The sequence below is a fragment of the Heptranchias perlo genome, chromosome 10 (genome assembly GCF_035084215.1).
Source record: "Heptranchias perlo isolate sHepPer1 chromosome 10, sHepPer1.hap1, whole genome shotgun sequence".
In the NCBI taxonomy this organism is placed as follows: Eukaryota; Metazoa; Chordata; class Chondrichthyes; order Hexanchiformes; family Hexanchidae; genus Heptranchias; species Heptranchias perlo.
Genome location: NC_090334.1, coordinates 83,178,270 through 83,248,082, shown reverse-complemented (window position 1 = coordinate 83,248,082; position 69,813 = coordinate 83,178,270). Strand labels below are relative to the sequence as shown.

Sequence of the window (69,813 nt, the reverse complement as noted above, 5' to 3'; positions counted from 1 at the left end):
CTTACTAATGTGTTGTAGTGACCTGCTATATTTTGCAGATCCCACATTCAATGGCAAGCACTCATTCACCAGAGACATGTTAACTTGGGTTGTTGAAGAAGATAAGAGAACCCATGGTGTTGCCTTAATCGCAACAAGACCACTGAAGTCCCGAACTGCTGCACAGGTGGTCAAGGTACAAGCCAGATCTTAAATAGCAACATGGAGGTGACAATCCCTTCGCACCAGGGTGAAGAGGGTGACATTTGTTTGCAGCCGAAGAGCAAGGGTAAAATTGGCTTGGTGAGGAAACTAACCAAAGGAGGTTCACCCAAGTTATTCCTCATGAAAAATAAGAAGACGACGAATAAAGCAAAGGCAAGCAAAGCAGGGCAGTTCGGAAGTGGCGCAGTTGTGAGGCATCAGGCGGGAGTTGCTTCCTGTGATGTTCTCCAAGAAAATGACGAAACAGTCACTGCTGCAGACAGCGAGAAGAAAGGCCACTCTGAGAATACCAAGATCTCGCCATGGGTCGTGGCCCCAGGGATTGATGAGACTGCCTTTGAAGACAACGCAGGAAGCGGCAGTGGAGAAAGAAGGTCCATAGGCGAGGAAAATGAAGAAACCCGCCATCAGTCTTCGCTGAACTCAAATAGACCACTGGTCGGTCCACACGGGAGCACCGAGAAAGAAGACAACGGGGATGGCCTGGTGCCTGTCAAACGCAAAATAAAATCAGGGAAAGAACCAAGGCAGAAAAGCGAGAGGCGGCGAAAGGGATCGAGGGTGCAAAGTGCCACATGGCAAGCTCTGATCTGTGTCAGAAAAACTCGAAAAAGCAGAGTGAATGAGGCCATGAGAAGGTCTCTGAACGATCCCCAAGCAACTCTACCTGAGACAGAAGGTAAGACCCAGAAGCAGAGTTGTGTTGCTGCTCATGTATGTAGAGTCCAGAGCGAAGACACATGTAACTCTGCTGAGACGAGGATCAGGAATGCGGACCTTGAAGGGAGCTTCATCTTGTCAGATGGTTCTGGTCAAAGTGATCAAGACGACAAGGATGCCGATGAGCTCAAAGCATCTGAAATGGGAGGAGGACCTGAGATTTCCAGATCGGACAGCCAAGCCAAGCTGAGAAGAAAATCAACAGGGCTAGGATGGTCATCCTTCAGACATCTAATGACATCGAAAAAGGAATGGAGAAGTCTCGCAGAGAAGAACTTTGACGCCTCGGGTCGTCAATGTCAGCAGGTCGAAAGTGCAGAGACCGAAGCGCTGCAGGATTGCCAGGACTCTGAAGTAAGCGCCTCGTCCAACTCAAAAGCTCCGCTCGCAAAGCTGTTCAGAGGCAAGAAGAAGAAAGCAGAGAGTCCAAGTAAAGACTCCGAGACACCTGCAGATCCAACGACTCTCGCTGGCAGAGATTCTGAAATCCTGCGTCCAGAAATGATGAGTCCACCGCTGAATGGAGATCAGGACACAGATCTTCATCCACCAGGTGTCTCTAAAAGTTGCCAGCCCGAGACCACCTATGAGAAGGCGGAGGAAAGGGCGGGCATCAAAGGAACTCCCCCAGCGAAGGTCCAGGACGAGATAGGGTTTTCCGAGGAGAAAGGCCAAGCTACATCGGTCAAGGGCAAGCAAGAGAGCGACCAGCACTCGCGTGACTTTGGTCTTGAGCTGTCGACGTGTTCTCTTCAAATGACAGCACAGGGAGTGCAACACGGCATTGGTGCAGCAGAGATGAACCCATCTCATCTCCTGGAGACTGATGGGTTTCCTGAGGAAACATCAACTGGAGTTGCAGATCTGTTGCAGGAGAAGTCCACTCAAGCTACTTTGGGAATGGTGATTGAAACCGAGAGACAAGGGCTGGCAATGGAAAGTTCTGACGAGGCTAGACCTGCCCTAATAGCAAGTGGTTATTTGTGTAACCCAAGCACAACTGAATTGCAATCGTTCCCACAGCCAAAGCCAGATAGCACAGAAGGACTTCATCTTCCAGAGCTGTTGTCCATTGAGGACTCTCAACACACACCAATCCAGGAGTCCACCAAACAGGGAAGTTCCAATCTTGATAAATTAAGCAGTAAGAATTCAAATCCTGTCTGCTGCTTCCTGAAACACAATGCTGAGCAAGTGCTAGGTTCCCAAGGAAGCATAAATGGGCCAACGGTGGGAGTTATTGGACGAGGAGGTTTATCAGGAGAGATGAATGTTGAGCTGCGGGGATCTGCTGCCCCGGCTCCGAGCAGTGACTCAGGCCGTCCTTCGAGTTGCTCTGAAGAAGCTGCTTCTTGTGAATGTCAGGTCCACGAAAGTGCGGATTGGAACCACTTGTCAGAAGGCAGGAGATGCAGCGCTCCCTGCGAATGGGGAGTTGACCCACTGAGCGACAGGGTTCCTGGCGATGAATTCTCCGGCCTCCGTCGCAGGTCAGAGACGTGGGAGGCGATGCTGGTTCAGACCGCTTCCTGTATCGTGCAATCGGCTATGCAGGCAGCTGTGGAACAGCTGGTTGGAGAAACGACCATGAATGGTGTTCCTGAAAACCATCCCGCAACGGAGGTTTTGGACTCACAATAGACACGAGGAACACAAGCCAGGAGACAAAAGAAAGTTCTGCAGCGTGAGATTGGAGAGGGAGCAGAACATTGAAAGTTCATTTTCTGGCATTCGAGTTTGAAACCTTTGCTCCTGTACAGCAATTCTTTCTTTCGTTAGTTTTTTTTAAAGTTATTGTTCTCCCTATAATTTAGGAACTCTAGAGATATGAGTTTGTTGGGTGACCTGCTCCTTCTGTCTCTGCTAGAATCGCGCTCACACACCAGCTACGTGGTTGCGCAAAATGGCCTCAAGGATTCCTCGCCCTCTGATTCTTCCAACCCCCACCTTTGGCACAGGCGCCTGGGCACCACAACATCTCCCCCCCACCCCCCCCACCCAGCCCTCAGTAACATGAGTGATACCTGGAAGTAAGTGAAATAGGGAAACATTGGGAGTAATTTTAACTTTGGCCGATGGTGTATAACGGACGATTATACATCCAGCCCGAATTTCCTTTCCATTGCCATTTAATTCGATTTCGCCCATTTTAAACCAGTGCCCAAAGTTAAAACCACCCCCATTGATCCTACACCCAATCTTCCTGTCACCACCCTCTATTCGCAACATATACCCAATGTACATAAATTGTTGACTTATAGCAATTGCTAGACGATAAAAGACCAAGGTCCGTCTAGTTCCCCTGCTACTATCCCGGCAGCCACATGATACAATGATGATGGAGTTGTTGACTAATCACAGCAATCAATCTCGATCAATGAGTCTCCAACAGACCCAGACATGAGGTGAGGAAAACCCCCAGTGGTGGAGAGCTCTGGGAACCATAGGTCCAAAGTCACCTGTTCCTCCCGAGCCTGTTACCCACCACACGTCATGTCTCACATTACTGATATAATGTTATTTTCTGTAAGAAATCTATCTAATTTGTACTTGAATGAATCAGTACTAACTGCTCCCGCCATCTCCTTAGGTTAATAAATGTGTAAGGATTATACTATCAGACCTTCAGTGTGGGTGTCATGTATCAAAGATACGGAAACCATTGGCTATCAGTGGCTGCCATGGCAACTGCTGCTTTTTCAACATTTATTCTTGGGATTTGGGCGTCGCTGGCGAGGCCGGCATTTATTGCCCATCCCTAGTTGCCCCTTGAGAAGGTGGTGGTGAGCCGCCTTCTTGAACCGCTGCAGTCCGTGTGTTGAAGGTTCTCCCACAGTGCTGTTAGGAAGGGAGTTCCAGGGTTTTGACCCAATACTGATGAAGGAACGGCGATGTATGTCCAAGTCAGAATGGTGTGTGATCGATGGGTAACATGGAAGTGATGGTGTTCTCGTGGTACTGCTGCCAAATAAAAGGATCCAGAACCAAATTAAAATGATCTGGGGGTGATTTCAAGGCTGAAATCTCATCCCAAGTTCTACTGGTGGTTATAAGCATGAGATCTCCTGCCTATCCATTACTCTCTGAGGGACCTATAATTTCTCTTAGCCTCGGGGACTCTTAACCTAAAATTCAACCAGCGGGAGGGTAAAATGGGCAGTAGGGGAGCGTCTGCCTGTTCTGCACCTCACCCGATTCTCATTGCCATTAACTTCAATAGAAAGGAAAATCTGGCCAGCTGTATAATGGGCGGCCAATCCTTCACCGCCCGATAGACGCCCTGTCAATGTTGAATTTTGCCCTTCTGTTGTCAGTTGATTGCCCTCCTTTTCTCTTCACCGCAGAGTATCCAGGCTGGTAAGAGCTGGCGACCGGGAACTGGGCAATAGGAGGCACAGGAGAGTGGCCTGACTCAATCCGTCCATTCACGCTCACCCACAGCCACACCGCTGAAATCGCAAACTTGATCCACGACTGATGGCTGCCAATCAAAAGCCCATCGCTTCCCGGCACAGCTCGACATCATCCATCCTCTCCCAGACTAAGTGACACCACCGAGCCAACCCCAAATGTACTTTCAATGTTGCGTGTCATTTCTTGAACTTACGTTGTACTTATAGACAACTGTTTGTAAAATTGTTTTGTGGTTTAACGATGTTTAATTACAATTCTTAACATGGAATTGTGGGTCCTGTTTAATTACGCAGATAAAAGCCAATTAGCTTAAGGAATGTTAAGTGAGTGCAGAACAGAGTGACAATAAACCCTTGTGTTTTTTTATTCATTCCCGGGATGTGGGTGTCGCTGGCAAGGCCGGCATTTATTGCCCATCCCTAGTTGCCCTTGAGAAGGTGGTGGTGAGCCTCCTTCTTGAACTGCTGGTAAAGGGTTTGATACAATGGAGTGGCTTGCTAGGCCACTTCATAGGGCAACCATGTTAGTGTGGGACTGGAGTCACATATAGGCCAGGAAATCTGGAACTCTCTTCCCCAGAAAGCAGTTGAGGCTGGGGGGGTCAATTGAAAATTTCAAAACTGAGATTGATAGATTTTTGATGGGTAAGGGTCTTAAGGGTTATGGAACCAAGGCGGGTAAATGGAGTTAAGATACAGATCAGCCATGAATTGAATGCCGGAACAGGCTCAAGGGGCTGAATGGCCTCTTCTTGTTCCCATGTTCCTAAATGTTTACAGAGTAATGTCACCCATTCCCCTCCAAATAGCTACAGAAGCAAAGCAAGATTCAGAGAACAGACAGTCAAAGCACGGACATCAGTCAAGGTTGGGATTCCAACGCTGGGTTGGTTTAATCAGCACTGCAGCTACCACAGTGTCTCAGTCTTACCAACGGCATTGTCTGATTGGATGAGCTGAGATCAATCCTTTCTGCTACATTTTCAACACTTAATGAACTCTGATTCATCAGGTCATCAGGAATGGATTTATTTCAATACAAGCAGAAAAATGAGAGCTCTCAGCATCCGTCGATGCTGTAGAACTCGGGGAATAAAGGATTGAAGTTCAGGGCTGTTCCCCATTATGTTTCTGGATTTTATATTCGATTTTCTACCTACATTCAACATAAAACTCCCATAAGCTGCACACTCTCTATGGATTAATTTATTTCTATCCAGATGCTCCAGGATGTTATCTTTAATAAGAATCTCCAAAACTTTACCCACGGTCACTTTTTGCAACCTTTTTTTTCAGGAGAAACAGCTGCCTCTCTCCAGCCCTCAGTCTCCCCTCCAGAGATCAGTGATTTCTGGACGATTTGTGCCAGTGCTCCTGCGATAAGTCCTGTTCACCCATCACCCGTGTCCTCGTTGATCTGCATTGGCTCCCAGACCCACCCCACCAATAGCTTAAATTTAAAATTCTCATCCTTGTGTTTGAATCCATTCATTTCTCTCCCAGGCTGCTCGTAGCAGTGTCCATGAGGTTAATTTTTAAATCCGGAAAAGTTGGCAACCCTATGGGAGCAGCTCATCATAAGTGAGGCCAGAACAAATCATAACAGGTGCTGGTTCTGGGCTGTTGGGAACGTGGGAGTTGCTCGTTGATACCGAGAACAAGGTCTCTGAGGGTTTCGCTGCTTCTTCCATCAACACCCAGCATCAGCGAGACGTTGGTCCTGGATGTTGTCATAGCAGCGACTGTGCAATTCTTCACCCACAGCTGCCCCAATGGCCTGGTGAATGGAGGCACCAGGTGGTGTGCTACTGAGCATTGCAGCCCAGAAGAGACCGAGTCCAATGAGTTGCGGTGCTGAGTTAGCTCGTCTCAAGTCAGGCCATCTGTTGGGAGCGCTGCAGGGTTAGATATGCAAATAGCATGTTAGCCTTTATTGCAAGGGGGGGTTGGAGTACAAGAGTAAGGAAGTCTTGCTACAATTGTACAGGGCTTTGGTGAGACCTCACCTGGAGTACTGTGTAGTTTTGGTCTCCTTACCTAAGGAAGGATGTACTTGCCTTAGAGGTGTTGCAATGAAGGTTCACTAGATTGATTCCTTAGATGAGAGGGTTGTCCTATGAAGAGAGATTGATGTAGAATGGGCCTGTACTCTGGAGTTTAGAAGAATGAGAGGTGATCTCATTGAAACATACAAGTTTCTGAGGGGGATTGACAGGGTAGATACTGAGAGGATGTTTTCCCTGGCTGCAGAGTCTTGAACTGAGGGTATAGTCTCAGGATAAGGGGTCGGCCATTCAAGACTGAGATGAGGAGGAATTTCTTCACTCAGAGGGTTGTGAATCTTTGGAATTCTCTACCCCAGGGGTCTGTGGATGCTGAGTCATTGAGTGTATTCAACGCTGAGATTATTAGATCTTTGGACTCTAGGGGAATCAAGGGATATGAGGATCGGGCGGGAAAGTGGAGTTGAGGTCGAAGATCAGCCATGATCTGATTGCAGGGTGGAACAGGCTCGTGTGGCCGACTCCTGCTCCTATTTTTTGAAAAAAGGAGGAGGCTACTCAGCCCACTGTGTCTGTGCCAGCTCTTTGGAAAAGTAAGTTAGCTTCATCAATCTATTGGCAGACGGGGGCATTGCTGATGGTGCCCTTTCTTCTGGATTCCCCCACCAGAGGAAACAGTGCAACTGTACCCCGGGAAAATCATACAAGGAGGCCATTCGGCCCATCGTGCCCGTGCCGGCTCTTTGAAAGAGCTGCCCAATCAGTCCCACTCCCCCTGCTCTTTCCCCGTAGCCCTGCAAATTTATCCTTTTCAAGTATTTATCAAATTCCCTTTTTGAAAGTTATTATTGAATCTGCTTCCACCGCCCTTTCAGGCAGCGCGTTCCAGATCAGAACAACTCGCTGCGTAAAAAATCTTCTCTCCCCTCTGGTTCTTTTGCCGATCACCTTAAATCTGTGTCCTCTGGTTACCGACCCTCCTGCCACTGGTTTCTCCTGATTTACTCTATCAAAACCCTTCATGATTTTGAACACCTCGATCAAATCTCCTCTTAACCTTCTCTGCTCTAAGGAGAACAACCCCAGCTTCTCCAGTCTCTCCACCGAACTGAAGTCCCTCATCCCTGATCTATTCCAGTAAATCTCCTCTGCACCCTCTCTAAGGCCTTGACATCCTTAGGGTGATATGGCTGGCTCTGCTGCACAGGAGGGCAGGAAAAAGAGTGGCAGAGCTATAGTGATAGGGGACTCGATTGTAAGGGGAATAGACAGGCGTTTCTGCGGACGCAACCGAGACTCCAGGATGGTATGTTGCCTCCCTGGTGCAAGGGTCAGGGATGTCTCGGAGCGGCTGCAGGACATTCTGGAGGGGGAGGGTGAACAGCCAGTTGTCCTGGTGCATATAGGTACCAACGATATAGGTAAAAAACGGGATGAGGTCCTACAAGCTGAATTTAGGGAGTTAGGAGTTAAACTAAAGAGTAGGACCTCAAAGGTAGTAATCTCAGGATTGCTACCAGTGCCACAGGCTAGTCAGAGTAGCAATGACAGGATAGCTAGGATGAATACGTGGCTTGAGAGATGGTGCAAGAGGGAGGGATTCAAATTCCTGGGCCATTGGAACCGGTTCTGGGGGAGGTGGGACCAGTACAAATTGGATGGTCTGCATCTGGGCAGGACTGGAACCAATGTCCTAGGGGGAGTGTTTGCTAGTGCTGTTGGGGAGGGTTTAAACTAATGTGGCAGGGGGATGGGAACCGATGCAGGAAGTCAGTGGGAAATAAAGTGGTGACAGAAACAAAAGGCAGTAAGGGAGAGTGTACAGAACATGACCGGACAGATGGTCTGAGAAAGCAGGGCAAAGACCAAGGGAAGTCTAGATTAAATTGCATTTATTTCAATGCAAGAAGTCTGATGGGCAAGGCAGGTGAACTCAGGGCATGGATGGGTACATGGGACTGGGATGTTATAGCTATTACTGAAACATGGCTAAGGGAGGGGCAGGACTGGCAGCTCAATGTTCCAGGGTACAGATGCTATAGGAAAGATAGAGCAGGAGGTAAGAGAGGAGGGGGAGTTGCGTTCTTGATTAGGGAGAACATCACGGCAGTAGTGAGAGGGGATATATCCGAGGGTTCGCCCACTGAGTCTATATGGGTAGAACTGAAAAATGAGAAGGCAGAGATCACTTTGATAGGATTGTACTACAGACCCCCAAATAGTCAACGGGAAATTGAGGAGCAAATATGTAAGGAGATTACAGACAGCTGCAAGAAAAATAGGGTGGTAATAGTAGGGGACTTTAATTTTCCCAACATTGACTGGGACAGCCATAGCATTAGGGGCGTGGATGGAGAGAAATTTGTTGAGTGTATTCAGGAGGAATTTCTCATTCAGTATGTGGATGGCCCGACTAGAGAGGGGGCAAAACTTGACCTCCTCTTGGGAAATAAGGAAGGGCAGGTGACAGAAATGTTAGTGAGGGATCACTTTGGGACCAGTGATCATAATTCCATTAGTTTTAAGATAGCTATGGAGAATGATAGGTCTGGCCCAAAAGTTAAAATTCTAAATTGGGGAAAGGCCAATTTTGATAGTATTAGACAGGAACTTTCAGAAGTTGATTGGGAGAGTCTGTTGGCAGGCAAAGGGACGACTGGTAAGTGGGAGGCTTTCAAAAGTGTGTTAACCAGGGTTCAGGGTAAGCACATTCCTTATAAAGTGAAGGACAAGGCTGGTAGAAGTCGGGAACCTTGGATGACTCGGGAGATTGAGGCACTAGTCAAAAAGAAGGAGGAGGCATATGACATGCATAGACAGCAGGGATCAAGTGGATCCCTTGAAGAGTATAGAGATTGCCGGAGTAGAGTTAAGAGAGAAATCAGGAGGGCAAAAAGGGGACATGAGATTGCTTTGGCAGATAAGGCAAAGGCGAATCCAAAGAGCTTCTACAAATACATAAAGGGCAAAAGAGTAACGAGGGAGAGAGTAGGGCCTCTGAAGGATCAACAAGGTCATCTATGTGCGGAACCACAAGAGATGGGTGAGATCCTGAATGAATATTTCACATCGGTATTTACGGTTGAGAAAGGCATGGATGTTAGGGAACTTGGGGAAATAAATAGTGATGTCTTGAGGAGTGTACATATTACAGAGAGGGAGGTGCTGGAAGTCTTAACGCGCATCAAGGTAGATAAATCTCCGGGACCTGATGAAATGTATCCCAGGACGTTATGGGAGGTTAGGGAGGAAATTGCGGGTCCCCCAGCAGAGATATTTGAATCATCGACAGCTACAGGTGAGGTGCCTGAAGATTGGAGGGTAGCAAATATTGTGCCTTTGTTTAAGAAGGGCGGCAGGGAAAAGCCTGGGAACTACAGACCGGTGAGCCTGACATCTGTAGTGGGTAAGTTGTTAGAGGGTATTCTGAGAGACAGGATCTACAGGCATTTGGAGAGGCAGGGACTAATTAGGAACAGTCAGCATAGTTTTGTGAGAGGAAAATCATGTCTCACGAATTTGATTGAGTTTTTTGAAGGGGTAACCAAGATAGATAGATGAGGGCTGTGCAGTAGACTTGGTCTACATGGACTTCAGCAAAGCCTTTGACAAGGTACCGCATGGTAGGTTGTTACATAAGGTTAAATCTCACGGGATCCAAGGTGAGGTAGCCAATTGGATACAAAATTGGCTTGACGAAAGACAGAGGGTGGTTGTAGAGGGTTGTTTTTCAAACTGGAGGCCTGTGACCAGCGGTGTGCCTCAGGGATCGGTGCTGGGTCCGCTGTTATTTGTTATTTATATTAATGATTTGGATGAGAATTTAGGAGGCATGGTTAGTAAGTTTGCAGATGACACCAAGATTGGTGGCATTGTGGACAGTGAAGAAGGTTATCTGGGATTGCAGCGGGATCTTGATAAATTGGGCCAGTGGGCCGATGAATGGCAGATGGAGTTTAATTCAGATAAATGTGAGGTGATGCATTTTGGTAGATCGAATCGGGCCAGGACCTACTCCGTTAATGGTAGGGCGTTGGGGAGAGTGATAGAACAAAGATCTAGGAGTACAGGTTCACAGCTCCTTGAAAGTGGAGTCACAGGTGGATAGGGTGGTGAAGAAGGCATTCGGCATGCTTGGTTTCATTGGTCAGAACAATGAATACAGGAGTTGGGATGTCTTGATGAAGTTGTACAAGACATTAGTAAGGCCACACTTGGAATACTGTGTACAGTTCTGGTCACCCTATTATAGAAAGGATATTATTAAACTAGAAAGAGTGCAGAAAAGATTTACTAGGATGCTACCGGGACTTGATGGTTTGACTTTTCGGGAGAGGTTAGATCGACTGAGACTTTTTTCCCTGGAGAGTAGGAGGTTTAGGGGTGATCTTATAGAAGTCTATAAAATAATGAGGGGCATAGATAAGGTCGATAGTCAAAATCTTTTCCCAAAGGTAGGGGAGTCTATAACGAGGGGACATAGATTTAAGGGGAGAGATACAAAAGGGTCCAGAGGGGCAATTTTTTCACTCAAAGGGTGGTGAGTGTCTGGAACGAGCTGCCAGAGGCAGTAGTAGAGGCGGGTACAATTTTGTCTTTTAAAAAGCATTTGGACAGTTACATGGGTAAGATGGGTATAGAGGGATATGGGCCAAGTGCAGGCAATTGGGACTAGCGTAGTGGTATAAACTGGGTGACATGGACATGTTGGGCCGAAGGGCCTGTTTCCACGTTGTAACTTCTATGATATAAGTCAATCAATGTTTCCACTGCCGATCTCCATTCAACTCCTGTTGGAGGTTGTTTTTATTTGTTCTCTCGGGATGTGGGCATCGCTGGTACAGCCAGCATTTATTGCCCATCCCTAGTTGCCCTGAAGGTGGTGACGAGCTGCCTTCTTGAACCACTGCAGAGCGGTTTTGATACAGCTGAGGCGCCACTTCAGGGGTCAGTTAAGAGTCAAAAAATGTTAGAGAGGACTGGAGTCACCTATAGGCCCAGACCGGGTAAGGACGGCAGGTTTCCTTCCCTAAAGGGCACTGGTGAACTAGTTGGGTTTTTACGACACTCCGACAGCTTCATGGTCACTTTTACTGATCCCAGATTTTTATTTCCAGAGTTTTAAAGCTGAATTCAAATTCTCAAACTGCCCACGGTGAGAGTTGAAATCACATTCTCTGCCTTCTTAGCCCACCAGCACTGCACTGCCGTACCCATGTTCTTGTAAGCGTGAGCAGATGTTTGGTGAGGGTGGGACTGGGCATGGGTATGCTGCCCCTCTATGGTCGAATATCTTAACACTCAATCAGTGGACTCACGCACAAAGAAAGGGCCCCTCAGTGCGAACCACCGTGGGAGTCAGCACCTTCGAGAGAGGAGGGGACCCGTACCCCAGTGAGGGTCAGCACCTTCGGGAGAGGAGGGGACCCGTACCCCAGTGAGAGTCAGCACCTTCGGGAGAGGAGGGGACCTGTACCCCAGTGAGAGTCAGCACCTTCAGGAGAGGAGGGGACCTGTACCCCAGTGAGAGTCAGCACCTTCGGGAGAGGAGGGGTCCCGTACCCCAGTGAGAGTCAGCACCTTCGGGAGAGGAGGGGACCCGTACCCCAGTGAGAGTCAGCACCTTCGGGAGAGGAGGGGACCCGTACCCCAGTGAGAGTCAGCACCTTCAGGAGAGGAGGGGACCTGTACCCCAGTGAGAGTCAGCACCTTCGGGAGAGGAGGGGTCCCGTACCCCAGTGAGAGTCAGCACCTTCGGGAGAGGACCAGAGAGAAATGAGACCCCTCTCCAAAAATATCACTACATGTAACACAAGGAGCAAACAACACAGCCAGTGACCTCTGTATTTATACAATCACACAGAACATTTCCTGTCACAGTGAGCTGCAACAAAATTCATTAAAACTATGTTTAATTGACTTTGCTTTTAAAATGCATCTACAGTAAAAAAAAACTTGATTAACAAATCTATTTAGGTTTAAAGGCATTTTCAAAAAAATGTGCTCAATGCAGCTGCAGTGTGTGGTGATCCCACACCACCACCCCTGGGCCTGGAGAAATGCCACCTGTGTTACTGCCAGTCACATCCTTCATTCCGATACACGAAACCGGCAGTCTTCCGCTGACCATCGTGGTGATAATTGGGAAGGGACAGGGCGGGGGGTGTGTCTACATCCATAGGTTATAAATAGCACCGTTAAACAAGTAGTAAAGATCCCACGACAAGAAGTCACAAGTGTGACGAAGGGAGGGGAAGGGGGGGGTGCGTTCGAAGACCACACCCCAGGGGTGAAAGATGGGATCCACTCTCCTGGATCTGACCTAAATAACGCACAGCTGATGTGCCCTAACCGGCCCCCCCACCCAACAAACCAATCGACTGCGGTGCAGCCTTGTAACACAGACCGAGCCCTCGGATTATGCCAAAATGTAACAGAGAAATTGGTCGCGGCCAGTCTGCTGGAGTCAGAGGCAAGTTGCTCGAATACGCCCTTCCCTTCTTTATGTACACGACACGGCTCCGTCACGGACTCCCTCTCTCTCTCGTCTTTGGTAACGGTCTGGTTAAGTTTCAGTCACAGATGCTGTCGTCGGAGTCGCTCTCGTTGCCGACGTGCAGCTGCAGGGCGCCGACCGTCTCATCCAGCTCCTGCTGCAGCTGCTCCAGGTCCTGCTCCGTCTGCATGCAGACGTCCGAGGCCTCGGAGTAACAGGACTCGGCCGCGTCCTCCGTCTTGGAGGAGGCGCAGTGCGGCTTGTCCGGCGCCACTGCCCCCCCGCCGCCTCCGCCAAACCTGCGCCGCCTCTGCTGCAGGAAGAGCAGCGCCGCCTCCTGGACCACCTGGGCACACTCGGAGGTGCCGAATTCGGGCCCGTTGACGCTGATGTGCATGAGGCTGTTGAGCAGGTCGGTGGTGGCGGCGCAGGCCCTCCCGGAGCGCAGCCGGGCCTCGATCCTCCTCAGCGCCCCGAACCCCCTCTCCGACCAGGCGTTGGTGATGGGCATGGAGAGCGAGACCTCCGCCAGAGGCAGCAGGGCGGCGTAGGAGCGGTGCAGCTCGCTCTTGAGGGTGAAGAGACGCTTCAGGCACCACTCGGTGACGGTCACGCTGGTGTCGGTCAGCACAGAGTCCGGCACGTTGTTCTTCCAGGCGTGGAGGTCGAACTTCAGCTTGCCCCACTCTGCCACCAGCTGGCTGAACTTGGCCTCCCCGCCCTCGGCCTCCCGGTAGAAGTGGGCGGCCAGGGTTTTGATCTCGGGCTGGCCGTACTCGGCAAAGTCCGGCGACTCGGGCGAGGGCACCAGCAACGGGTTGAAAATGGAGAAGGCGGAGACCAGGGGCAGAGACGCGCCGAACCTGCGCTGGAGGTCGGCCTTGAGGGCCGCCACGTAAGCGTCGAGCAGGGCGCCCAGCTCGGCCTCCTGCTCCGGGCTGGGCGGCAGGAGCTCGGCCGAGGCCAGGCGCCCGCCGGGCAGGAGGTCGGCCTTGAGGCGGCCAAGGGCCTCCTTGGTGCCGGCCGCCTCGTTGAGCTTGTAGACGGTGTACTTGATGGAGGGCTCGATGGTGAAGAAGTTGACGGCCCCCTTGCGGAAGATCTTGCTCAGGCCGGCCAGGATGGGCGAGACCTCCCGCAGGATGTACAGGGCCCCCGCGAACCGCACGCTGCGCAGCTGGCTCAGCAGGCCGCAGGCCGCCGCGTCCGCGTCCCGCAGGCCGGACAAGGCCCGAAGCAGGGCGGCGTAGTCGTTGTAGGCCCCCTCGACCGAGGCCTCGAAGGACAGGCGGCGCTTGTGGCAGGCCCGCCTCAGCTTCCGGAGCAAGGCCCGCCTCAACCGGCCGCTGGGGGGCCCCGTCTCCAGCCGGGCGCTCAGGTAGGCCTCGGCCAGGCCCGGCGACCTCTCCAGCAGCTCCCACAGCTGCTCCAGGTAGGCCTCGACCCGGAGCAGGTAGCGGCAGTCGGGGCAGGCCGCGGTCCCGGCCAGGGCCAGCCGGTGGCAGAGGCAGTGGAAGGAGACCAGGGCCGGGTTGGCCTCCTTGAGACGGGCGGCCACCCCGCCTCGCTCGGCCGTCATCGGCTCCCCGCCGTCGGTCACCAGAGAGGCCATCTGCTGGACGGGCAGCTCCAGCCGCCGGAGGGCCTGGCGGATCAGCCCGGCCAGCTCCTCGGCCGCTTCAGAGTCCGGTTCCGGGTCCGGGTCCGGGTCCTGCCTCCGCCTCCTCCTCACCGCCTCCACGAAGAGGAAGCTGGTCAGCACCTCGGCCGTCTTGGCGTCAACGTACTGGACAAAGGCCAGCAGCGAGGCCGCGGCCGCTGACCCTCCGGCCACCTGGTCCGAGAGGAGCCCGTAGCAGCCCGCCTGCCTCACCCGGCGGAGCAGCCGCCGTCGGATCACGTGACCCAGCGACAGGAAGACCTCCTGCAGCGTGTCCGCCCGCCGGAAGTGAGTGACTCCGCCCAGTCCGGCCTCGCCCAGCAGCCGCAGCACCGACAGCAGCTTGGCGCTGGGCAGGTCCTCACGGGCCAGCCAGTAGGCCGCCAGGAAGAGGGCGTGCAGGGCCGCCCCCTCCTCCCGCTCCTTCTCCGCCATCTCCCGCTCCGACATGCGGCCGGCCAGCTCGGCGTGCACCGCCGCGCCGTGCTGCTGCGACTCCGCGTGGACCTGCAGGGCCGACTTCTTGTACCGGACGGCGGGGGTGCCGTTGAAGACTTTGGTCTTGTTCTGCTTGTTCTGGGTGTCGTGCCTCCGGCACAGGTAGCAGTACATGCCCTGACCCTCCTCGTACAGCAGCCAGTACAGGCCCGTCCGCTCGCAGTACGTCAGGTCCTTGTCCGACAGCCACTTGTGCACAAACTTGTCCCCCCGCCGGCAGTCCAGCTGCACCCGCTCGCAGCCCGCCCTCTTGCACTTGTAGTGGGAGTGCGCCTGCGCTCCGTCGTACTGCGGGAACACGCCGCGGAAGGCGCTCTCCACCACCTCCGCCGCCGGCACCTGGCCCTCTCGGCTCGCGCTCGCCACCTGCTGGCGCTTGGCAGACGGCACCTCCTCGGCCCCAAGCGGTAGGAACGACGAGATGCTGCTGGGCTCTGGCTCAGGGGAATCTAGGGAGAGGAGCACACACAAATTGCGACTCATTTTTTTGTTTTTAAAAAAAAAAATCAATCAATCTTCGCCCTTCTCGACACCTCAAAAAACAGATTATCTGGTCATTTATCACATTGCTGTTTGTGGGATCTTGCTGTGCTCAAATTGGCTGCCGTGTTTCCTACATTAACGTGAGGTGATGCATTTTGGTAGATCGAATCGGGCCAGGACCTACTCCGTTAATGGTAGGGCGCTGGGGAGAGTTATAGAACAAAGAGATCTAGGAGTACAGGTTCATAGCTCCTTGAAAGTGGAGTCACAGGTGGATAGGGTGGTGAAGAAGGCATTCAGCATGCTTGGTTTCATTGGTCAGAACATTGAATACAGGAGTTGGGATGTCTTGTTGAAGTTGTACAGGGCATTGGTGAGGCCACACTTGGAATACTGTGTACAGTTCTGGTCACCCTATTATAGAAAGGATATTATTAAACTAGAAAGAGTGCAGAAAAGATTTACTAGGATGCTACCGGGACTTGATGGTTTGACTTATAGGGAGAGGTTAGACAGACTGGGACTTTTTTCCCTGGAGAGTAGGAGGTTAAGGGGTGATCTTATAGAAGTCTATAAAATAATGAGGGGCATAGATAAGGTAGATAGTCAAAATCTTTCCCCAAAGGTAGGGGAGTCTATAACGAGGGGGCATAGATTTAAGGTGAGAGGGGAGAGATACAAAAGGGTCCAGAGGGGCAATTTTTTCACTCAAAGGGTGGTGAGTGTCTGGAACGAGCTGCCAGAGGCAGTAGTAGAGGCGGGTACAATTTTGTCTTTTAAAAGCATTTGGACAGTTACATGGGTAAGATGGGTATAGAGGGATATGGGCCAAGTGCAGGCAATTGGGACTAGCTTAGTGGTATAAACTGGGCGACATGGACATGTTGGGCCGAAGGGCCTGTTTCCATGTTGTAAACTTCTATGATTACAATAGTGACTACACTTCAAAAAGTACTTTGTTGATTGTGAAGCACTTTGGGACATCCTGCGGATGTGAAAGGCACTATATAAATGCAAGTCTTTCTTCTACTAATTTTAATTTTTTTTTATTCGTTCACGGGATGTGGGCGTCGCTGGCGAGGCCAGCATTTATTGCCCATCCCTAATTGCCCTCGAGAAATTGAAATCATTTAACTCCCCCCCAACAACTGACTTGGTAAAACCGTTAGCCGTGGATCAGTGGGCAGCACTCTCACCTCTGAGTCACTCCAGAGACTTGAGCACAAAACCCAAAAAGGCCGACACTCCCAGTGCAGTACTGAGGGAGTGCTGCACTGTCAGAGGTGCCGTCTTTCGGATGAGACGTTAAACTGAGGCCCCCGTCTGCCCCTCTCAGGTAAAAGATCCCATGGCCACTATTGGAAGAAGAGCAGGGGAGTTCTCCCTGGTGTCCTGGGGCTAATATTTATCCCTCAACCAACATCAAAACAGATTATCTGGTCATTATCTCATTGCTGCTTGTGGGATCTTGCTGTGCATAAATTGGCTGCTGCTTTTCCTACATCACAACAGTGACCACACTTCAAAAAGTACTTCACTGGCTGTAAAGCTCTTTGGGACGTCCCAAGGTCACAAAAGGGGCTATATAAATGCAAGTCTGTGTTTCTATTTGCTGAGCTTAATGGCTGAAATGATTGTGTTTGTTACATTACTACAGACAACAGCCGGCCGAGTTTGTAGTTGGTGAGCTGGGTTAACTAGGTCAGGGGGGCTTCACTCAATCGTAAATCACAACACCTCCAACAGGGGGGGCCCAGGGTGCACTGGACGTTTTTTTTAAATGTAAGATTTAAACGACAAATTATTTATATCGCAAAACATCCCAAGGCGCTTCACAGGAACGTAAATCAGACAAAGTTTGACACCGAACCACATAAGAGTTTTTGGGACAGGTTGGTCAAAGAGGTTGGTTTAAAGGAGCGTCTTAAAGGAGAGGTGGATAGAGAGGCGTACGTAATTCATAAATAATGGAAACCGAGCACTGGGGTTCATTTCTAGAGGGATAGAATTGAAAAGTAGAGAGGCTATGTTAAACTTGTATAGAACCTTGGTCAGACCACTCTTGTATTGTGAACAGTTCATATTATATAATGGATATAGAGGCAGTGGAGAAGGTGAAAAAAAATATTTACTAGGATGATACCAGAACTTAGAGGTTATACCTATCAGGAAAGATTGAGCAGGCTGGGGCTTTTATCTCTTGAAAAGGGAAGACTGAGGGGTGACCTGATAGGGGTCTTTAAGATTATGAAAGGGTTTGATAGGGTAGATGTGGAGAAAGTGTTTCCACTTGTGGGGGAGACCGGAACTAGGGGCCATAAATATAAGATAGTCACTAATAAATCCAATAGGGAATTCAGGAGAAACTTCTTTACCCAGAGAGTGGTGAGAATGTGGAACTCGCTCCCACAAGGAGTGGTTGAGGCGAATAGTGTAGATACATTTAAGGGGAAGCTCGATAAACACATGAGGGAGAAAGGAATAGAAGGATATGGTGATAGGGTGAGATGAAGCAGGGAGGGAGGAGGCTCATGTGGAGCATAAACACCGGCATGGACCTGTTTCTGTGCCATACGTTCTAGGTAATTTAACGTAGTAAAACGTCTCAAGGTGCTTCACGAGTGATTACCAGATGAAATTCGACATCGAGCCATATAAGGAGATATTAGGACAGGTGACCAAAAGCTTGGTCAAAGAGGTAGGTTTTAAGGAGCGTCTTAAAGGAGGAGAGAGAGAGAGAGACGGAGAGGTTTAGGGAGGGAATTCCAGAGCTTAGGGCCTAGGCAGCTGAAGGCACGGCCGCCAATGGTGGAGCAGGACCCGGGCTGCGGAGCTCTGGATGAGCACTGGCCCGAGAGGAGGAGGGGAGAGGAGAGGGGATTCCTGCCGGCGCAGTTTACATGCGTTTCCCTCCCTCCCCGCAGCGTCTCGAGGTTTCAGAAACTCACGGCCACACACGGTGCAGGCGAACTTCCTCCGCTTGGCGATCCCGAAACTACCGCTGGTCTCGACAGCGTCGCCTCCGGCGGCGATGGTCAGCGTCAGGCCGACGGGAGGCTGCTCCTCCGGGCTGTTGCTGCCCTGCTGGTCCAGCGCTGGGGGTTCGCTGCACGGCCCCGGGAGCCCCTCGGGCTTCTCCGCCTCCTCGCCGGCCTCCTGGGGGTCTCCGAGCCCCCTGTTCTCGGAGGGGGCTCCGTAGGGCAGGGCGCCGCTGGCGTGCGAGTACAGGTGGTCCCGTAGGCTGCTCCGCGCGCTGAAACGCTCTCCGCAGTAGTGGCACGAGTACAGTTTGTGGTACTTGCCCCGCTTGAAGTTGAGGCCGGGCACCTGCAGGCCCCCCGAGGAGCTGCTCCGAGACCCCGCCAACTGGCTGGGGCTGTACTCCTCCTGGGGGTTAGCCGACTCCTGGCTCGCTGCCGGCATCACCGGAGCCCGAGCGTACCGGTGCTCGGGAATGTTGGAGGGCACACCGAGGGACAGCTGGCACAGCGGGTCTGCCCCGACCCTGGCTCCCGCTGGCTGGAGGTCCCGTACCCCCCCCGAGGCCATGGCCAGCTTCTGGGAGCCCGATATCTGGATGCCGTAGAGGTTGGGCGACTGCAGGGGCATCACCTCATGGTGCTGGACGAAGACCTGCCCGCCGTGACCCGGGTCATGGACCAAGTTGTAGGCGTGGAGGAACCTGATGCCCTCTTCCAGGCGGTTGGGGTCGACCGGCTGCTTTGGCCCCTTGCCCGTGTACATCAGGTGCAGCAGGTAGCTGAAGATATCGGGCTGAATGTCGACCGGCTGCACCTTGATGTAGTCACTGTGGGAAGAAACAGAGGTACGAAGACGTCAAAAAAAAAAAAAACGGGCAGAGCATTTTCCAATGTAAACCTTCACCCAACGGCTCAGGTCTCAGCCGAGGCTCAGCGGGCAGCGCTCGCGCCTCGGAGTCAGACGGTCGTGGGTTCGAGCCCCCGCTCGAGACTCGAGCGCAAAATCCAGGCTGGCGCTCCCAGTGCCAGTACTGAGGGGGTGCTGCACTGTCGGAGGGGCCGTCTTTCGGATGAGACGTTAAACCGAGGCCTCGCCTGCCCTCTCAGGTGGACGTAAAAGATCCCACAGCCACTATGGAAGAAGAGCAAGGGAGTTCTCCCTGGTGTCCTGGGGCCAATATTTATTCCTCAACCAACATCACTAAAAACAGATTATCTGGTCATTATCACACTGCTGTTTGTGGGATCTTGCTGTGCGCAAATTGGCTGCCGTGTTTCCTACATTACAACAGTGACCACACTTCAAAAATACTTCATTTGCTGTGATGTCCTGAGGTTGTGAAAGGCGCTATATAAATGCAAGTTCTTTCTTTCCAGTGAGGCATTCAGAGCAGGTTCAATCACCTAATTTTTTGGAGAGTTGGTTGATCCCAGTGGGTGGCATGGGGGCAGCAATGAGGGGAGGGTGGGGGGTGCCCACAGTTGAATCCAGGCTGGGGAGATCAGCCGGGCCTCTTACTCCTGATCACGATCCTGTATGTGGGCATTGGGCACGGGCAGGATTGGCCCTGGATGTGATGCCATCCATGGTCAGATACCCTGCCAACACAATGCCCAGACTTGCTCACAAAGGCCAGGAGTTGGATGAATTCAAGAACCTTCAGGGAGAAAGGAAGAGAGAAGAGAGAAGAAGAGGAGAGGAGGAGAGAAGGAGAGAGAGAGCGCGCACCCCTTACCTCGACTGATGAATGAAGATCATTTTGAAGTAGTTGGAGAAGGCGGCCAGCACGGCTCGGTGAGCTTTGAAGTGAATGTCTCCCACCGCGACCGTGCAGTCACACAGGAAGCCAAACTCCCGCTGGATGTTCAACTGTTGCAGCAGCACTAAGCCGTGATTGGCCACGTCCATGGTGCAGCCCTGCAGGGTATAAATCGGGCACAATTAATCGTCCGGCATTTTAGTGAAGCAATTTTACCCAAACAAGAGCCATAATCGACAGCCTCTGTTCCCAAAATACAGGAAACATTTTTTTTTCTTCCACATTCCCATCATTTACCAGTAGGATAGCCTGGACTATAGACCTAGAGGTTGCAGGTTCAAATCCCACCATGGCAACTTGTGAATTTAGTTCATTAAAATCAGATCATTTGTCAGTCGGCAGCAGGAAAAGTGACCATGAAGCTGTAGGATTGTCATAAAAACCCAACTGGTTCACTAATGTCCTTTAGGGAAGGAAACCTGCCGTCCTTACCCGGTCTGGGCCTATATGTGACTCCAGTCCCCACACTATGGGGTTGATTCTTAATGCCCTCGGGACAACCAGGCATAAGAACATTAGAAATAGGAGCAGGAGTAGGCCATACGGCCCCTCGAGCCTGCTCCGCCATTCATTAAGATCATGGCCGATCTTCAACCTCAACTGCACTTTCCCGCCCGATCCCCATATCCCTTGATTCCCCTAGAGTCCAAAAATCTATCCATCTCAGTTTTAAATATACTCAATGACAGAGCATCCAGAGCAGAAAATTCCAAAGATTCACAACCCTCTGAGTGAAGAAATTTTTCCTCATCTCAGTCCTAAATGGCCGACCCCTTATCCTGAGACTATGTCCCCTAGTTCTAGACACTCTATCCAGGGGAAACAGCCTCTCAGCATCTACCCTGTCAAGCCCTCTAAGAATTTTATACATTTCAAAGAGATCACCTCTCATTCTTCTAAACTCCAGAGAATGTAGCTCCATTCTACTCAATCTCTCCTATCATCAGCAAACTTGGATACATTACATTCGGTCCTTTCATCTAAGTCATTAATATAGATTGTAAATAGCTGAGGCCCAAGCACTGATCCTTGCGGCACCCCACTAGTTACAGCCTGCCAACCTGAAAATGACCTGTTTATTCCTACTCTCTGTTTTCTGTCCGTTTACCAAGCCTCAATCCGTGCTAATATATTACACCCCATCTACTAGAGTACAAGGGGGCAGAAGTTATGCTGCAGCTGTACAAAACGCTAGTTAGACCGCACCTGGAGTACTGTGAGCAGTTCTGGGCACCGCACCTTCGGAAGGACATATTGGCCTTGGAGGGAGTGCAGCGTAGGTTTACTAGAACGATACCCGGACTTCAAGGGTTTAGTTACGAGGAGAGATTACACAAATTGGGGTTGTATTCGCTGGAGTTTCGAAGGTTAAGGGGTGATCTGATCGAAGTTTATAAGATATTAAGGGGAACAGATAGGGTGGATGGAGAGAAACTATTTCCGCTGGTTGGGGATTCTAGGAGTAGGGGGCACAGTCTAAAAATTAGAGCCAGACCTTTCAGGAGCGAGATTAGAAAACACTTCTACACACAAAGGGTGGTAGAAGTTTGGAACTCTCTTCCGCAAACGGCAATTGATACTAGCTCAATTGCTAAATTTAAATCTGAGATAGATAGCTTTTTGGCAACCAAAGGTATTAAGGGATATGGGCCAAAGGCAGGTATATGGAGTTAGATCACAGATCAGCCATGATCTTATCAAATGGCAGAGCAGGCACGATGGGGCTGAATGGCCTACTCCTGTTCCTATCTCGTGAGCCCTAATCTTGAGTAACAACCTTTTATGTGGCACCTTATCGAATGCCTTTTGAAAATCCAAATCTATGACATCCACTGGTTCCCCTTTATCTACCCTGCTAGTTACACCCTCAAAAAACTAATAAATTTGTAAAACTCGATTTTCCTTTCATAAAACCACGTTGACTCTGCCTAATCATTTTATGATTTTCTCAGTGCCCTGTTACCACTTCCTTAATAATGGATTCCAACATTTTCCCGACGACTGATGTCAGACTAACTGGTCTGTAGTTCCCTGTTTTCTCTCTCCCTCCTTTCTTGAATAGCGGGGTTACATTTACCACCTTCCAATCCGCTGGGGCCGTTCTAGAATCTAGAGATCACAACCAATGCATCCACTATCTCTGCAGCCACCTCTTAGGCCATCAGGTACAGGGGATTTGTCTGCTTTTAATCCCATTAATTTCTCCAGTACTTTTTCTCTATTGATACTAATTACTTTAAGTTCCTCACTCTCATTAGACCCTTGGTGCCCCACTATTTCTGGTACATTTTTTGTGTCTTTTACTGTGAAGACAGATACAAAATATTTGCCATTTCCTTATTCCCCGTTATAATTTCTCCTGTCTCAGCCTCTAAGGGACCCACGTTCACTTTTGCTACTCTCTTCCTTTTTACATACTGGTAGAAGCTCTTATAATCTGTTTTTATATTTCTTGCTAGTTTACTCATATTCTATTTTCTCCCTTTTTAATCAATTTCTTGGTCATCCTGTGTGGGGCTCAGTGGGTATCACTCTCGCCTCTGAGTCATGGGTTCGAGACCCACTCCAGAGACTTGAGCCCATAACCCAGGCTGATTCTCCCAGTGCAGCACTGGGGGAGTGCCGCACGGTCGGAGGTGCCGAGACGTTAAACCGGGGCCCCGTCTGCCCTCTCAGCTGGATGTCAAAGATCCCAAGGCCACTATTGAAAGAAGAGCAGGGGAGTTCTCCCCAGTGTTCTGGCTAATATTTATCCCTCAACCAGCACCGAAAAAAACAGTTATCTGGTCATTTTCATATTGCTGTTTGTGGGATCTTGCTGTGCACAAATTGGCTGCTGCGTTTCCTACATTACAACAGTGACTACACTTCAAAAAGTACTTCATTGGCGCTTTGGAACATTCTGAGGTTGTGCAAGGCGCTATATAAATGCAAGTCTTTCTTATATCAAAGAGGATGAGGAGGGGAAAAGCATGGATGGGGCCACACTATCAGCTCTACAGACAAACACTGCCCTGTTTAATCCACTCCAGTAAAAGATTACTCTAACACCCACTGGCTAGGCTCAGACTGACCAATTGACCGAGGTACTAGGGGTTCAGTGCCGTCTTTGGGGGGGGGGGGGGGGGGGTGGGGGGAGGAGGAGAGAGTAGGGAAGAGTTGAGAATCGGAGTGGGAAAAATATTTAATAATCTGAACTTTTAAAAATTCAGTCTGGGGATGTAGGTGTCACTGGCAAGGCCGGCATTTATTGTCTGTCCCTAATTGCACTCGATTTGATACAACCAAGAGTCTCGCTGGACCACATCAGGGGGCAGTTAAGAGTCAACCACATTGGTTTGGGGACTGGAGTCACGTATAGGCCCAGACCGGGTAAGGACGGCAGGTTTCCTTCCCTAAAGGACATCAGTGAACCAGTTGGGTTTTTACGACAATCCGACAGCTTCGTGGTCACTTTTACTGATCCCAGATTTTTATTTCTAGATTTTAAAAAAAAACAAATTCAGATTCTTAAACTGCCCAAGTGGGATTTGAACTCGCGTTCTCTGGTCCAGGCCTCTGGATTGCTGGGAGTGGAGGGGGGAGGAGCAGGATACGAGTCGTGCATGCCTCCTGCGTTTAACCTTACAAAGGACCGTTTGGTACAAATGGTAGAACTTCAAACATCAGGAGGCCTTTGTGATCCGCCAGCCTTAAAACGAAGCACAGATTATCCAGGCAGAGGCCAGCGCCATTGGAAACAAGAGCAGCCAGGCTTGTCTGATGGGCCAATGAACCAGGTCCCTGCACCGACACACCCTTAATGCACGGGGATCTTATACAAAGCCACAGCCTTGGGGGCTCTAAACTGGCTCTCTACTCCACGAGGGCACAGGGAACAGGTTTCAAAAAACATTAGCGGGAGGGAGGGGGGAAAACATACAAAAAGATTTGAAGGTAGAACAAACTGCAGCCTGCCTCCAGCAACTCACGTGATGGAGAGCATCAGTTTCCATCAGATGCTGCTGTGGTTATTTCAGTTTGCGCGGCGAGATTATCGAGCCCCAGCTCTAGGGTTGTGAAAAAAACCACATTAAAGTGTTTTACACATCTCTCAGCACAGGTCGGTTTTAAACACCCCGGGACTGGCTGTACCACACTGTGCTCGACAACGACACAGGAACCCCTGCCCGCATCCCCACTCAAAAAAAAAACAAACGTTAAAACAATTACAAGTTTACTCTTCGTGACCTCGCTGCCCTGTCTGACCCCGAGCTGAGCTGCCTCTTCCCTCGCCGAGGCCGCCTACTTCCGCCTCCGTGACATCGCCCGTCTCCGCCCCGGCCCCGGCCCCAGCTCATCCGCTGCAGAAACCCTCACCCGCAACTTTTATCACCTCCAGGCTCGACTATTCCAACCCTCACCTCTCCCACCCTCTGTAAACTCCAGCTCATCCAAAAACTCTGCGGGCCCCCCCCGTATCCTAACTCGCGCCGAGTCCCGTTCACCCGTCAACCCCCCCCGCCGTGCTCGCCGACCGACATCGGCTCCCGGTCCGGGAACGCCTCGATTTTAAAATTCTCATCCTTGTGTTCCAATCCCTCCGTGACCCTCGCCCCCCTCCCCTCTCTCTATCTCTGTGACCCCCTCCAGCCCCCTACAACCCTCCGAGGTCTGTAAATGTTATTGTTGTTGGCCGTGCCTGTTTGATGCAAAAGTTCATTAGAAACAGGTTCTGTCAACATAGTTCAACAACAACAACACCAGGGCAAAGGCCCCGCAGGAGTCACCATTCCCCCCCCCCCCCCCCCCCCGGGGCAGAGACCATTCCCCCCCCCCCCCCCCCCCGGGGCAGAGACCATTCCCCCCCCCCCCCCCCCCCCGGGGAAGACACCATTCCCCTCACCGCCCCCCCCCCCCAGGGCAGACACCATTCCCCTCACCCCCCCCCCCCCCACCAGGGCAGACACCATTCCCCCCACCCCCCCCCCTGGGACAGACACCATTCCCCTCACCCCCCCCCCCCCCCCCGGGGCAGAGACCATTCCCCCCCCCCCGCGGGGCAGAGACCATTCCCCTCACCCCCCCGCCCCCGCCCCCCGGGGCAGAGACCATTCCCCTCACACCCCCCCCGGGGCAGACACCATTCCCCCCCCCCCGGGGCAGACACCATTCCCCCCTCCCCCAAGAGACGCCAATCCCTCTCCCCACCCCAGGGGGGAGACCCCCACCAGGAGGAGACACCATTCCCCCCCCTCAGATTTCGGCCCTGAGCGGACTCCCCTCTGCCCAGTAACGGGGTCTGACCGGGCTGTCGGGAGTGCCGCGGGGTCCGGGCGGCCGTGTCTCTGGACAAAGCCCCGGCCCGGCCCCGGGTCTCCCAGGGTGAGGCGGCCGCTCTCTGTGGAAGGAGGAGGGTTGCAGCGCTCGGGCCCCGGGGTTGCAGCAGTTGCTGGGTCCGAGGGCTGCGCCTCTCTCCCGGGGTCCTGACCATGCTTTTGCCGGAAGACTGGGCTCCGGGACCGGCCCCAACCTGCGGCTCTTACCCGGCTCCGCGCTGCTGGATCGCGGCCTCCTCCTCACGCGACTCCCGGGATCACCGGCCCCGCCCCCGTGACGTCACAGGGAGCTGACCTAGTAACGGAGTGACGTCACAACGAGTCTCCCGGTAACGGGGTGACGTCACGGTGGGGAGTCTCTCAGTAACGGTGTGATGTCACAGGGGGAGACTCCCAAAAACAGTGACATCACAGGGGAGGCTCCCAAAAACAGTGACATCACAGGGGAGTCTCCCTAAAACAGTGACATCACAGGGGAGGCTCCCAAAAACAGTGACATCACAGGGGAGTCTCCCTAAAACAGTGACATCACAGGGGAGGCTCCCAAAAACAGTGACATCACAGGGGGGGTCTCCCTAAAACAGTGACATCACAGGGGGGGGTCTCCCTAAAACAGTGACATCACAGGGGAGTTTCCCTAAAACAGTGACATCACAGGGGAGTCTCCCTAAAACAGTGACATCACAGGGGAGTCTCCCTAAAACAGTGACATCACAGGGGGGGGTCTCCCTAAAACAGTGACATCACAGGGGAGTCTCCCTAAAACAGTGACATCACAGGGGAGTCTCCCTAAAACAGTGACATCACAGGGGAGGCTCCCAAAAACAGTGACATCACAGGGGAGTCTCCCTAAAACAGTGACATCACAGGGGGGGGTCTCCCTAAAACAGTGACATCACAGGGGAGGCTCCCAAAAACAGTGACATCACAGGGGAGTCTCCCTAAAACAGTGACATCACAGGGGAGGCTCCCAAAAACAGTGACATCACAGGGGAGTCTCCCTAAAACAGTGACATCACAGGGGAGGCTCCCAAAAACAGTGACATCACATGGGGAGTCTCCCTAAAACAGTGACATCACAGGGGAGGCTCCCAAAAACAGTGACATCACAGGGGAGTCTCCCTAAAACAGTGACATCACAGGGGAGTCTCCCTAAAACAGTGACATCACAGGGGAGGCTCCCAAAAACAGTGACATCACAGGGGAGTCTCCCTAAAACAGTGACATCACAGGGGAGTCTCCCTAAAACAGTGACATCACAGGGGAGTCTCCCTAAAACAGTGACATCACAGGGGAGGCTCCCAAAAACAGTGACATCACAGGGGAGTCTCCCTAAAACAGTGACATCACAGGGGAGTCTCCCTAAAACAGTGACATCACAGGGGAGGCTCCCAAAAACAGTGACATCACAGGGGAGGCTCCCAAAAACAGTGACATCACATGGGGAGTCTCCCTAAAACAGTGACATCACAGGGGAGGCTCCCAAAAACAGTGACATCACAGGGGAGTCTCCCTAAAACAGTGACATCACAGGGGAGTCTCCCTAAAACAGTGACATCACAGGGGAGGCTCCCAAAAACAGTGACATCACAGGGGAGTCTCCCTAAAACAGTGACATCACAGGGGAGTCTCCCTAAAACAGTGACATCACAGGGGAGGCTCCCAAAAACAGTGACATCACAGGGGAGTCTCCCTAAAACAGTGACATCACAGGGGAGTCTCCCTAAAACAGTGACATCACAGGGGAGGCTCCCAAAAACAGTGACATCACAGGGGAGGCTCCCAAAAACAGTGACATCACATGGGGAGTCTCCCTAAAACAGTGACATCACAGGGGAGGCTCCCAAAAACAGTGACATCACAGGGGAGTCTCCCTAAAACAGTGACATCACAGGGGAGGCTCCCAAAAACAGTGACATCACAGGGGAGTCTCCCTAAAACAGTGACATCACAGGGGAGGCTCCCAAAAACAGTGTGATGTCACGGGGGAGTCTCCCAAAAACAGTGACATCACAGGGGAGTCTCCGAAAAACAGTATGATGTCACAGGGGGAGTCTCCCTAAAACAGTGACATCACAGGACGGAGTCTCCCAGCAACAGAATGATGTCACATGAAAGGATTCTCCTGATGATGGAGTGATGTCATTGAGAGATTCTCCCAGTTATTGAATGCCATCGAGGATTCTCCTAATAATAAAGTGGGGCTACAAGGGGATACTGCAACACAGTAACTACATCGAATTTACAGCACAGGAACAGGCCATTAGGCACAACAGGTCTGTACCAGTGTTTATACCCCACATTTTTTAAAATTTCAAAATGTACTTCATTTCATAGAATTTAAGGATACACACAGTTCAATGTAAATATCACAATGCTAAAGCAATACGATTCAAAACAACAAAGTACAGATTGTACACAATACAATCCCAATATTACATTTTAAGCACAGTACATCTCTTATGATCCATGGTGTACAATACAAGGTGAACTGGCCTTACACGTTGGCCTTTCCCCATGGAGCCTTTACGTAGGTCGCACCTCACTTCAGTGTGTCCCACAGCACATACTCCTGGACCTTGGAGTCTGCCAGTCAGCAACACTCGGTCGTGGAAAGCTCCTTCAGCTGGAAGACCAGCAGGTTTCAGATGGACCAAAGGGCATCCTTCACCGAGTTGATGGTCTTCCAACAGCAGTTGATTTCTGTCTCGGTGGGCATCCTGGGGAACAGCCCATAGTGCACAGCGTCCTGTGTTACTGAGCTGTTGGAGATGAACTGGGACAGATACCATGACACCTCTCTCCACCCTTCTGAGCGAAGGGGCAGTCCGCCAGGAGATGGATGACAGTCTCGTCCCAGCTGCAGCCTCGAGGGCAGCTCGTGGTGGTGCTGAGATGCCATGCGTACAGGAAAGACTGCACTGGGCGGGCCCTTCTCACCACCATCCAAACTCCACCCTGGTGCCTGTTGGTCAGTTCCAGTGATGAGACATTCTGCCAAATGGCATTGACCGTCTGGTCGGGGAACTGCCCTCTCCCTTCCCTGCAGGACCCCCAGACGTTCCGTGCCGACCGCTGTGTGTTCCTCTTCAGGAACGTCTCCATCTGGGACAGGTGGTGGGGTCATAGATAGAGTCATACAGCACGGATAGAGGCCCTTCGGCCCATCGTGTCCGCGCCGGCCATCAGCCCTGTCTACTCTAATCCCATATTCCAGCATTTGGTCCGTAGCCTTGTAAGCTATGGCATTTCAAGTGCTCATCCAAATGCTTCTTGAATGTTGTGAGGGTTCCTGCCTCCACAACCCTCTCAGGCAGTGAGTTCCAGACTCCAACCACCCTCTGGGTGAAAAAGTTCTTTCTCAAATCCCCTCTAAACCTCCCGCCTTTTACCTTGAATCTATGTCCCCTTGTTATAGAACCCTCAACGAAGGGAAAAAGCTCCTTAGTATCCATCCTATCTGTGCCCCTCATAATTTTGTACACCTCAATCATGTCCCCCCTCAGCCTCCTCTGCTCCAAGGAAAACAAACCCAATCTTCCCAGTCTCTCTTCATAGCTGAAGCGCTCCAGCCCTGGTAACATCCTGGTGAATCTCCTCTGCACCCTCTCCAAAGCGATCACATCCTTCCTGTAGTGTGGCGACCAGAACTGCACACAGTACTCCAGCTGTGGCCTAACCAGTGTTTTATACAGATCCATCATAACCTCCTTGCTCTTATATTCTATGCCTCGGCTAATAAAGGCAAGTATCCCATATGCCTTCTTTACCACCTTATCTACCTGTTCCACCGCCTTCAGGGATCTGTGAACTTGCACACCAAGATCCCTCTGACCCTCTGTCTTGCCTAGGGTCCTCCCATTCATTGTGTATTCCCTTGCCTTGTTAGTCCCTCCAAAGTGCATCACCTCGCACTTTTCTGGGTTAAATTCCATTTGCCACTGTTCCGCCCATCTGACCAACCCATCTATATCGTCCTGCAGACTGAGGCTATCCTCCTCACTATTTACCACCCTACCAATCTTTGTATCATCAGCGAACTTACTGATCATACCTTTTACATTCATATCCAAGTCATTAATGTAGACCACAAACAGCAAGGTACCCAGCACCGATCCCTGTGGTACGGTCCAGCTGGATGGGACGTCCTGCGTCTGCTTGGCCAGCGGGGCCAGACCCAACCTTCTCCGTGTGATGGACAGGTAGAAACTCAGCACGTGGTGACACTTGGTGTTTGCGTACCGGGCTCTACACACATCCTGATACAGCCACACACAAAGGTGGCCATCAGGATCAGGGCGGCATTGGGGACGCTCTTCCCCCCCTCCCCCCTTTGCGTGGGGGCTTGTACATGGTGTCCCTGCAGACACGGTGCATCTTGGACCTCCAGACAAAGTGGAAAATGGCTCTGGTGACTGTGATGGCGGAGTGGCGGGGGGTGGGCCAGACCTGGGCTATGAAAAGCAACACCGCGAGCACCTCAGATTTTACCACCAGGTTCCTGTCGGCTATGGAGAGGGAGTGCCCCCCCTACCCACATACCAAGCTTCTAATTTATGCTCCTAAATGGTAAAAAGTTAAAAACAGTGGATGTCCCAAGGGACTTAGGGGTTCAGGTACATAGATCATTGAAGTGTCATGAACAGGTGCAGAAAATAATCAAGAAGGCTAATGGAATGCTGGCCTTTATATCTAGAGGACTAGAGTACAAGGGGGCAGAAGTAATGCTGCAGCTATACAAAACCCTGGTTAGACCACACCTGGAGTACTGTGAGCAGTTCTGGGCACCGCACCTTCGGAAGGACATATTGGCCTTGGAGGGAGTGCAGCGTAGGTTTACTAGAATGATACCCGGACTTCAAGGTTAAGTTACGAGGAGAGATTACACAAATTGGGGTTGTATTCTCTGGAGTTTCAAAAGTTAAGGGGTGATCTGATCAAAGTTTATAAGATATTAAGGGGAACAGATAGGGTGGATAGAGAGAAACTATTTCCGCTGATTGGGGATTCTAGGAATAGGGCGCACAGTCTAAAAATTAGAGCCAGACCTTTCAGGAACTCTCTTCCACAAACAGCAATTGATACGAGCTCAATTGCTAAATTTAAATCTCAGATAGATAGCTTTTTGGCAACCAAGGGTATTAAGGGATATGGGCCAAAGGCAGGTATATGGAGTTAGATCACAGATCAGCCATGATCTTATCAAATGGCGGAGCAGGCACGAGGGGCTGAATGGCCTACTCCTGTTCCTATGTTCCTCCTCCCACCTTACTTCATCTCACCCTATAACCATATCCTTCTATTCCTTTCTCCCTCATGTACTTATCTAGCTTCCCCTTAATATCACAGTGGGAGGCCTCACTACAGCGTGTTGTTACACAGGGAGACCCTAACACAGAGTAATGTCATGGTGAGACCTCACTGCAGTCGGAGACTCCACTACAATGTAACTGGTGCAGGTGGTCTACTATGAGCTCACCATGCATGGGCTAGAGACCACCTGTGTAGGGTCCGTACATCAATTTACACAAATTGACCACAGTAAACTGGGTTGAACTGTTAATGGATAAACCTACAGACAAACAATGGGAAGTATGCAAGGAAGCATTTGGTATGATCCACACTCAGTACATACCCCTGAAAGGCAAAAGCTCCATTAGTCCAGTTAAGCAACCATGGTCAACAATTGGGGATAAGACAGTATCAAGCTAAAGGAAAAGGCTTACAGAAATGCAAGGAAAATCCAGCAGACTGGGAGCGCTATAAAAAGTAATAAAAGAAATACAAAGAAAGTAGTAAGAGTTGCAAAAAGGAAGTATGAAAAAACTTGCAATAGATATCTAAGCTAACAGCAACATTTTTAATAAATATATTAATAGAGAGTGGTAAAGGGGAATGTGGGCCCATTAAAGGACAGATGCAGGCAAGACTATAGTGGATAATAAGAACATGGCAGACTCATTATATGAGCAATTTGAATTCATTTTCACAGTGGAGGAAGAGGACAAAATACCTGCAATACAAGTGAACCTAAAAAAAGTCATGGGGAGGAACTTAGTGAATTTACTAAGTTTAAAAAATGGTAATGGTGAAAATAATGGGACTTAAGATAGCCAAATCTCCAGGACCTGGTGGTTTCCAACCCAAGGTATTAAAAGAAATAGGTGAGGAAATTGCAGGTGCAATAGTCATAATTATGCAAAGCTCTCTAAATTCTGGAATTGTGACTTTAGATTGGAAAATTGAAAATGTCATTCCGTCATTTAAGAGAGAGATCTGTAATGGGGCCTTTGCTTTTCACCATTTTGTTCTTGAGTTGGATAAAGGAATAGAGTTGTATATCCAAAGTTTGCAGATGACACAAAGTTAGGAGGCACCGTAAGTTGTGTAGATGGGAGCAGGAAGTTACAAAGGGACATAGACAGACTAAGCGAGTGGACAAAACTGTGACAGATGGAGTTCAATGTGGGGAAGTGTGAAGTCATCCACTTTGGATGTGAGCAAGACAAATCGGAGTATTTTCTTAATGGTGAAAAACTAATAACACAAATCACTAAAAGCTAGTGCACAGGTACAAAAAGTAATCAAAATGGCTAATGGCCATTATCTCAAGGTGGTTGGAATTCAAAAGTGAGGAAGTGATGCTTCAGTTGCACAGAGCCTTGGTCAGACCCCATCTGGAGACTGTGTTCAGTTCTGGGCACCAAATCTCAGGAACATAGGAATATAGGAACAGGAGTAGGCCATTCATCCCCTCGAGCCTGCTCCGCCATTTGATAAGATCATGGCTGATCTGTGATCTAACTCCATATACCTGCCTTTGGCCCATATCCCTTAATACCTTTGGTTGCCAAAAAGCTATCTATCTCACATTTAAATTTAGCAATTGAGCTAGCATCATTTGCCGTTTGCGGAAGAGAGTTCCAAACTTCTACCACCCTTTGTGTGTAGAAATGTTTTCTAATCTCACTCCTGAAAGGTCTGGCTCTAATTTTTAGACTGTGCCCCCTACTCCTAGAATCCCCAACCAGCGGAAATAGTTTCTCTCTATCCACCCTATCCGTTCCCCTTAATATCTTATAAACTTCGATCAGATCACCCCTTAACCTTCTAAACTCGAGAGAATACAACCCCAATTTGTGTAATCTCTCCTCGTAACTTAACCCTTGAAGGATATATTGGCTTTGGAGGGGGTACAGTGCAGATTTACCAGAATGATACCAGGGCGTAAAGGGTTAAAATTATGAGGCCTGGTTGCATAAACTTGGCTTGTGTTCCCTTGAGTTTAGAAAGTTGAGGGGGTGATCTAACTGAGGTGTTTAAAATGATAAAGGGGTTCGATAGGGTGGTTAGAGAGAAACTATTTCCTTTGGTGGGGGAATCCAGAAGAAGAACGCTTAAAAAATCTTAAAATTAGAGCTCGGCCGTTCGGGAGTGATGTCAGGAAGCACTTTTACACAAAGGGTAATCTGGAATTCTCTCCCCTAATAGGCCGGGATGCTGAGAGTCAATTGGAGCTTTCAAGACTGAGGTCGATGGATTTTGTTGGGTAAGGGTATCATGGGATTATGGCATAAAGGCGGGTAAATGGAGTTGAGGTACAGATCATCCAATTGAATGGCGGAGCAGGCTTGAGGGGCTGAATGGCCTCCTCCTGTTCCTCTGCAAAAGTTAGAAGGGTAAAGGTAGTAGGTTTGCTTTATCAAAACTATTGGTGTACAGGGAATTCCTGATTGTGCCCCTTGTTCTGGATTGCCGCACCAGAGGAAGAACATTGGTACCCATGGAACTGTATCCCAGGAAAATCATAGAATCTTGCAGCACAGGAGGCCATTTGGCCCATTGTGCCTGTGCTGGCTCCTTGAAAGAGCTATCCAATTAGTCCCGTTCCCCTGCTCTTTCCCCCACAGCCCTGCAAATTTTCTTCCCTTCAAGTATTTATCCAATTCCCTTTTGAAAGTTAATATTGAATGTGCTTCCACCGCCCTTTCAGGCAGCGCGTTCCAGATCGTAACAAGGAAACATAGAAAAAATTACGGCGCAGAAGGAGGCCATTCGGCCCATCGTGTCTGTGTCAGTCGAAAAAGAGCGACCCGGCCTAATCCCACTTTCCAGCACTTGGTCCGTAGCCCTGTAGGTCACGGCGTTTCATGTGCACGTCCAGGTACTTTTTAAATGAGTTGAGGGTTTCTGCCTCTACCACCCTCTCGGGCAGTGAGTTCCAGACCCCCACCACCCTCTGGGTGGAAAATCTTTTCCCTCAGCTCCCCTCTAATCCTTCTACCAATTTCTTTAAATCAACGCCCCCTGGTTATTGACCTCTCTGCTGAGGAAATCGCTGCGTGAAAAAATTCTCTTAATCTCCCCTCTGGTTCTTTTGCCGATCACCTTAAACCTGTGTCCTCTGGTTACCGACCCTTTCCGCCAATGGGAACAGTTTCTCCTTATTTACTCTGTCAAAAACCCTTCATGATTTTGAACACCTCGATCAAATCTCCCCTTAACCTTCTCTGCTGTAAGGCGAAGAATTCCAGTTTCTCCAGAGGAGGTGGGCGGAGAGACACTTTGATTAGCACCATCTAAAGTGGTTTCAAGAAGAACTGCATAAATATTGCAATAAAAATTCAAAATACAAGAAAAAACAATAAGGGAAGAGTTGGTACAGGAGGGACCACCAAGAGAGCCCAGCAGGCTGGTAGATCTTTGCACCATCTCTGATGGGCTGAGTTCCTCCAGTACATTTCCCCTTTAAGGAAGAGAGAAAGCAGCTCATTTCCTGTGATGTGTTTGGTTGCAGCCGGGGGTTGAGGCCCTGCACCGAGTGAAGGCTGCAGAGATCGCCGGGCAAAGGGCACCTTCCAACGGCCAGCGGAGACCAGCAAAAAGGCAGGGGAGGAACGGGAGGGGCAGCGACGCGGAGTCGGGTAAGACCTGCAGCCAGGAGCCGGCACAGAGGGCATTGCAACCGGGCGGGAGGAGCAGCAGCAGCCGCCGGTCCCCCCCCTCCTCCTCCCCGGGGACAGGGGCAATGCAACCGGGCGGGAGGAGCAGCAGCAGCCGGTCCCCCCCTCCTCCTCCCCGGGGACAGGGGCAATGCAACCGGTCCCCCCTCCCTCCCGGGGAACAGAGGCATTGCAACCGGGCGGGAGGAGCAGCAGCAGCCGGTCCCCCACCCCGGGGACAGGGGCATTGCAACCGGGCGGATAATATAATATAACCGGAGCATTGCAATCCAGAAAGAACATTGCAACTGGTCCTGGGCCAGAATGATCCCAGCCCGCAGGGCAGACGGGGCCTCGGTTTAATGTCTGATCTGAAAGACGGGCACCCCCGACAGTGCGGCACTCCCTCAGCGCAGCACTGGGAGTGTCAGCCCGGGTTGTGGGCTGGAGGCTCTGGAGTGGGACTTGTCTTGCTCAGCCCCACACCCGATGGGGTGTGTGGTTATTTCATGTTGGCTTTTCCAACTGGGGAGAGACATTGTGGAGCCTGAATTTAGTTATGAATTTAATTAAATTCACAACTATATTCATCCATGGCTTTAGTAAGTGACCATATGGGATCCGGGTTAATGTAGAATATTAAACTTGCAACAATGCAGGATGTTTCTGGAGCTAATTATTTTGCCGGGAAGGAGGGGTGGGGAATGAGATGGTGAAATGGTTGTCACACCTTCTGTCACACTAAGCTACTCGGCCGTTGTTTGTCAGAGATCCAGTTAAATATGTGATGGGGGGGGGAAAAATTTGTTGGCAGAGATCCGGACGACACCAGTATTCTTTGAGTCCACTTGCCGTTGATGCTGGAATTGCTAATTGATAGGGTAGAGTTGGCTTCTACTTGTGACTGAGGAGAACAGAATTCTTGTTCCCCCTTGGCCAAGACTGCCTCACTGGGACTGTGGGCAGTTCTGGTTGTGTGTTCGGACTCACCTGCAGCCCATCCCTCCAGAAGCATTTGGGCACAGCGATGAGCTGGGAAGGTCTGCAATTACCGGAGTGTTTTTCCTTCCCACCCACCCACCCCTCTTGTGTCAGCCGTGACTCAGCGGGTAGCACACTCTCCTCTGAGTCAGAAGGTTGTGGGTTCCAGTCCTGGCTGCAGAGACTTGATCACAGGCTGACGCTCCCATTGCAGTACTGGGGGGGTGTGCCGCACCGTTGGAGGTGCTGTCTTTCGGATGTCACGTTAAATTGGGGCCCCGTCTGCCCCCTCGGGTGGACATAGAATCATAGAAGAATCATAGAATGGTTGCAGCACAGAAGGAGGCCATTCGGCCCATCGAGCCCATGCCGGCTCTTTGTAAGAGCAATCCAGTTAGTCCCATTCCCCCGCTCTTTCTCCGTAGCCCTGCAAATTTTTTCCCCTTCACATATTTATCCAATTCCTTATTGAAAGCCATGATTGAATCTGCTTCCACCACCCTTTCAGAAAGCGCATTCCAGATCATAACGACTCGCTGGGTTAAAAAAAAAGAAGTTTTTCCTCATGTCGCCTTTGGTTCTTTTGACAATCACCTTAAATCTGTGTCCTCTGGACATAAAAGATCCCACGGCACTAATTCGACGAAGAGCAGGGGAGTTCTCCCCGGTGTTCTGGTCAATATTTATCCCTTAACCAACATCACTAAAATAAATCTGGTCATTTATCACATTGCTGTTTCTGGGATCTTGCTGTGCACAAACTGGCTGCTGCGTTTCGCACGTTACAACAGTGACTACACTTCAAAAAAGTACTTCATTGGCTGTAAAGCGCTTTGGGACGTCCTGAGGTTGTGAGAGGCGCCTACTCCTGACAGTCATGAATCATCCAATCGGGTAACGAAGAGATTGTTTGCTTTCTGATTGGCCGTGGGAAGGGGGCGCAGGCGAACCCCACTCCCCTCCCCTCCCCTCCCCTCCCCCCCAATCTCCCTCCAAAACTGTAGCGCACGGGATATTGCAAGTGATCGGTTCACAAATAGGGTGGAAATGGGGCAATGTGCCAGGGGCTCAGTAACTCCAACCTGCGCCTGTACCCGTGGGTAATTGGGCCTCACCCAGTGACCGCCCTTTCCAGTAGGGGTTGGGAGACACTGATGGGAAATGGGAATCCTGGCGGGATTTTTCCTTCCCTGACTCTGGGTACTGAGGCCAATTGTAACGCCCGCTGCTGCTGAATTGAACCTGGCACTTTGCAGGTCTGTTTGGCTCGGTGTCGCAGAAGCTGTGCCAACATAGAACGTCTCTGCAGTTTTCCTTTTTTTTTTCAATTTTCTCCCCTCTTTTTTTTTCCCCCTGAAAGCACCGACTCCTCACTGGGGTACAGATACCACAGGCGCCCTTTTCCAAGCTCTGGGTGTTGTGAGCCGCAAAAGGGGAGCATTAGCAGGCTATTGGACTGCGGAGGGCATCGTGGCTGAGCCCAGTCCTCTTGGGGTGGGCCGTATGTTTCATCACATGACCTCCCGCCTCCAACCACCCCACCCCCACACTCCCACCATTGGTCGCCTGACCCGTCCATCCGCTCTGCGACCCCTCCCCCCTTCCCACGGCCAATCGGAAAGCAAACAGTCTCTTTGTTACCCGATTGGATGATTCGTGACTGTCAGAAGTAGAAGGATATGCTGATAGGGTGAGATGAAGTCAGGTGGGAGGAGGCTCGTGTGGAGCAGAAAGACCGGCATGGACCAGTTGGGCCGAATGGCCTGTTTCTGTGCTGTACATTCCATCTAGTTAAACATCCGTTTTTCTCCACCTCCTATTTTTTAATAACCAATGAACGAAAGTGTTCAAAGAAAATGAACAAAACGCACAGGTTTCTTACCGCTCTGGCGAATTTTGTTCCCGGGTGTTGCTCACAGCAGTTTCCGGGAGATTAATCTCTAGTCCTTGGAGACTCCAGGTTCAGTCCTGCGGGCTGGGCAGTATATTTATTCCAGCAGTGATAGCAGGAGCCCTGGCCAATTTCCCCCTCCCCCGGGGAGGGCGAGGTCCGTTTTTACCGCCGTACTCCACCTGCCTCAGTTGAGGTCAGCGCCAGTCGGGGGAGTTTGGCTGGCTGGTTGGTATCTGGGAACAGTTAACCGGGTGACACTTGATCGTGTCCCTGAGCTACGGTGAACTCCGCCGGCTGTGACCATGGCGATCGGTGAGATGTTTGCAGGAGGCTTTGGCATGTGGCTAAAATCAGTTGTCAGTTTTGAACAGGAGGCAGCGGAGGCGTTTTACGCAGATTTTGAAAAACGGCCAAAAGTAACACAGCCTCTTGCATGCTTCCACCGCCCACCCCCCAGTTATGTGGCTCACTTCAGGCCAAGGCAGAGTGACATCCAAAACTCTGCTGCCTGTATCCTAACTCGAGCCAAGTCCCGTTCACCCATCACCCCCTGTGCTCGCTGACCTATATCGGCTCCTGGTCCGGGAACGCCTCGATTTTAAAAATTCTCATCCTTGTTTTCAAATCCTGTGATCGCTTTGGAGAGGGTGCAGAGGAGATTCACCAGGATGTTACCAGGGCTGGAGCGCTTCAGCTATGAAGAGAGACTGGGAAGATTGGGTTTGTTTTCCTTGGAGCAGAGGAGGCTGAGGGGGGACATGATTGAGGTGTACAAAATTATGAGGGGCACAGATAGGATGGATACTAAGGAGCTTTTTCCCTTCGTTGAGGGTTCTATAACAAGGGGGCATAGATTCAAGGTAAAAGGCGGGAGGTTTAGAGGGGATTTGAGAGAGAACTTTTTCACCCAGAGGGTGGTTGGAGTCTGGAACTCACTGCCTGAAAGGGTTGTGGAGGCAGGAACCCTCACAACATTCAAGAAGCATTTGGATGAGCACTTGAAATGCCATAGCATACAAGGCTACGGACCAAATGCCGAAATATGGGATTAGATTAGACAGGGCTTGATGGCAGCGCGCGGACACGATGGGCCGAAGGGCCTCCATCCGTGCTGTATAACTCTATGACTCTAACTCTATGAAATCCCTCCGTGCCAGCCCCTCCCTCCTGTCTCTGTAACCTCTCCAGCCCTACAACCCTCCGAGATCTCTGCGTTCCTCCAATTCTGGCCTCTTCCGCATCCCGGATTTCCTTCGCTCCACCATTGGCGGCCGTGCCTTCAGCTGCCTAGGCCCTAAGCTCTGGAATTCCTCCCTAAACCTCTCCGACTCTCTCTCCTTTTAAGACGCTTTTGGTCACCTGTCCTAATATCTCCTTATGTGGCTTAGTGTCAAATTTTGTTTGATAATCGCTCCTGTGAAGCGCTTTGGGACGTTTTGTACATTAAAGGCGCTATATAAATGCAAGTTGTTGTTGCAGTCAGGAGCTGCCTTTCCTACTCAATGACAGGTGGAACTAGAGCAGAGAAGCAAGGACACAGCTCAACAAATAACTGCAGCGCTGTGTAACGCAACAAGCACACAGAATTCCTCGGCTTATGCTGAGTCACCTGTTCGAAGGGTAGTCAAAGGAAGGGTGAGACTGATTGGGGACCAAAAAGGAGATGATCTTGTGAAGGCAGAGGGCATGGCTGAGGTACTAAATGAGTACTTTACATCCGTCCTCACTAGAGAAGAGGAAGCTGCCAATGTAGCAGTAAAGGAGGAGAGAGTGGAGAATTGGGATATGATGAACCAAGATAAAGAGGAGCTGGTTAAGATTGTCAGTACTCAAAGTTTTTTTTAAAAAGTCACCCGGTCCAGATGGGACGTGTCCCAGGTTACTGAGGGAAGTAAGGGTGGAAATTGCGGAGGCTCTGGCCACAATCTTCCAAACCTCCTTAGATATGGGGACGGTGCCAGAGGACTGGAGGATTGCAAATGTTACACCCCTGTTCAAAAAAGGGGAGAGGGATAAACCCGGTAATTACAGGCCAGTCAGTCTAACATCGGTGGTGGGAAACTTTGAGACAATAATCCGGGACAAAATTAATAGGCACTTGGAAAAATGTGGGCTAATAGATGAAAGTCAGCACGGATTTGTTAAAGGAAAATCGTATTTCACTAACTTGATTGAGTTCTTTGAAGTAACGGAGAGGGTTGATGAGGGTAGTGCGGTAGATGTTGTGTATATGGACTTTCAAAGGCATTTGATAAAATACCACATAATAGACTTGTTAGCAAAATTAAAGCCCATGGGATTAAAGGGACAGTGGCAGCGTGGACACAGAATTGGCAAAGGGACAGAAAGCAGAGAGTAGTGGTGAAGGGTTGTTTTTCAGACTGGAGGGAAGTATACAGTGGTGTTCCCCAGGACCACTTGGACCACTGCTCTTTTTCATTTTATATTAATAACCTGGACTTGGGTGTAGAGAGTGTAATTTCAAAGATTGCAGATAACACAAAACTTGGAAATGTAGTAAACAATGTGCAGGATAGTAACAGACTTCAGGAGGATACAGACAGACTGGTGAAATGGGCAGACACGTGGCAGATGAAATTTATCGTAGAGAAGTGTGAAGTGATGCATTTTGGTAGGAAGGATGAGGAGAGGTAATATGAACTAAATGGTACAATTTTAAAGGGGGTGCAGGAACAGAGAGACCTGGGGGTATATGTACACAAATCTTTGAAGGTGGCAGGACAAGTTGAGAAGGCTGTTAAAGCCCAGGATTCCATATGCATTTTTATCAATAGAGGCATAGAGTACAAAAGGAAGGAAGTCATGAGAAACCTTTATAAAACACTGGTCAGGCCTCAGCTGGAGTATTGTGTCCAATTCTGGGCACCACACTTTAGGAAGGATGTGATGGCCTTAGAGAGGGTGCAGAAGGGATTTACCAGAATGGTGCCAGGGATGAGGGACTTCAGTTATGTGGAGAGACTGGAGAAGCTGGGGTTGTTCTCCTTAGAGCAGAGAAGGTTAAGGGGAGATTTGATCGAGGTGTTCAAAATCATAAAGGGTTTTGACACAGTAAATAAGGAGAAACCGTTTCCAGTGACAGGAGGCTCGGTAACCAGAGGACACAGATTTAAGGTGATCAGCAAAAGAACCAGAGGGGAGATGAGGACATTTTTTTAATGCAGTGAGTTGTTATGATCTGGAATGCGCTGCCTGAAAGGGAGGTGGAAACAGATTCAATGGTAACTTTCAAAAGGGAATTGGAAAAATACTTGAAAAGAAAAAAATTAACAGGGCCACGGGGAATGAGCAGGGGAGTGGGACTAATTGGATAGCTCTTTCAAAGAGCCGGCACAGGCACGATGGGCCAAATGGCCCCCTGTGCTGTAAAATTCTATGTAGCTGTGCTGTAAAATTCACTGGAGACTCTGCCACACACACACACACAATCAGTGTTTCTAAGGAAATGGATGTGGGAAATGGAGTTTGAGGCTCTTGTTGTTTGAAGTTGTTTATAATGGCAGAGCATCACAGTGTTTTTGTGGCCCCAGTGTTGCATTTTATCCTGGGTTTAACCAGATGTACAAACATGAAAACTTTGATGGAAGATGTTCCCTGTTTCCTGCTGTGAATTAAGAATGTATTTTTTTTTTCCTTCTGTGACTGTCGGCTGGCTCGATTGGTATTGTTATCATCTTGTGTTGGACTTTGGACTGACAGTTAGGCTGAAATCTCTCTCTGTTTTCTGAAGCCAGGGGGCTAGAACCTGTTTAGTCGAGGAGGGGGAAACTAGGCAAGGAGAGGGCAACGTATTCTGGATTAGTGGGGGGAAAATCAGCCAGGGACACTGCTCCTGATCACCATCCAGTGTTGTTACGTGAGGACAAGATCAGCCGTAGCTCAGCAGTTCAGTACTGAGGGAGTGCTGCACTTTCGGAGGAGCCGACTTTCGGATGAGACGTTAAATCAAGGTCCCTGGGGTGGATATAAAAGATCCCACGGCCATTATTCGAAGAGCAAGGGAGTTCTCCCCGGTGTGCTGGCAGGATTTACCCCAAACCTATCACCTTTGGTCATTTTTGCTGATTGTGGGATCCAGCTGTGCACAAGTTGGCTGCTGCGTTTAGTACATTATAACAGTGAGGACACTTCAAAAGTGTAGAGTGTGTCTCTCTGTCTCTCTTCCCCCCCCCCCCCCCTCGCCGTCTCTCTTTTTTCCCCCCCCCTCGCCGTCTCTCTTTTTCCCCCCCCCCCCCTCGCCGTCTCTCTTTTCTCCCCCCCCCCCCCCCCCCCCTCGCCGTCTCTCTTTTTTCCCCCCCCCCTCGCCGTCTCTCTTTTTTCACCCCCCCCTCGCCGTCTCTCTTTTTTCCCCCCCCCTCGCCGTCTCTCTTTTTTCCCCCCCCCTCGCCGTCTCTCTTTTTTCCCCCCCCCTCGCCGTGTCTCTTTTTCCCCCCCCCTCGCCGTCTCTCTCTTCCCCCCCCCCCTCGCCGTCTCTCTCTTCCCCCCCCCCCCTCGCCGTCTCTCTCTTCCCCCCCCCCCCTCGCCGTCTCTCTCTTTCCCCCCCCCCCTCGCCGTCTCTCTCTTTCCCCCCCCCCCTCGCCGTCTCTCTTTCCCCCCCCCTCGCCGTCTCTCTTTCCCCCCCCCTCGCCGTCTCTCTTTCCCCCCCCCTCGCCGTCTCTCTTTCCCCCCCCCCGCCGTCTCTCTTTCCCCCCCCCCGCCGTCTCTCTTTCCCCCCCCCCCGCCGTCTCTCTTTCCCCCCCCCTCGCCGTCTCTCTTTCCCCCCCCCGCCGTCTCTCTTTCCCCCCCCCCGCCGTCTCTCTTTCCCCGCCCCCCGCCGTCTCTCTTTCCCCCCCCCCGCCGTCTCTCTTTCCCCCCCCCTGCCGTCTCTCTTTCCCCCCCCCCCGCCGTCTCTCTTTCCCCCCCCCCGCCGTCTCTCTTTCCCCCCCCCCGCCGTCTCTCTTTCCCCCCCCCGCCGTCTCTCTTTCCCCCCCCCCGCCGTCTCTCTTTCCCCCCCCCCGCCGTCTCTCTTTCCCCCCCCCGCCGTCTCTCTTTCCCCCCCCCGCCGTCTCTCTTTCCCCCCCCCGCGCCGTCTCTCTTTCCCCCCCCCGCCGTCTCTCTTTCCCCCCCCCCCGCCGTCTCTCTTTCCCCCCCCCCCGCCGTCTCTCTTTCCCCCCCCCCCGCCGTCTCTCTTTCCCCCCCCCCGCCGTCTCTCTTTCCCCCCCCCCCCGCCGTCTCTCTTTCCCCCCCCCCCGCCGTCTCTCTTTCCCCCCCCCCGCCGTCTCTCTTTCCCCCCCCCCGCCGTCTCTCTTTCCCCCCCCCCCGCCGTCTCTCTTTCCCCCCCCCCGCCGTCTCTCTTTCCCCCCCCCCGCCGTCTCTCTTTCCCCCCCCCCCGCCGTCTCTCTTTCCCCCCCCCCCGCCGTCTCTCTTTCCCCCCCCCCCGCCGTCTCTCTTTCCCCCCCCCCCCCCGCCGTCTCTCTTTCCCCCCCCCCCGCCGTCTCTCTTTCCCCCCCCCCCGCCGTCTCTCTTTCCCCCCCCCCCCGCCGTCTCTCTTTCCCCCCCCCCCGCCGTCTCTCTTTCCCCCCCCCCGCCGTCTCTCTTCCCCCCCCCCCGCCGTCTCTCTTTCCCCCCCCCCCGCCGTCTCTCTTTCCCCCCCCCCCGCCGTCTCTCTTTCCCCCCCCCCCGCCGTCTCTCTTTCCCCCCCCCCCGCCGTCTCTCTTTCCCCCCCCCCCGCCGTCTCTCTTTCCCCCCCCCCCGCCGTCTCTCTTTCCCCCCCCCCCGCCGTCTCTCTTTCCCCCCCCCCCGCCGTCTCTCTTTCCCCCCCCCCCGCCGTCTCTCTTTCCCCCCCCCCCGCCGTCTCTCTTTCCCCCCCCCCCGCCGTCTCTCTTTCCCCCCCCCCCGCCGTCTCTCTTCCCCCCCCCCCGCCGTCTCTCTTCCCCCCCCCCGCCGTCTCTCTTTCCCCCCCCCCGCCGTCTCTCTTTCCCCCCCCCGCCGTCTCTCTTTCCCCCCCCCCCGCCGTCTCTCTTTCCCCCCCCCCCGCCGTCTCTCTTTCCCCCCCCCGCCGTCTCTCTTTCCCCCCCCCAGCCGTCTCTCTTTCCCCCCCCCCCGCCGTCTCTCTTTCCCCCCCCCCGCCGTCTCTCTTTCCCCCCCCCCCGCCGTCTCTCTTTCCCCCCCCCCCGCCGTCTCTCTTTCCCCCCCCCCCGCCGTCTCTCTTTCCCCCCCCCCGCCGTCTCTCTTTCCCCCCCCCCGCCGTCTCTCTTTCCCCCCCCCCCGCCGTCTCTCTTTCCCCCCCCCCCGCCGTCTCTCTTTCCCCCCCCCGCCGTCTCTCTTTCCCCCCCCCCCGCCGTCTCTCTTTCCCCCCCCCCCCCGCCGTCTCTCTTTCCCCCCCCCCCGCCGTCTCTCTTTCCCCCCCCCCCCCCCGCCGTCTCTCTTTCCCCCCCCCCCCCCCGCCGTCTCTCTTTCCCCCCCCCCCCGCCGTCTCTCTTTCCCCCCCCCCCCGCCGTCTCTCTTTCCCCCCCCCCGCCGTCTCTCTTTCCCCCCCCCCCCCGCCGTCTCTCTTTCCCCCCCCCCCGCCGTCTCTCTTTCCCCCCCCCGCCGTCTCTCTTTCCCCCCCCCCCCCCTCGCCGTCTCTCGGGGGAGGGGGGCGGTGGGGAGGGTGGTGGTGGGGGAAGGAGTTGGGAGGTGTCAGCCTTGGCTCAGCGGGCAGCACTCTCGCCTCTGAGTCAGAAGGTCGTGGGTTCAAGCCTTGAGCACGTAATCCAGGCTGACACTCCCGACGCCAGTACTGAGGGAGTGCTGCACTGTCATTGAATCAGAGAGTTACGGCACAGATGGAGGCCATTCGGCCCATCGTGTCCGTGCCGGCTGAAAAAGAGCCATCCACCTTAATCCCACTTTCCAGCTCTTGGTCCGTAGCCCTGTAGGTTACGGCACTTCAGGTGCTCATCCAGGTACTTTTTAAATGAGTTGAGGGTTTCTGCCTCTACCACCCTCTCAGGCAGTGAGTTCCAGACCCCCACCACCCTCTGGTGAAAAAAATTCTCCTCCGCTCCCCTCTAATCCATCTACCAATTACTTCAAACTGACCCTTCTGCTAAGGGAATAGGTCCTCCCTATGCACTCTATCTAGGCCCATTATAATTTTATATACTTCAATTAAATCTCCCCTCAGCCTCCTTTGTTCCAAAGAAAACAACCCCAGCCTATCCAATCTTTTCTCATAGCTAAAATTCTCCAGTCCTGGCAATATCCTCGTAAATCTCCTCTGTACCCTCTCTGGTGCAATCACATCTTTCCTGTAATGCGGTGACCAGAACTGTATGCAGTACTCAAGCTGTGGCCTAACCAGTGTTTTATACAGTTCCAGCATAACCTCCCTGTTCTTATATTCTATGCCTCGGCTAATAAAGGAAAGTGTCCCGTATGCCTTTTTAACCACCTTACCTACCTGTCCTGCTACCTTCAGGGATCTGTGGACATGTCCAAATCATAATATATACCATAAAAAGCAAGGGACCCACTGGAAACAGCCTTCCAGTCACACACACACACACACACCCGTCAACCATTATCCTTTGCTTCCTGCCACTGACCCAATTTTGGATCCAATTTGCCACTCTCCCCTGGATCCCTTGGGCTTTTACTTTTTTGATCAGTCTGCCTTGTGGGATCTTGTCAAAAGCCTTGCTAAAATCCATTTACACTACATCAAACACGTTACCCTCATCGACCCTCCTCGTTACCTGCTCAAAAAATTCAATCAAGTTAGTCACACACGACCTTCCCATAACAAATCCATGCTGACTGTCCTTGATTACTCCGTGCCTTTCTAAGTGATGGTTTATCCTGTCCTCAGAATCTATTCCAATAATATGCCCACCACCGAGGTTAGTCTGACTGGCCTATAATTACTCGGTCTGTCTCTTTCTCCCTTTTTAAACAACGGGACAACATTAGCAGTCCTTCAATCCTCCAACTGTATCCAGGGAGATTGGAAAATGATGGTCAGAGCCTCTGCTATTTCCTCCCTTGCTCCTCTTAACAGCCTGGGATACATTTTATCCGGGCCTGGCGATTTATCTACTTTCATAGATGCTAAACCCTTAATACTTTCTCTCTTACTATGTTTATCCCATCCAATATTTAACACCCCTCCTTAACTACAATCTCTGCATCGTCCTCCTCTTTTGTGAAAACAGACACAAAGCATTCATTAAGAACCATACCCACATCTTCTGCCGTCTTTTGGATGAAATGATAAGCAGGGGGATGCCCCCTCTGCTGTCTCACGGCCACTGTTGGAAGAAGAGCTGGGGGAGTTCTCCCCGGTGTCCTGGCCAATATTTATCCCTCAACTAATATCACTAAAAACCAGATTATCTGGTCATTTATCTCATTGCTGTTTGTGGGACCTTGCTGCGAGCAAGTTAGCTGCCATGTTTACTACATTACAACCTTAGGCCATGAAAGGCACTAATATAAATGTTTTCTTTCTTTATCCATGAGATTAAAACTATACAAGGCTGTTTTATATGACGATTTTTCCAGACGTAAAAATTGGTTCACATTCTACAGATATTGCCTTTCAGCGACATTGGCAGGTTCTTTAAATGTAAAATTTTAACGACATAAATAATAACTACTTGCGTTTATATAGCGCCTTTAACGTAGTAAAATGTCCCAAGGCGCTTCACAGGAGCGAAAATCAAACAAAATTTGACACCGAGCCAAATGAGTAGATATCAGGACAGGTGGGTCAAAGAGGTAGGTTTTAAGGAGCATCTTAAAGAGAGGCGGAGAGGTTTAGGGAGGGAATCCCAGAGCTGAAGGCACGGCCGCCAATGGTGGAGCGAAGGAAGTGGGGGATTGGCAAGAGGCCGGAATTGGAGGAACGCAGAGATCTCGGAGGGTTGTAGGGGCTGGAGGAGGTTACAGAGATAGGGAGGGGGTGAGGGATTTGAAAACAAGGATGTGAATTTTAAAATCGAGGTGTTCCCGGACCGGGAGCCGATGTTGGTCAGCGAGCACAGGGGGGTGATGGGTGAACGGGACTTGCTGCGAGTTAGGATACGGGGCAGCAGAGTTTTTGGATGAACTGAAGTTTATAGAAGGTGGGAGGCAATTGGAGTAGTTGAGTCTGGAGGTAACAGAAGTATAAAATGAAAGTGATACAAGTGATCCTTTCTGTGTAAGGTGGATTACTCTAGCTTAATCTGCAGCAGTGATCCAACAGCCTTCCTTCCTCCCTTCTAGGAGGGCGCTCGAGATTGGCCGTGCAGGATGCCCAGGCCAAGCCACAGCGACTACGTCCTCCAGCAGTTGAACAACCAGAGGGAGTGGGCTTCCTCTGCGATTGCTGCATCATCATCAATGACATTTATTTCCGGGCCCACAGGGCCGTGCTGACCGCCTGCAGCTCCTATTTCCGCATGATGTTCATCGGCCAGCAGCAGCTGACGGGCAACCTGAGCCTGAGCAACGTCAACATCAGCGCCGAGTGCTTCGACCTGATCCTGCAGATCATGTACCTGGGGAGGGTGGTGGGCGTCCCCTCCGACTTTGAGGAGCTGCGGACCGCCATGACCTTCTTGCAGCTTTACTACGTCCCCAAGAGCCTGGACGAGCTGCAGGAGAGCGACGGGAAGCCGCCCGAGCCCCCGCCCCTGGCCTTCGCCCGCGGCAAGGGCTCCATGATGTTCGGAGTCCGCATGTACGAGGATCCCCAGGTCAAGCTGGAGGAGGCGAGGAAGAGGGCCCGGCGGGAGCCCAGCCCCGGGGTGAAGGGGGCCGCCCGGGAACCCCCCGGCCTGGCCAGGAAGCAGGCCGCCAGCCCCCCCCGCAAGCAGGGCCGAGGAAGCCTGAAGGGACGTCTCCACCATCGCTTCGGCAAGCGCTACACGTGCGACTGCTGCGGCTTTGTGTTCAGCTGCGAGAAGCTGCTGAACGAGCACGCCCTGACGTGCAACAACAGGCGGGCCCCCCCCAGGCCGGACGGAGGAGGGGGAGGGGAGGAGAGCGGCTCGGAGCGGACCGCCGAGGAGCCGAGGGGACGGGCGGAGCGCCTGGCCGAGCTGGACTCCTCGGAGATCCCCACTGAGGAGAGCTCAGAGAACGACGCCGACTCCAAGGGAGACCTCCGGGACTCGGCCACCAACACCGGCCTGGTGAAGACGGAGCCCGAGGACACGGCGGCTGTCGACCTCCGCGACATCACCGTGGTGCAGGTGGTGGTGGACGAGGGCGACGTCCCCTCCGACGAAGACAAGGAGGAGCGGCTGGAGCGGCTGGCCTGCGAGGAAGCCGACAAGCTCTACGGCAACTTCACCGTCCAGCGGCGGGCGGCGGGCGAGAGGGACGCCCCCTGCCAGCGCGTGGGCCAGGTCAAGGTTCACTCCAGCTGGAGGGTGGACGAGAAGGAGGAGGACGAGGAGGAGGCGGAGGAAGAAGAAGAAGAGGAGGAGGAGGAGGAGGAGGAAGAGGAGGACGACGGCGGCCTGGAAGGCGTCTTGAAGATGGAGCCGAGGGAGGAGGAGGGGGACGAGGGCAGCCCCCTGGGACCGGCCTGCGAGCTGTGCGGCGCGGCCTTGCCCGAGGGCGAACGCTCGGCCCACTACGTGGCGCACCATCTGGAGAGCGTGTGCGCCTGCGGCAGGTGCGGCCGGATCCTGGTCAAGGGCGGGCGCCTGCGGGAGCATGCCGAGCGGTGCGTGGGCTCCCGCGACCCGCTGTACCCCTGGCAGGCGGGGGGGGAGGAGCCGCGGGACGGAGAGCCAGCGCCCTCCTCCGCCCCCCCCGCCGCCGCCCCCCGCCCCCGCCCCCCAACAACAAGGACCCCCCGGCCGGGGGCAGGTTCCCGTGCCAGGTGTGCGGCGGCAGCTTCCAGCACCGGCGCCAGCTGCAGGAGCACATGTACCGGCACGCGGGCCGCAGCTTCCAGTGCCCGCAGTGCGCCCGGACCTTCGACCAGGAGAAGCTCTGGGTCGAGCACATCTCCCGCTGCATGTTTGGCCAACCCCCCCGGGAGCCGGCGGCCGAGCGGAACGACCGCCGCAAGCACGTCTGCAACATCTGCGGCAAGGGGTTCTACCAGCGGTGCCACCTGCGGGAGCACTTCACCACCCACACCAAGGAGAAGGAGTTCGCCTGCCAGATCTGTGGCAAGGAGTTCCTGCGCGAGAGGCTGCTGCGCCTCCACCTGGACATGCACCGGGGAGACGCCCGCTACGTGTGCCCCAGCTGCGGCCAGGGCAGCTACCGCAAGCACGACCACCTGCGGCACGTGGTGTCCCACCTGGCGGCCGGGGAGCTCATCTGCGAGGTCTGCTTCCAGGTATTCGGCGACGGGCAGCTGCTGGAGCGCCACATGGACGTCCATCTGCACGCCTGCACCGTGTGTGGAGACAAGTTCAAGCTGAAAAAGGACCTCACCCTGCACCACCTCTCCAGCCACACCAAGAAAGTGTGAGGGCCCCTCGCTGACCACGAAGGACCTTGGCAACCCGGGCAATGACAGGCGGCAAGTTTCACCGTGCCTGCCAAGAAATACAATCTTTAATCTTTGGAGGAATTTTCCCCCCCTCTTGCCTCCTTCCCTTCCCCCCCTCCTCCCTCCTTCCCTATTTTTTTTCTTTCGCGCCCCCCCCCCTTCCCTGTTTTTTCTCCCCACCCCTCTCCCTCCTTCCCTGTTTTTTTCTCTCTTCCCTCCTTCCCTTTTTTCTCCCCCCCCCCCCCACCTCCCTCCTTCCTTGTTTTTTTTCTCTCTCCCTCCTTCCCTGTTTTTTTTCTCTCTCCCTCCTGCCTGTTTTTTTTCTCTCTCCCTCCTGCCCTGTTTTTTTTCTCTCTCCCTCCTTCCCTGTTTTTTTTCTCTCTCCCTCCTTCCCTGTTTTTTTTCTCTCTCCCTCCTGCCCTGTTTTTTTTCTCTCCCTCCTTCCCTGTTTTTTTTCTCTCTCCCTCCTTCCCTGTTTTTTTTCTCTCTCCCTCCTTCCCTGTTTTTTTTCTCTCTCCCTCCTTCCCTGTTTTTTTTTCTCTCTCCCTCCTGCCCTGTTTTTTTTCTCTCTCCCTCCTTCCCTGTTTTTTTTTCTCTCTCCCTCCTTCCCTTTTTTTTCTCTCCCTCCTTCCCTGTTTTTTTTCTCTCTCCCTCCTTCCTGTTTTTTTTCTCTCTCCCTCCTTCCCTGTTTTTTTCTCTCTCCCTCCTTCCCTGTTTTTTTCTCTCTCCCTCCTTCCCTGTTTTTTTCTCTCTCCCTCCTTCCCTGTTTTTTTCTCTCTCCCTCCTTCCTGTTTTTTTTCTCTCTCCCTCCTTCCCTGTTTTTTTCTCTCTCCCTCCTTCCCTGTTTTTTTTCTCTCTCCCTCCTTCCCTGTTTTTTTTCTCTCTCCCTCCTTCCCTGTTTTTTTCTCTCTCCCTCCTTCCCTGTTTTTTTCTCTCTCCCTCCTTCCCTGTTTTTTTTCTCTCTCCCTCCTTCCCTGTTTTTTCTCTCTCTCCCTCCTTCCCTGTTTTTTCTCTCTCTCCCTCCTTCCCTGTTTTTTCTCTCTCTCCCTCCTTCCCTGTTTTTTTTCTCTCTCCCTCCTTCCCTGTTTTTTTTCTCTCTCCCTCCTTCCCTGTTTTTTTTCTCTCTCCCTCCTTCCCTGTTTTTTTTCTCTCTCCCTCCTCCCCTGTTTTTTCTCCCCCCTCTCCCTCCTCCCCTGTTTTTTCTCCCCTCCCTCCTCCCCTGTTTTTTCTCCCCTCCCTCCTCCCCTGTTTTTTCTTCCCCCCCCCCCCCCCCCCCCCTCCTTCCCTGTATTTTTTTCTCCCCCCTCTCCCTCCTTCCCTGTTGTATTCTTCCCCCCCCCCCCCTCCTTCCTTCCCCGGTGCTGACCCCCGGGTACAGGCAGCCCGTGCCCCAGTTCTTCATGTACGAAGCGAGACGGTGCGTGTCAGCAGGCTGTTTGACTGTGGAGGCCGTCACACAGCTACGCCCGAGTCAGTGCTCGTCTGACATCGCCCTCTTCTCTCCCCGCCCCCAGGAGGAGTCGCTGGAACACAGGAGCCCAGGCTCGTTAGTCCCCCTTCCCGGCCCCGCAGCTCTGTGATCAGTTGTAGCATAACCGACTGGTAGCCCGGCCAAGAAGAGTCCGCTCAGCCGGACACGGGACGTGGTTGGATTGTTTTGGGCAGCACATTCGACCACTCGCCCTCGGGGAGGAACTGACTCTTGGCTTTAATTCCATACCATAATACTGACTTCATAGTCGAGCAAATATATCTCACCAGTTACTAGGTGACATTTGGTAAGAGAGATCTGGTCACTTCTTTTCCCCACTGAGTTGGGACTTTGCATGTGGCTGTAAAAATGCATTTTTTTTTTATTTTAATGATAAAATGTGCCTCTTACATCTCTGAATGATGGGTTAATTTCCTTCCTCCATCAGTGGGAGGACCTCGTGCATTGTCAACAGTTTTATTGCTTGCAAGTAGGAGGTTTCAGCAGTCTGTTGAGTGACAGTCGACAGAGTCAATCCCGTGTCTTACAAGCCACTCAGTGTATTAATCAGAGAGCAACTAGCGATTGGAGAAACTGGAGTTGTTCTCCTTGGAGCAGAGAAGGTCAAGGGGAGATTTAATAGAGGTGTTCAAAATCATAAACGGTTTTGATAGAGTAAATAAGGAGAAACTGTTTCCAGTGACAGGAGGATCGGTGACCAGAGGACACAGATTTAATATAATTGGCAAAAGAACCAGAGGGGAGATGAGAATTTTTTTTATGCAGGAGTTGTTCTGATCTGGAATGCACTGCCTGAAAGGGCGGTGGAAGCAGATTCAATAATAACTTTCAAAATGGGAATTGGATAAATACTTGAAGGGAAAAAATGGGAAAGAGCAGGGGAGTGGGACTAATTGGATCGCTCTTTCAAAGAGCCAGCACAGGTACAATGGGCTGAATGGCCTCCTCCTGTGCTCTTAAGGTTCTATGAACTAGGGATGGATAATAAATGCCAGCTTTACCAGCGACGACCACACCCCAAAAATGATTTTAAAAGAGAGGGAACTGACCTGAATTCACATCTCGCAGCTGAGCGGGCTGTGAATGGAGGCCTGGAGATGCAGGTGGAAACCAGCACCCCCCCCCCAAACCACATGAGGGTCGTTTCTGATGGAGTGAGCGTTCTCTCCCCCCCCACCCCGGCCTCCCCCCAACCCCCCCCTCCATTGCCCAATCCAGAGAGCTCAGTCTGGAGAACTAAGGTTTACACACCCCAAACCGTGTGGAGGGGTATTGTGGGAGTTCACCTGGGTTACACTGATCATGATGCAGTTTATTCAGCTAGGTTCATTCACCTCATCGCAGAGCCGGGCGTCGGGGGCGGGGCCGGGCACGCGGGGCGTCGGGGGCCGGGCACGCGGGGCGTCGGGGGCCGGGCACGCGGGGCGTCGGGGGCAGGGCCGGGCACAGGGCAAACACGGCTGCTTCAGGTGCAGCCGGACTGGTGCAGAGGAATAACCTGTTTCTAATCTCCCGGCATCAGGTGTGTTATTTTGGAGCTTCCCAATCCCGGAGTCCATGTTAACCCCCCCTGCCAGACCGACAAGGATAGTCCTTGGTTAGACAAGTGACGAGGAGCCTCAAGTGACGAGCAGTACCATCAATTCCATGCCAGGCTCTGTTACAAGTACTGCTGCTTTAGACCCAAGCTGTTTCGTCAGGAAATCTGTCTCTCTCTCTCTGTGTGTGTCTCTTTCTCTCTCTCTGTCTCTCGGTTTCTCTCTCTCTGTCTCTCGGTTTCTCTCTCTCTGTCTCTCGGTTTCTCTCTCTCTGTCTCTCGGTTTCTCTCTCTCTGTCTCTCGGTTTCTCTCTCTCTGTCTCTCGGTTTCTCTCTCTCTGTCTCTCGGTTTCTCTCTCTCTGTCTCTCGGTTTCTCTCTCTCTGTCTCTCGGTTTCTCTCTCTCTGTCTCTCGGTTTCTCTCTCTCTGTCTCTCGGTTTCTCTCTCTCTGTCTCTCGGTTTCTCTCTCTCTGTCTCTCGGTTTCTCTCTCTCTGTCTCTCGGTTTCTCTCTGTCTCTCGGTTTCTCTCTCTCTGTCTCTCGGTTTCTCTCTCTCTGTCTCTCGGTTTCTCTCTCTCTGTCTCTCGGTTTCTCTCTCTCTGTCTCTCGGTTTCTCTCTCTCTGTCTCTCGGTTTCTCTCTCTCTGTCTCTCGGTTTCTCTCTCTCTGTCTCTCGGTTTCTCTCTCTCTGTCTCTCGGTTTCTCTCTCTCTGTCTCTCGGTTTCTCTCTCTCTGTCTCTCGGTTTCTCTCTCTCTGTCTCTCGGTTTCTCTCTCTCTGTCTCTCGGTTTCTCTCTCTCTGTCTCTCGGTTTCTCTCTCTCTGTCTCTCGGTTTCTCTCTCTCTGTCTCTCGGTTTCTCTCTCTCTGTCTCTCGGTCTCTCTCTCTCTCTCTCTGTCTCTCGGTCTCTCTCTCTCGGTCTCTCGGTCTCTCGGTCTCTGTCTCTCGGTCTCTCGGTCTCTGTCTCTCGGTCTCTCGGTCTCTCGGTCTCTGTCTCTCGGTCTCTCTCTCTCTCTTGGTGTGTCTTTCGGGTCTCTCTGTGTCTCGGTCTCTCTCTCGCCCTCTCTCTTGGTGTGTCTCTCGGGTCTCTCTGTGTCTCGGTCTCTCTCTCTCTCTCTCTCTTGGTGTGTCTCTCGGGTCTCTCTGCATCTCGGTCTCTCTCTCTCTGCGTCTCGGTCTCTCTCTCGCCCTCTCTCTTGGTGTGTCTCTCGGGTCTCTCTGCGTCTCGGTCTCTCTCTCGCCCTCTCTCTTGGTGTGTCTCTCGGGTCTCTCTGTGTCTCGGTCTCTCTCTCTCTCTCTCTCTCTCGGTGTGTCTCTCGGGTCTCTCTGTGTCTCGGTCTCTCTCTCTCTCTCTCTCTCTCTCGGTGTGTCTCTCGGGTCTCTCTGTGTCTCGGTCTCTCTCTCTCTCTCTTGGTGTGTCTCTCGGGTCTCTCTGCGTCTCGGTCTCTCTCTCTCTCTCTTGGTGTGTCTCTCGGGTCTCTCTGTGTCTCGGTCTCTCTCTCTGCGTCTCTCTCTCTCTCTCTCTCTCTTGCTCTCGGGTCCCTCTGTGTCTCGGTCTCTCTCTCTCTGCGTCTCGGTCTCTCTCTCGCCCTCTCTCTTGGTGTGTCTCTCGGGTCTCTCTGCATCTCGGTCTCTCTCTCTCTGTGTCTAGGTCTCTCTCTCTCTCGGTGTATCTCTCTCTCTCTCTCTCTCTGTGTCTCGGTCTCTCTCTCTCTGTGTCTCGGTCTCTCTCTCTCTGCGTCTCTCTCTCTCTCTCTTGCTCTCGGGTCCCTCTGTGTCTCGGTCTTATCCCAGTGCTTTGTGCCACTTGGTGCTGCCATTGTTGCTGATGTCAGGCAACTGTCCCCACTGACAGCATTTCTTGATTAATGGAGAGGAGTTTTTTGCTTGCAAGCTGTAAACTGCTGGTTATACTGGGCCTTATAAATGCCTTACAGAAGCAATATGAAAAATCAATTGTAAAGCAATGTACTGTTCTTAAGAGCCTGTAGGAAGACTGTTTAAATCTTAGTTCAATTTTTTTATTCCATTTTAATAATAAAATTCAGTATGTAAGCAGCAACACTAACCGATATTGGGAGCTGTGTTTCTGTTCCTTTTTTTCCAACTCTTTCTCTCCACCCCCCCCCTCCCTCCCCCCAACAACAAAGGTGGTCATTTTAATGGAGTACAGTACTATGGGCTACAGTACTTCACCCACGTGGCCCTGGACAGTTGGCAGGCTATTCTACCGTGGGTGCATCGTCGCCTGAAGCCAAGAGACCTACGTTCACCCATTCCAGTAGGAGCCACTCGATAGTGTTCGCAACCTCGGCGTCCTGTTTGACCCTGAGATGAGCTTCTGACCCCATATCCGCTCCATCACCAAGACCGCCTACTCCCACCTCCCTAACATCGCCCGTCTCCGCCCTGCCTCAGGTCATCTACTGCTGAAACCCCTCATCCATGCCTTTTGTCACCTTCGGACTATTCCAATGCTCTCCTGGCCGGCCTCCCATCGTCCACAGTCTGTAAAAGTCAGCTCATCCGAAGCTCTGCTACCCTCATCCCATCCCGCTCACCCATCACTCATGGCTCCCGGTCCCCGAATGCCTCAAATTTAAAATTCTCTTCCTTGTTTTTAAATCCCTTCCTGTCTTTGCCCCTGCCTATCTCTGCAACTTCCTGTGCTGTGTTGTACCTGCCCTGGGAGTGTTTGGAACGTAGGAACAGGAGGAGGCCATTCAGCCCCTCGAGCCTGTTCTGCCATTCAATTCGACCATGGCTGATCTGTATCTTAACTCCATTTACCCACCTTGGTTCTGTAACCCAACAAAAACCCATCAATCTCAGTTTTGAATTTTTCATTTGACCCCCCAGTCTCAACAGCTTTTTGGGGGAGAGAGTTCCAGATTTCCACTCCCCTTTGTGTGAAGAAGTGCTTCCTGACATCACCCCTGAACGGCCTAGCTCTAATTTTAAGGTTATGCCCCCTTGTTCTGGACTCCCCCACCAGAGGAGATAGTTTCTCTCTATCTACCCAATCAAATCCTTTAATCATCTTAAATACCTCAATTAGATCATCCTTTAATCTTCTGTATTCCAGGGAATACAAGCCGAGTCTATTCAACCTGTCCTCGTCATTTAACCCTTTTAGTCCCGATATCACGCTGGTGAAACTGCTCTGCACCCCCTCCAAGGCCAATATATCCTTCCTGAGGTGCGGTGCCCAGAACTGAATGCAGTATCTCCAGATGGGGTCTGACCAGAGCTTTATACAATTATAACATAACTTCCTCCGCTTTGTATTCCAGCCTCCTTGAGATAAAGGCCAACCTTCCATTAGTCTTTTAAATTATTTTTTGTACCTGTGCACTAGTGTTTAGTGATTTCTGCATGTTTGACTGGACCGTGTAGAGTGATTCCGTTCCTGATCACGATGCAGTGAGCCCTGCTGGAAAGCTGGTGGTTGTGTGGATGTTGGGTGAGGCCGGACTTGGACTTCACTCTGGTCATCGTCGCTGGGTCAAAATCCTGGAACTCCCTCTCCAAAAGCACTGTGGGAGAACCTTCCCCACACGGACTGCAGCGGTTCAAGAAGAAGGCCCATCACCACCTTCTCAAGGGGCAACTAGGGACGGGCAATAAATGCTGGGCTTGCCAGTGATATCCACATCTTGGAATGAAAATTAAATGGTGCCTCGCCTGTGGCCGTTCACTGTCTTGGCCCACATGTGGAAAATGGGCACTTATAGAGATACCAGTGTCAGTGGCACAAATTCACTTCCTCAGGGACAAAGGGAAGGAAACTGCTGGGGGGAGAAATTACATTAAAGATGTAAAAAAAATTAAAATTGTGTTTGTTAAAATCTTAATCGTGAATTAAAAACAAATATTAAAATAGTAGAGTGTAATAGGTCCAAAACAAAAAGGATTTTTAAAAGGGAATGATAATTGTTATATGCAATATACAGAGAGACTCCCTTAAACGATAATGAAAAAAGTCAGGAGTCAGAATGAATGTAGCGGCTGACTGATCTTAGCAGTCCTGCATAAAAAAAGAGAAAGAGAGCCAGGCGTTTTGTTCCTGCAGTTCTGACCTGCAATCTGACAAGAAGCATCCAATCTGCAAACTTCAATCGCCAAAGATCAATTCAATTCTGATTGACTTAACAGCAATTAGCCTTGCGGCTTTAAAAGGAGTTAAGTTTGTCTTACTGGCGCAGTGCTCGGGGTCGAATAGCCCCAGGACTTGGTATCGTTCCTCTCACCTCCTCTGCATTTTCTCCAGAGCCTCGATAACGATGGACCTGCTTCTCTTCTCTCTTTCCCGATACATACGTACCCCAGCATAGGTCTTGCGTTCACGGCCTGAAAATGCTCCCAATCCTGTGCCGATTCCGCCAATGTCAATTTACGCTCAAATTTCCTGAGAATTTCATTAGAATACGCCCGAACATAAAATGGGGGTATATCGCAGCGTAAACAAGCGGGGTCCAAGGATAGTGTCAAACTCCCACCATATATTTCTGTTCTTTAAGTATGAAAATTAAAGTTTCAACTCATTTAACCATTATTCAAGCAGAGCATGTTCAACCTGCAACTGGGGAAGCTTTTCAATTTTTAATGTGTCTTATACTGATGCCATAAAAATGCATTAAAGGAAACAAAATACAGAGCAGGTCTCAGTGAGAATACATTTTCTTTTAAAACTCATAAAATAGCAATGAAACACCAGAAGATTGACTGATTCCTGCTGCGTCTGAAAATCTGCCCCTAATTTGTAGACTCTGAGCAAGCGCGACTGCAGTAAACTCGTACATGAGGCTCCGTGACTGGAGGACGGGGCCGGTTTTATGGGTGGAGATGCGTTCAGGCGGAAAGTTCGATAGACGGTCCTACAGTCCTAAAGGGTAGGCCATTTAGGGCTGAGATGAGGAGAAATTTCTTCACTCAGAGGGTGGTGAATCTTTGGAATTCTCTACCCCAGAGGGCTGTGGAGGCTCAGTCATTGAGTACATTCAAAACAGAGATCGATAGATTTCTAGAGATTAAAGGCATCAAGGGATATAGGGATGGTGCAGGAAAATGGTGTTGAGGTTGAAGATCAGCCATGATCTTGTTGAATGGCGGAGCAGGCTCGAGGGGCCAGATGGCCTACTCCTGCTCCTATTTGTTATGTTCTAAAAGATCGAGGAGACTCCGGTGTATTGTAGTTAGGCGTGTAACTCACGCCCAAAATTCCGCTAGCTTTTAGGCCGCGTAATTGATCAGCGCCCCGGGGATGGCGAGTCTCTGGGCGCAAATCGGAGGAAACTCAAGGCCCGTGTGTTTTTCCTATCTCTCTCTGGTGAAGTATTGGAGGAGTGGACATGCTTAAGGAACCCTAGGAGCCGGCAGCTTCAAGGAAAAGAAATGGCCAGGAATTCAAGGCTGAGATGGATAGATTTTTGGACTGTAGGGGAATCAAGGGATATGGGGATCGGGCGGGAAAGTGGAGCTGAGGTCGAAGATCAGCCGTGATCTGAATGAATGGCGGAGCAGGCTCGAGGGGCCGAATGGCCTACTCCTGCTCCTATTTCTTATGTTGTTATGAATTGAGTGAAGGATGCACTATCTCTCTCCATTTTACCCGCCACTCTGTCGCCCAGATACAATTTACAGCACGTGGCGCCTTTGTATCCAACAGCAAATGTAACGATTTAAACTGCCCGCCCCCCTCCCCAACCCGCTAATCTGATTGGTCGCGTGTGTTTTCAATCAAGCGCTATCGACTCCTCCCCCGCAGGGCAACGTCAATCAGGCGATGCCCCGCCCCCCCCCCCACGGCCCCGCCCCGTCTCCCACGTGCTGGGTCAGGCCACGTGCCGCTGGCGGTTGGGGGGACCAGGCGCCTGGCCCCGCCCACCTTCTGCTCGCGCTCGAGTTGAAGGAGCCGCCCACCCACCACCGCCGCGCGGTTTTTTTGTTTTGATTGGTCCGCGCCCGCCCGAGAGCCCGACAGGAGCGTCGTCAGCCCACGTGGCACCCCCCCCCCCCACCACCGCCTCGCGCCGGGCTCGACCAACGCGACGTTCTGATTGGTCAACGCTCAGAAAGGCGTCGTTGGCCCACGTGCTCTTTCGCGCCGGGTTGGACAAATGCGGCGTTCTGATTGGTCGACGCCCAGAAGCGTCGTTGGCCCACGTGTCCTTTCGCGCCGGGCTGGACAAACGGGGCCTTCTGATTGGCCAGGGGAGTGTGAAAACGGAAATCAAAATGGCGGCAAACTCGGGCCGGGTATAAAACGCTCGAGCGGGGAAACGGCCAGCCCGCCTGGCGTCCGAATACCTCAGACCCTCCCTTTACCGCCAGGTTGCTGTTAGGCCCGCGCAATGTCGGCCCGCTCGGTGGCGGTCGGCATTGACCTGGGCACCACCTACTCGTGCGTCGGCGTCTTCCAGCACGGCAAGGTGGAGATCATCGCCAACGACCAGGGGAACCGCACCACCCCCAGCTACGTGGCCTTCACCGACACCGAGCGCCTGATCGGCGACCCCGCCAAGAACCAGGTGGCCATGAACCCCACCAACACCGTCTTCGACGCCAAGAGGTTGATCGGCCGCAAGTTCGACGACCCCGTGGTGCAGAGCGACATAAAGCACTGGCCCTTCTCAGGTGAGCCGGGGAGGGGGGGCCGCTTCCCAGCCACAAAATGGCGGCAGGGGCCTGAGCTGGTTGTGTGGTTTTTTTTGTCAACGACAACTTGCATTTATATAAAGTGCCTGTTAACACAGTAAACCGTCCCCAAGGCGCCTCACAGGAGCGTAAATCAAACAGAATCGGACACTGAGCCACACAAGGAGATATTAGGACAGGTGACTAAAAGCTTGGTCAAAGAGGTAGGTTTTAAGGAGTGTCTTAAAGGAGAGAGGGAGCTTACAGCACAGTTAAATCTCTAGAAATTTGGCCACACAGTGTTCGTTTTTTGGGTGCTAAACGGGCCTCTTGAGCCAACAGGCAGGAAGCACACACTCATTAGAAGTTGGAAGTGTGCCACCCGCCATAGGCCAAAAATCAGCGTGCAGCGCCCATGCCTAAAACAGGCGTTAGTCCCTTTGCATATGCAAATAAGGGGTCTAAAGCATGTTTGAGGTCCGCACTGCAATATTGGTTTGTCCTGAGGCAGCTGGCGCCAAAGCAATGTCATTAGGCCCATGCCTTGCCTTCCCCTCACTACTGATTGGTGGATTCCTGGTGTGCAGCTCCAACAACACTCAAGAAGCTCGACACCATCCAAGATAAAGCAGCCCGCTTGATTGGCACCCCATCCACCACCCTAAACATTCACTCCCTTCACCACCAGCGCACTGTGGCTGCAGTGTGGACCATCCACAGGATGCATTGCAGCAACTCGCCAAGGCTTCTTCGACAGCACCTCCCAAACCCGCAACCTCTACCACCTAGAAGGACAAGAGCAGCAGGCACATGGGAACAACACCACCTGCACGTTCCCCTCCAAGTCACACACCATCCCAACTTGGAAATATATCGCTGTTCCTTCATTGTCGCTGGGTCAAAATCCTGGAACTCCCTTCCTAACAGCACTGTGGGAGAACCGTCACCACACGGACTGCAGCGGTTCAAGAAGGCGGCTCACCACCACCTTCTCGAGGGCAATTAGGGATGGGCAATAAATGCTGGCCTCGCCAGCGACGACCACATCCCATGAACGAATAAAAAAAAAACCTCACATTCAACCCCCAAGTTACGCCAAACCTCAGGTTCACTTTCCAGTTCTGCTAAACCACAGGTTTCCCCTTCCAGTGATGCCAGATGAAAGGACCACTCCACCCACCTGCTGAACTCAAGTAGCCCCACAGTACTGTCAAACTCCAGGATCGCCACCACAGTTTTGCCAACACCAAGACTATCCTGGGACTGCCAAAGCCCAGGGCTGCCCCGAAGTACAACTAAACTGCATTCACCCTTCCCAGTACTGCTAAATACCATATATACACCTTCCATTGGTGCATCTTGCATACCAATTTCCTATGTATTCACAGCTTTAAAAACATACGCAAAGGAATACATATTAAGTGTAAAGGTCACATGTTTACAATTTTTACAGAATAATAGACAAAGTTGTGAAATGCAAAAGCAAAGCACCATTAAAAATTCCAGAATAAATGTTAATAAAAATGGATTTTGACTTAATTCAGTCACTGTAAATCAGTCATCCCCTACATGAACATCTCTTATATTAAAAATACTGTGTTGTGGCAACATTCCAATGGTATTGCACCTTTAGTTGGCACTGTGAGTATGATGTTACTTGACATAACATTATGTGACAGGATTTTCTACAAACAATAGAAATGCACCTTGGAATCATGCAAGGAAAAATGTTGTAAAAGGCAGCAACTACACAATACGGAAAGATGAATAATACTACCGCTGTGCCCCCCACCTCCACCCCCTGCCTTTGGAAAACTGTGCAAAACATGAGCTGAAGAAAACAGAGCATCAAAGACTCATTAAACACTTGGCCTCTCAAAAACAAGTTTGACGAAAGCCAAACCTTCTCATTTCCCTTCTCCACAGACAATCCTTGTTCCTCCCCCCACCCTGAGATAAAATTTGCACAGGCTTCATCCGCTCCTCTCTCTCCCCCTCCTCTTCTTGTTTCTTCCACCCCTCTCTCCTCCACGTCTTTTTCTCCAATCTCCTTTTTTACTCCTCTGGCTCTGGTGTTTCTGCTGAAGTTATGGGGAAATTGGGAGAACCCCGACAGTTTTTGAAAGTGATGAATGAGATAGATAAAGGGAAAGAGGATGCAATAGATGTAGGGATGTATCTGAATTTTTAAGACAGATGATGAGGTGTCTCACAGAAGGTCTGATGCAAAAATTCAAGCATATGGCCTAAGAGGAAATGTACCATGGACAGAAAAAGGGTTAATGGTTTGGAAACAAAGGCCTGAGGTAATGATTATTGCTTGCATTGGAGAAGGGTTGGAAATGGTGTTCCCTAGGGATCAGTGCTGGGTCCACTTTTTTTGTTCTTGGTGTTGACATAGATGACTTGGGCACAGGGAGCACAATATTTTTTTTTATATTCGTTCATGGGATGTGGGCGTCGCTGGCAAGGCCAGCATTTATTGCCCATCCCGAATTGCCCTTGAGAAGGTGGTGGTGAGCTGCCTTCTTGAACCGCTGCAGTCCGTGTGGTGAAGATTCTCCCACAATGCTGTTAGGAAGGGAGTTCCAGGATTTTGACCCAGCGACGATGAAGGAGAGGCGATATATTTCCAAGTCGGGATGGTGTGTGACTTGGAGGGGAACGTGCAGGTGGTGTTGTTCCCATGTGGAAGACACGGAACATTTGGATAAACATAATTTAATAGGACAAAGTCAGCATGGCTTTATGAAGGGGAAGTCATGTCTGACAAATTTGTTTGAGTTCTTTGAGGACATAACGTACAGGGTGGATAAAGGGGAACCAGTGGACGTAGTATATTTAGACTTCCAGAAGGCATTTGACAAGGTGCCACATGAAAGATTATTGCTCAAGATAAAGAATCACTGGATTGGGGGTAATATTCTGGCATGGGTGGAGGATTGGTTATCTAACAGGAAGCAGAGAGTTGGGATAAATGGTTCATTCTCGGACTGGCAACCAGTAGCCAGTAGTGTTCCGCAGGGGTCGGTGCTGGGTCCCCAACTCTTTACAATCTATATTAACGATTTGGAGGAGGGGACCGAGTGTAACATATCAAAGTTTGCAGATGATACAAAGATGGGAGGGAAAGTAGAGAGTGAGGAGGACATAAAAAACCTACAAGGGGATATAGACAGGCTGGGTGAGTGGGCGGAGATTTGGCAGATGCAGTACAATATTGGAAAATGTGAGGTTATGCACTTTAGCAGGAAAAATCAGAGAGCAAGTTATTATCTTAATGACCAGAAACTGGAAAGTACTGCAGTACAAAGGGATCTGGGGGTCCTAGTGCAAGAAAATCAAAAAGTTAGTATGCAGGTGCAGCAGGTGATCAAGAAGGCCAACGGAATGTTGGCTTTTATTGCTAGGGGGATAGAATATAAAAACAGGGAGGTATTGCTGCAGTTATATAAGGTATTGGTGAGACCGCACCTGGAATACTGCATACAGTTTTGGTGTCCATACTTAAGAAAAGACATACTTGCTCTCGAGGCAGTACAAAGAAGGTTCACTCGGTTAATCCCGGGGATGAGGGGGCGGACGTATGAGGAGAGGTTGAGTAGATTGGGACTCTACTCATTGGAGTTCAGAAGAATGAGAGGCGATCTTATTGAAACAGATAAGATGGGATACAGAGTGGAGCTACAATAGGGGGTGATGTGCAGCCAAATATAGAGAAAAAAACAAGTCAGCTTGGAAGACAGGGCAAATATGTGAGGGCAAGGCTGGATGGCATCTATTTTAATGCAAGGAGTCTTGCAAATAAGGTGGATGAACTGAAGGTGTTGATAAACACATGGGAGTATGATATTGTTGCTGTCACAGAGACATGGTTGAGGGAGGGGCAAGACTGGCAGCTCATTATTCCGGGGTACAGAATCTTCAGGCGAGACAGAGGGGGAGGTATAAGAGGAGGGGGGGTCGCAATATTAATTAAAGAATCAATTACTGCCATAAGGAGGGATGATATATTAGCAGGTTCCTCTAATGAGGCCATATGGGTGGAGCTTAAAAACAAAAAGGGGGCAAGCACTTTGATGGGAGTGTACTATAGGCCCCCAAACAGTCAGGGGGAGATAGAGGAACAGATATGTAGGCAAATCTCAGAAAATTGTGCAAATAATAGGGTAATAATAGTGGGGGATTTCAACTTCCCCAATATTAACTGGGATACTCAGAGTGTAAAAGGCTTAGAGGGTACAAAATTCTTAACGTGCATCCAGGAGAGCTTTTTGAGCCAGCATTAGAAAGTCCTACAAGAGAGGGGGCGGTATTGGACCTAATTCTAGGGAATGTGGCCGGCCAAGTGGAAGAAGTGCTAGTAGGTGAGCACTTTGGTGACAGTGACCATAATTCGGTGAGATTTAAGGTGGTCATGGAAAAGGACAGGGAGGGGCCGGAAATAAAGGTTCTAAATTGGGGGAAGGCCGATTTTAATAGGATAAGGCAGGATCTGGCCAAAATGGACTGGGATCAGCTGCTTGTAGGAAAATCCGCATCGGAGCAATGGGAGTCTTTCAGAAGGGAGATTGAGACCATACAATGGCAACATGTTCCCGTAAAGGTCAAGGGTGGTTCCAAGAACTCCAGGGAACCTTGGATGTCAGGGGATATACGAGAATGGATTAGGAAAAAAAGGAGGGCTTTTGGCAGATACAAAAGGCTAAAGACGGAGGAAGCCCTAGAGGAGTACAAAAAGTGCAGGGGGATACTTAAAAAAGAAATTAGGAGATCAAGGAGGGGCCATGAAATAACACTGGCGAGCAAAATAAAGGAAAATCCTAAGATGTTTTATAAGTATATTAAGGGTAAGAGGATGACTAGGGAAAAAATAGGGCCCATTAGGGACAAAAATGGCAATCTGTGTGTGGAGCCGGCAGATGTAGGAGGGGTTCTAAATGAATTTTTTGCATCTGTTTTCACTATGGAGAAGGACGATGTAGACCTAGAAATACGGCAGGGGGACTGTGATATACTTGAACATATTAACATCGAGCGGGAGGAGGTATTGGAGGTTTTAGCAGGCCTAAAAATGGATAAATCCCCAGGCCCGGACGAAATGTATCCCAGGCTACTGTGTGAGGCAAAGGAGGAGATTGCGGGGGCTCTGACACATATATTCAGAACCTCTCTGGCCACAGGGGATGTGCCAGAGGACTGGAGAACCGCTAATGTAATACCATTATTCAAGAAGGGGAGTAGGGAAAAACCGGGGAACTACAGGCCAGTGAGCCTAACATCAGTGGTAGGAAAATTATTGGAAAAAATTCTGAAGGACAAAATTAGTCTCCACTTGGAGAAGCAAGGATTAATCAGGGATAGTCAACATGGCTTTGTCAAGGGAAGATCATGTCTGACTAATTTGATTGAATTTTTTGAGGGGGTGACTAGGCGTGTGGATGAGGGTAACGCAGTGGATGTGGTATACATGGATTTCAGTAAGGCCTTCGATAAAGTCCCCCACAGGAGACTGGTCAAGAAGGTACGAGCCCATGGAATCCAGGGTGCCTTGGCACTTTGGATACAAAACTGGCTTAGTGGCAGAAGGCAGAGGGTGATGGTCGAAGGTTGTTTTTGTGACTGGAAGCCTGTGGCCAGTGGGGTACCACAGGGATCGGTGCTGGGTCCCTTGCTGTTTGTGGTCTACATTAATGACTTCGATATGAATGTAAAAGGTATGATCAGTAAGTTCGCTGATGATACAAAAAATGGTAGGGTGGTAAATAGCGAGGAGGATAGCCTCAGTCTGCAGGACGATATAGATGGGTTGGTCAGATGGGCGGAACAGTGGCAAATGGAATTTAACCCGGAAAAGTGCGAGGTGATGCACTTTGGAGGGACTAACAAGGCAAGGGAATACACAATGAATGGGAAGACCCTCGGCAAGACAGAGGGTCAGACGGATCTTGGTGTGCAAGTTCACAGATCCCTGAAGGCGGCGGAACAGGTAGATAAGGTGGTAAAGAAGGCATATGGGATACTTGCCTTTATTAGCTGAGGCATAGAATATAAGAGCAAGGAGGTTATGATGGAGCTGTATAAAACACTGGTTAGGCCACAGCTGGAGTACTGTGTGCAGTTCTGGTCGCCACACTACAGGAAGGATGTGATCGCTTTGGAGAGGGTGCAGAGGAGATTCACCAGGATGTTACCAGGGCTGGAGCGCTTCAGCTATGAAGAGAGACTGGGAAGATTGGGTTTGTTTTCCTTGGAGCAGAGGAGGCTGAGGGGGGACATGATTGAGGTGTACAAAATTATGAGGGGCACAGATAGGATGGATACTAAGGAGCTTTTTCCCTTCGTTGAGGGTTCTATAACAAGGGGACATAGATTCAAGGTAAAAGGCGGGAGGTTTAGAGGGGATTTGAGAAAGAACTTTTTCACCCAGAGGGTGGTTGGAGTCTGGAACTCACTGCCTGAAAGGGTTGTGGAGGCAGGAACCCTCACAACATTCAAGAAGCATTTGGATGAGCACTTGAAATGCCATAGCATACAAGGCTACGGACCAAATGCTGGAATATGGGATTAGAGTAGACAGGGCTGATGGCCGGCGCGGACACGATGGGCCGAAGGGCCTCTATCCGTGCTGTATAACTCTATGACTCTATTGTGAAGGGGCTTGATCGGGTGGATGCGGTAAGGATGTTCCCAAGGATGGGTGAAACTAGAACTAGGGGGCATAATCTTAGAATAAGGGGCTGCTCTTTCAAAACTGAGATGAGGAGAAACTTCTTCACTCAGAGGGTAGTAGGTCTGTGGAATTTGCTGCCCCAGGAAGCTGTGGAAGCGACATCATTAAATAAATTTAAAACAGAAATAGACAGTTTCCTAGAAGTAAAGGGAATTAGGGGTTACGGGGAGCGGGCAGGAAATTGGACATGAATTTAGATTTGAGGTTAGGATCAGATCAGCCATGATCCTATTGAATGGCGGAGCAGGCTCGAGGGGCCGATTGGCCTACTCCTGCTCCTATTTCTTATGTTCTTATGCCTGCTGCTCTTGTTCTTCTAGGTGGTAGAGGTCGTGGATTTGTGAGGTGCTGTCGAGGAAGCCTTGGTGAGTTGCTGCAGTGCATCCTGTGGATGGTACACACTGCAGCCACTGTGCGCCAGTGGTGAAGGGAGTGAATGTTTAGGGTGGTGGATGGGGTGCCAATCAAGCGGGCTGCTTTGTCCTGGATGGTGTCGAGCTTCTTGAGTGTTGTTGGAGCTGCACTCATCCAGGCAAGTGGAGAGTATTCCATCACACTCCTGACTTGTGCCTTGTATATGGTGGAAAGGCTTTGGGGAGTCAGGAGGTGAATCACTCGCCGCAGAATACCCAGCCTCTGACCTGCTCTTGTCGCCACAGTATTTCAATGGCTCGTCCAGTTAAGTTTCTGGTCAATAGTGACCTCCAGGATGTTGGTGTGGGGGATTCGGCGATGGTGATGCCGTTGAATGTCAAGGGGAGGTGGTTAGACTCTCTCTTGTTAGAGATGGTCATTGCCTGGCACTTGTCTGGCGCGAATGTTACTTGCCACATATCAGCCCAAGCCTGGATGTTGTCCAGTTCGTGCTGCGTGCAGGCTCGGACTGCTTCATTATTTGAGGGGTTGCGAATGGAACTGAACACTGTGCAATCATCAGCAAACATCCCCATTTCTGACCTTACGATGGAGGGAAGGTCATTGATGAAGCAGCTGAAGATGGTTGGGCCTAGGACACTGCCCTGAGGAACTCCTGCAGCAATGTCCTGGGGCTGAGATGATTGGCCTTCAACAACCACTACCATCTTCCTTTGTGCTAGGTATGACTCCAGCCACTGGAGATGTTTTCGCCCGATTCCCATTGACTTCAATTTTACTAGGGCTCCTTGGTGCCACACTCGGTCAAATGCTGCCCTGATGTCAAGGGCAGTCGCTCTCACCTCACCTCTGGAATTCAGCTCTTTTGTCCATGTTTGGACCTAGGCTGTAATGAGGTCTGGAGCCAAGTGGTCCTGGCGGAACCCAAACTGAGCATCGGTGAGCAGGTTATTGGTGAGTAAGTGCCGCTTGTTAGCACTGTCGACGACACCTTCCATCACTTTGCTAATAATTGAGAGTAGACTGATGGGGCGGTAATTGGCCGGATTGGATTTGTCCTGCTTTTTGTGGACAGGACATACCTGGGCAATTTTCCATTTTGTCGGGTAGATGCCAGTGTTGTGGCTGTACTGGAACAGCTTGGCTAGAGGCGCAGCTAGTTCTGGAGCACAAGTCTTCAGCACTACAGCCGGGATGTTGTCGGGGACCATCGCCTTTGCTGTATCCAGGCACTCAGCCGTTTTTTGATATCACGTGGAGTGAATCGAATTGGCTGAAGACTGGCTTCTGTGATGGTGGGGATATTGGGAGGAGGCCGAGATGGATCATCCACTCGGCATTTCTGGCTGAAGATGGTTGCAAACACTTCAGCCTTGTCTTTTGCACTCACGTGCTGGGCTCTGCCATCATTGAGGATGGGGATGTTTACAGAGCCTCCTCCTCCCGTTAGTTGTTTAATTGTCCACCACCATTCACGACTGGATGTGGCAGGACTGCAGAGCTTTGATCTGATCCGTTGGTTGTGGAATCGCTTAGCTCTGTCTATAGCATGTTGCTTCCGCTGTTTAGCATGCATGTAGTCCTGAGTTGTAGCTTCATAAGGTTGGCACCTCATTTTTAGGTACACCTGGTGCTGCTCCTGGCATGCTCTTCTACACTCCTCATTGAACCAGAGTTGATCCCCTGGCTTGTTGGTATTGGTAGAGTGAGGAATATGCCAGGCCATGAGGTTACAGATTGTGCTGGAATACAATTCTGCTGCTGCTGATGGCCCACAGCGCCTCATGAATGCCCAGTTTTGAGCTGCTAGATCTGTTCTGAATCTATTCCATTTAGCACGGTGGTAGTGCCACACAACACGTTGGATAGTGCCCTCAGTGGGAAGACGGGACTTCATCTCCACGAGGACTGTGCAGTGGTCACTCCTGCCAATACTGTCATGGACAGATGCATTTGCGACATCAAAAGTAAGGGGTTTGGCAAATAGCAAGGGGCATGAGTTTAGCAGGACATAGACAATTTATTGGAATAGGCAGACAGGTGCTATGTGCAATTTAATGTGGAAAAGTGTGAGATGATACATTTTGGGAGGAAAAAGGAGGAATGGGGCTTTACACTTAATGGACAGATGCTGAAGGATATGGATGAACAGAGAGATCTCTGGGTACAATACACAATTCTCTGAGTGCAGGGCATAAAGACCAGCATTTGGGTTTTATAAATAGAGGCATAAAGTACAAGAGTAAAGCAATAAAGATAAATTTGTACAAGACAATAATAGGCCACAGTTAGGGTCCTGTGTGCATTTTTGGGCACCCCCACTAAAAAAAAGTGCATTAAAGCCATAGAGAGTGTGCACCAACTCACCAGGATGATGCCAGAGATGTGAAATTATAATTATGAGGAAGAAACTTGAGATACTGGGGCAGAGAGATCAGAGATTTCATGGAGGTTGATACAGTGAGTAGGGAAAGACTTTTCCCACTGGTTGGGGAGTCAGTGACAAGGGGGTCATCACTTTAAAACAGTCACTGTGAGTAAGGAGAGAGGTTACAAAATCTCCTTTTACAGAGTTGTTAGCGGATGGAATGCTTTATCACGGGGTCTGGTAGATACAGACACCATTCCATCTTTTAAGAAAAAAAGTATAAATATTTGAAGCAGGGGGAGATTGCAGGACAGTAAGATTAGTTTTGGATTGCTCTAGCAAAGAGCACAGACATGATGGACCAAATTGCCTCTTCGGTGTTGTAAGCTTTTATAGTTCTGTGGAGATCAGTTGCTTTGCCCAGGGAAGGGAGGGAAAGTCGGAGGTGCTATAACTTTGGGCTGCTCTTATGCACACCATTCAGTTATAGATTAGCATTGGCAGGAGAGTTCTGGGAGTATGTCTACCACATGTCCTGTGAGGGAAATATTTGGCATGGGGAGACTACAGCAATTCTTATTAAGAAATGTGTTCATTTGACATTTCACTTATCAAAAAATGTCTTCATTCATGTTTCCCCAGTGGTCAATATTGGAGGGAAACCCAAAATCCAGGTGGAATACAAAGGAGAACAGAAGTCTTTCTTTGCTGAGGAGATTTCCTCTATGGTGCTTACAAAAATGAAAGAGATCGCAGAAGCATACCTGGGCAATCCTGTGAGGAATGCTGTCATCACAGTGCCGGCTTATTTTAATGATAGCCAAAGACAAGCCACCAAAGATGCTGGAACCATTGCTGCTTTAAACGTGCTGAGGATTATCAATGAACCAACTGCGGCTGCCATTGCTTATGGACTAGACAAAGCAGGATCCGGTGAACGTAATGTCCTCATCTTTGACCTGGGAGGTGGAACATTTGATGTTTCGATTCTTACCATTGAGGATGGCATCTTTGAGGTCAAGTCCACTGCTGGAGACACTCACCTGGGAGGAGAAGATTTTGACAGTCGCATGGTGAACCATTTCATTGAGGAATTCAAACGGAAATTTAAGAAGGATATCTCTCAGAACAAGCGGGCAGTGAGACGTCTGCGCACGGCTTGCGAGCGTGCCAAGAGGACCCTCTCCTCGAGCACACAAGCCAGCCTCGAGATTGACTCTCTGCATGAAGGTGTTGATTTCTATACATCCATCACAAGGGCCCGGTTTGAGGAATTGAACGGTGATCTGTTCCGAGCTACGCTGGAGCCTGTTGAGAAAGCCCTTCACGATGCCAAAATTGACAAGTTACGGATTCAGGATATTGTTCTTGTGGGAGGCTCCACGAGGATCCCTAAAATCCAGAAAATGCTTCAAGACTTGTTTAATGGGAAAGAGCTGAACAAGAGCATTAATCCAGATGAGGCTGTGGCTTATGGTGCAGCTGTACAGGCGGCCATTTTAACAGGGGACAAATCAGAAAATGTGCAGGACCTGTTGCTGTTGGATGTTACTCCCCTGTCTCTAGGTATTGAAACAGCTGGTGGGGTCATGACTGCCCTAATTAAACGGAACACCACTATCCCCACCAAACAGACTCAGATCTTCACCACTTATTCAGAGAATCAAACCAGTGTCCTTGTTCAAGTGTATGAAGGTGAAAGGGCAATGACCAAAGACAACAACCTGCTTGGCAAATTTGACCTTTCTAACATTCCACCAGCTCCACGCGGAGTGCCACAA

General features: G+C 51.2%; 4 protein-coding genes across 6 annotated transcripts in view; 3 read left to right on the top strand and 1 right to left on the bottom strand.

Annotated features, from left to right (window-relative positions):
- Window positions 1–4,606, top strand: part of LOC137326737 (uncharacterized) — a 17,118-nt gene extending 12,512 nt beyond the window's left edge. Inside the window, exons 3-4 of one of the 2 annotated variants that reach the window (XM_067992106.1) lie at window positions 39–2,678; window positions 4,269–4,606. In XM_067992106.1, coding sequence (XP_067848207.1) covers window positions 202–2,565 — 2,364 coding nt within the window. In that variant the 5' untranslated portion in view covers window positions 39–201 and the 3' untranslated portion in view covers window positions 2,566–2,678; window positions 4,269–4,606. Of the gene's footprint in view, window positions 1–38; window positions 2,699–4,268 lie in introns of both variants that reach the window. The other variant, XM_067992105.1, reaches the window with a different exon arrangement.
- A 7,629-nt stretch (window positions 4,607–12,235) lies between these two features.
- LOC137326736 (uncharacterized) lies at window positions 12,236–25,893 on the bottom strand. 2 transcript variants are annotated; one of them, XM_067992101.1, is made up of 5 exons: window positions 25,804–25,893; window positions 24,250–24,327; window positions 20,195–20,376; window positions 18,426–19,285; window positions 12,236–15,443 (listed from the first exon to the last, which is right to left on the bottom strand). In XM_067992101.1, the coding sequence occupies exons 2-5, from the start codon at window positions 24,271–24,273 to the stop codon at window positions 12,913–12,915; spliced, it is 3,597 nt and encodes a 1,198-aa protein (XP_067848202.1). In that variant the 5' UTR covers window positions 24,274–24,327; window positions 25,804–25,893; the 3' UTR covers window positions 12,236–12,912. The 2 variants fall into 2 exon arrangements, with proteins under 2 accessions (XP_067848202.1, XP_067848205.1); XM_067992104.1 differs by lacking the exon at window positions 24,250–24,327.
- Window positions 25,894–34,386: 8,493 nt separating this feature from the next.
- On the top strand, window positions 34,387–49,604 carry LOC137326207 (zinc finger and BTB domain-containing protein 1-like). The gene is given in 4 exon segments (XM_067991085.1): window positions 34,387–34,520; window positions 46,663–46,747; window positions 46,750–48,194; window positions 48,239–49,604. Coding segments are annotated over 3 exon segments (2,139 nt in total). The 5' UTR covers window positions 34,387–34,520; window positions 46,663–46,689; the 3' UTR covers window positions 48,875–49,604.
- Window positions 49,605–58,230: 8,626 nt separating this feature from the next.
- LOC137326206 (heat shock-related 70 kDa protein 2-like) overlaps window positions 58,231–69,813 on the top strand; it is a 12,716-nt gene continuing 1,133 nt past the window's right edge. The window contains exons 1-2 of the mRNA XM_067991084.1: window positions 58,231–58,556; window positions 68,675–69,813. The exon at window positions 68,675–69,813 is cut by the window's right edge and continues 1,133 nt beyond it. Of these exons, the coding sequence (XP_067847185.1) occupies window positions 58,274–58,556; window positions 68,675–69,813 (1,422 nt within the window). The 5' untranslated portion in view covers window positions 58,231–58,273. The remainder of the gene's footprint in view (window positions 58,557–68,674) is intronic.

Bases quoted from the DNA above. Each gene is read 5' to 3' on its own strand.
- LOC137326736 (XM_067992101.1), bottom strand. From the start codon at position 24,273: ATGGAAACTGATGCTCTCCATCAC. The intron at 20,377-24,249 runs GTGAGTTGCTGG...TATACCCTGCAG, and splicing joins AAACTGATGCTCTCCATCAC to GGCTGCACCATGGACGTGGC. The intron at 15,444-18,425 runs GTGAGTTTCTGA...TCCTCTCCCTAG, and splicing joins CGCCTGCACCGTGTGTGGCC to ATTCCCCTGAGCCAGAGCCC.